Source organism: Eutrema salsugineum, unplaced genomic scaffold, assembly GCF_000478725.1.
Source record: "Eutrema salsugineum unplaced genomic scaffold, Eutsalg1_0 scaffold_9, whole genome shotgun sequence".
Classification (NCBI taxonomy): Eukaryota; Viridiplantae; Streptophyta; class Magnoliopsida; order Brassicales; family Brassicaceae; genus Eutrema; species Eutrema salsugineum.
This window is the reverse complement of record NW_006256342.1, coordinates 11,946,628-12,018,716: the sequence shown is the minus strand read 5'-3', so window position 1 is coordinate 12,018,716 and position 72,089 is coordinate 11,946,628. Positions and strand designations below refer to the sequence as shown.

The 72,089-nt window shown below is 40.1% G+C and overlaps 1 protein-coding gene, 3 non-coding genes and 1 pseudogene across 4 annotated transcripts; 4 read left to right on the top strand and 1 right to left on the bottom strand.

Annotated features, from left to right (window-relative positions):
* Nucleotides 1-22,598: 22,598 nt before the first annotated feature.
* LOC112086184 (uncharacterized mitochondrial protein AtMg00860-like) lies at nucleotides 22,599-23,219 on the bottom strand. The gene has a single exon (XM_024154947.1). It carries the CDS (start codon nucleotides 23,217-23,219, stop codon nucleotides 22,599-22,601), a length of 621 nt encoding a protein of 206 aa, XP_024010715.1.
* Nucleotides 23,220-25,826: 2,607 nt separating this feature from the next.
* On the top strand, nucleotides 25,827-25,920 carry LOC112087173 (annotated as a pseudogene).
* An 8,251-nt stretch (nucleotides 25,921-34,171) lies between these two features.
* On the top strand, nucleotides 34,172-34,279 carry LOC112087158. Its single transcript, XR_002899925.1, has one exon. It is a non-coding gene; the product is annotated as a small nucleolar RNA R71 (small nucleolar RNA).
* Nucleotides 34,280-43,500: 9,221 nt separating this feature from the next.
* On the top strand, nucleotides 43,501-43,608 carry LOC112087157. Its single transcript, XR_002899924.1, has one exon. It is a non-coding gene; the product is annotated as a small nucleolar RNA R71 (small nucleolar RNA).
* A 2,382-nt stretch (nucleotides 43,609-45,990) lies between these two features.
* LOC112087155 lies at nucleotides 45,991-46,098 on the top strand. The gene has a single exon (XR_002899921.1). It is a non-coding gene; the product is annotated as a small nucleolar RNA R71 (small nucleolar RNA).
* The last annotated feature ends 25,991 nt before the right edge of the window (nucleotides 46,099-72,089 follow it).

Here is a 72,089-nt window from a genome sequence, read left to right as displayed (position 1 = left end):
CACCATGTTGATCAAGCCAGATTTGATCTCAAAATAGTTTTCAGGTGTAGGAGCTTGAATCCCATGTCTCTGACCCTGAGTATTGGCCTCATCACCAGCTCCCACAACTGTTATTGGACATGGTGCTGGACCCTCTTGCTGAGCCTGGTGGTTTCCATTACCACCATGAGCCTGTTGCCCTTTATCCATACCCAACCTCTCAATGTGCACAGCTCTTTCTCTTTGTCTTCTTGTTTGACTTCTTGTGTTCATACACCTGAAAGCAAAGACATAACTTGAAAGGTAATCAGTAAACAAAAGAAAATGACTTGATCTCAACAAGATCCAAAGTCTTAATGCTAGAATGAATCTCCAATTGGCAACGGCGCCAAATTGATAGTAGGTTTTTAGCCTACTAAGGTCAATTAACCTCTTGTGTTAGAGCACTTGAGGGTCAATCCAAATAGAGATTATCTAGGCACTAAGACTATATGGAACTATCTTAATCCAAAAAACTATATGGAACTATGTTTTAGGGTTTTTCCCAAAAAACTATATATAGCAAGGGTTTTGGGCCGAGTCAGCCCAGGACAAACTGGGTACTGACCCGGCTTCAAATGGGCAGTGTGCTGAGAGTGCGACTTAGTCAAGTGGTTCCCATCTCGCAGGCCTGAGTCGCACAGCCATGAAACTAGTCTTGTGCGCCTAAACTTCTGCAGCTTCAGCCGCATGCTTATCTCGGTCTGTTCTGCGAATATATGTGCTGCTCAGGTCTTCTCCTCTTTAACTCGCACAACCAAGACGCATTCTGGAGAAGGTATGTGTGCGAGTTGGTCTCCTTCAGTTCCAAGTCGCAGGCCCAACTCGGTCTGATCTGCGACACATGTGCTATTCGGTTTCATCTCGGCCTAACCCACATGTCCAAGTCGCACAGCTTGTGGACTTAACATATTCTCAGCTCAGAAATCTTTACCCATGCTCAGAGTTGTCTTACCCGCATATCTCCACTCGCAGCTCATTTCCAGAATTTAATCTCTAAGTGTTGCGAGTTAACCAAGTCGCAGAACCATCTCGCACAATCCAAGTCTCCTCGGACCATTTTGCATTTCGGGGAGCGTAACTTCCAGGATATGTATCCAAATGGCTTGATTCCAACTTCAGTGGATAGAGCACTCAAATATCTCAAATTGTGGTGAAAAAAACCGTTAGCGCTTGGAAAGTGGAAGGTTCCCTGGACGGCTTATCTCTGAAGTGCATTGAAACGATCAAAAAGAAGCTCTCGGACTAGTGTTTATTCCGGAGACAGTATCTTACAGCACATATCTCCAACCTGGATGATCTTAGATTTTCTGGAAATAGAACTCAAAGACCTTGAATCTTGATGAAGGCTTTGGTAACTGAATCGGACTGGAAAGGCATCGTCCCATGCAATCTTTGTGACTCATCGGAACGGTCTTGAAACTGTAGCGAGAGAGGTGTGTCTTCCAGTGAGCTTAACGCTCAGATCACAACTCCAAATCCAATGATTCGACCTGTTCTGGATCCGTGACCCGATCATCTCCAACTTTTCTAAAGTCCCTGTAAACTGAATCGGACGTTAAGACTCCCCGGACAGGCAATCTTTCAGACGTATCGGATTGCTCCGGAATGGATGCGAGACAGGTCTGTCTTCCGGTGGCCATATCTTTCAGCGCACTGCTCCAAATTCATCTTTATCTTTGCTGAAGCCCCCAGAAGCTTAATCAGCAAGAAAGACCTTCCGGTAATGTGATTTCGGAGATGTATCTGCGCCTGAGATTTTTGGCCGAGACACTTGAACAGCCAGTATGTGTTTTGGCCGAGAGATCTACCCGCATGATGGATTTTAGCCGAGAATCTTTGTCCATCAGTACAACATTTTGCCGAGAAACTCAAAATTGCTCTTCTACACCATTTTTGATCATTTCAACTCCATTTCTTCATCTGAATCACATTCTTCACTCCAAATAAGCTCCATAAACACTTGTTTAACACTCCAAACCATGCAAAACTCTTTAGGACCTAATGCAATCTCTAAAGTCCTAAAACAATTCCTAAAGACCTAAAATGTATGTAAATGAGACATGATTTAGACTTAAATATTTACACTAAATGATGCAATTTATGAATATATCACATCGCCATACTCTTGGCAAGCTCAGCATTGAGGGAGTCAACCTTCTCTCGAAGGAACTCGACCTCGTAGCCGGAAGGGATGACATTCGGGTAAACCATGAACAAGGGCCCGAACTCTGCGTCCGCCACCGCCACCTGCTGATGTGTCTATGGCGTGAGGGAACAAGTTTTACCCTTAATAAAAACAAATGAAAGTTGCAAGTGCATAGCTAATCAATTGTAGTACTTAGGGATAAAATCCACAGAGATTTGTGTGCCTTTCTAACTTTATGTCTAGACTAGATTGGTTTTAGGGGGGTTGGTTGTTTGTCACGGATTAAACTAAAACTAAAGAAAGCAAATAAATCTATCCTAAAAAGCAAGTACAAAATTGAATGAAAGCAAATGAAACAAGTAGAATATCGAACTAGGCAAATAAAATACAGATCTAAAAGAGCAAGTAAAAATCGAATGGTTTGTAAACTATGGCTAAAAACGCTGAGCTTTCAGGAACTCTACAGGGATCATAATCGGTTTCAGCACTAGGGATTATAGATTTGGATTGACAGATATCGAAATATAGGGTTCTAGAGCTAGAGTTCGGCGGTATGACTACGTCACCGTCGTGATCATAACCAACTGTTTCTCGCAACCCTGACCAGTAGGTTTCCACTCTGGCCCTGGAAGGGAGAGAACGCAAGAGCTGTACAGGACTCGTCAGTAGTCACGATTTCACCGTAGGTAGGTTTCCACTCCTACGGAAAAATCGCCTGTTTCATTCTAGGTCGGATACTTAATGAAACTTTCGCAACACTAACTATCTAGATCAGATACGAGGTGATCAATCAAGCATACATGCTAAGGATGAGAATAAACAGAGAACATAGTTAAATCCCAGATCTATAAACCTAGATGTCTTAATCGATTATGAGAGCCCCTTTTGGGAACCCTAACCCCAACTCGGGATCTACTCAGACATGGCTGAGGTCGATATCATCATTGGTTTTAATAAAAGCAATCAAAAACAGTAAAGAAAAGAGATGAAAGAAAGCTTCTTTATTGATGAACTCAGAGTTGAACAATCTTCTCTAAAAATCGCATAAAACGGCTGAAGAAAAAGGGTTTTTGTAAAAGTATGAAGGGTGATGTCTAAAAACGGCCTAAATGACAAGTATTTATAGTCTTCAATACTCTATGGTCTCTAGGGTTCGGGAATTGAGGCTGGGAAATGACTTGGGCTTCAGAAATGGGCTTTTTAGATCGGAGATGCCTAGCCGCAGTCACGTGTGTTGGCCGCGGTGGATGGGTCGTTGGCCGCGGTCGCGTGACTTGCTTGCCGTCTTCGGGCTCTGGGGCAAATGGAATATCTTGAGATCCAACCACTAGAATGTCTCTAAACTAAGTGCATTTGAAAGCTGGTTGAGTCTTCTATAAGTTGTCCAATTTTGAGAGTGATCAGACGGTGAGAAGGTATTCGTCTCTCCATGAGAGTTCTGACGGTTTGCATTTATCCAAAAGAGTCTTTTTGTTCTAATTTTTGCCTCTTTGTCCTAAATTACCTGAAAAGGCTTTTAAAATCCAAAAACATAGAAATCTTTTGAAAACCTTTGAGAATGGAGTAAAACACTTGCAAAAGATATTAAAGTGATCCATAAAAATGGTCAAAATCCGGTGTTATCACCTTCAAAATTTAACGAATAAGAAACGGGGCCCCTACATTGGAAAAACTAACCCGCATCAAAAATAAGTGAAATCTCTAAAATACCTGGGCAAGACCCTTTGTCAAGCGCTCTTACGCCGCACGAGCCGTTACTACACGATCCTGAGAGAGTAACTCTCCTGGCCAACTCGTGAAGGGACCAGCACCGGGGTTGCCGCTTCCTGAAGGACCGCTGCGGCGCTCTCGTTGTTCCTGGGCCTCTTCAGGGGATGGGTGTTGGAACCATAAACCGGAGGCGCCGGCGTTGGAGCCCCAACCGGCCTGGATTGCGCCAGAACTACGAGAACCACCCCCAGGGTCGCAACTTCTGAAAGGCCACGCCGTAGTGCTCTCATCGTTCATGGGCCTCTTCGGGGGACGGGTGTTGGAACCAAAAACTGGAGGTGCGGCATCGGAGCCCCAACCGGCCTGGATTGCTCTCGCGGCCATTGGGATCCCGGGCTAAGTTTCTCCGCCCTGGCCAACACAAGTGCGATAATGCGATGTTCTCAGCCTCACTGTGATGGACTCAAAGCCAGGAGCCCGAGAGCGAGATCTCTCGGCCTCCCTGAATGTCGGCCTGCAGCGAGATGAAGCTGTAGACGGAGACCGCGGCGACGGATACTTGGCCCCGAAGTATGGAGAAGATTCAGAATCGGATGTCGCAGGACTAGCCTCTCCGGCTGAAAACAAAAAACAATCATCGAGGTTAAAACTAATCTTAAAATAGCCTATTCCAGAAAAGAAATCCTAATTCACTACCGCGAGGAGGGGAACGGTCCGTAGCCTCAGGTCCGAGCACTCAGAGCACCCTCAGGTCGCCCATGTGGGCCCTACTTGACGGAGAGTCCGAGCATAGTGGCGAAGAGGAGCGTCCACAGCAACCCCTTCCGGAGTATCTGAAAATAAATAAAAAAAAGAGTGAGAATAAAAAGAAAGCAATCAAGAAATCGATTAAGGCCTTGGACTTAGAAATCTTACCGACAGATGTTGTCCACGCTGTCGAGATCGCGTCAAACTCGAAGTCTCCAACGGAAAGAGGATCGACCTTCAAGAAGAAGTAGCGTTCACTCTAACAGTCGTCTCTCGGTGGAGTCCCTTTGAAGACCTTACGCCCGGCGCGTGGCGAAACATAGAAGGTCTCAGAATATCCGGTGCTGCGCTTCACCGAGCACATCTGGTGGAGCTCGTCGGTGCAGAATTCTAGACTCTCCTCACGCGCCCTTACGGCCAGAGCGAATGCATGGCATACAAAGTTGGGACACATCTGCGGAAACGCCATCCCCAGCTGCACCAGGATCCCGAGCAAAAAGGATGGGATCAGAAAGAAAGCCCACATTTCTCAAAGTAAGTAGTGTATGCACAGCAGTAGCCCGGGCGGACAACCTCCGGGGCTTCCCCTTCGTGGGGAAGAACGGTCTCCACCTCTGCTGGGACGCCGTGGTTGCAGCGGAGGTTGGTCAAGTCGGGCGTGCGTCACTATCGAACGCGGATGCGGCCCCACCCGCCTGATATCAGTCACTTTGTCGCTGCTCCTTGACGACATCTTTTAAAGAAAAGGAAGGCTGAAGGAAAAAGGAGAGTAGAAAATCTGCTTTTCCGATAAAAATCCTCTCAAGAAACAGTTTCTGGCCATGAAGAGGAAGGAAAGAGGAAAGTTTCTCTCTTAAATAAGAGAGATGACGTCGTAGGAGAAGAAATCTCTAATTGAAGCTTCTCACATGATCTAATCAGACGAATAAGTAAAGGTGAAGGAGTGTCGGATTCGAGCAGCAGCGAGGTGGTCGATAGGATCGACTGTGGATATTTTGGTGGTGAATCTCGCCGGCGGCGACAGATGAGCGGCGTGCAACGTAATCTTGTTTCAGGCTCACACCGGGGGTGAAACCTCTTAAGCCGCGGTGGGAAGAAGGCTGGCCGCGGGTGAAAGCTCTTGTGCTTGACTGGACTTGTGTTAATCGGCCTTCACTGCATTGATGATATCTGGAGATCTAACCGTTGGATTGCTTTGATTCTAAGTTTTCTGAAAAACTGGTTGTCTCCTCTATAATGTATAAAATTTTGGGGATGATCGGATGGTGAGTATGTCTTTATTGGTTCCCAAACTTCTGGCGGTCTGAATTTATCCAAAAATGTAATTTTGCTCTAAAATGCATTCCAAAGCTCCAACTTTCCTGAAAAGCCTTTTAAAACTCCAAAACATAGAAAACCCTTATAAAACCTTTAAAACTGAGTGAAAATACCTGCATAAGATATTGAAAGTTATCCATAAAAGTGGTCAAAACCAGGTGTTATCATTGTAGTACTTAGGGTGTCGATCCACAGGGAGAGTTGTCTTTTCTTCAAAAACTTCAAACTGGATTAGTAATCGAAGTCAAAGACCAGTGGTTTTTTTGTGGGGTTTCGGTGTCACGATTTCTACTAAACTAAACAAGATAAAAAAATAGATCAAAACAAAGATGAAAAATGTGTTGGGCATTAGGGTTTCTCTCTAAGTTCATGATCTATGTAATCTAGGTAAGGATTTTCTATGACTCTGAAAGTAGGATAGACACTTATAAGATTAGTCAACTCTCTTTACCCTAATCATCTAATCACTTAATCTCGGCAATTAACTCTCTCTCTCTAATGCCGGATTAAGATCATGCATTTCAGATCAAAATCCATCTCGGCTTACGTATCCTCCGTAGGTAGCTTTCATCTCCTACGACGATGACGTCCATAAGATCCAGTTCAGATAACTCAGATACAACACTCTCGTAGCTCGGATTTAACCTTGGATCGGACACTAGTTAGCTACTCTAGCGTACGACTTTGAGTACAGGATGAATGCGAGAATCATTTAAAATTGAAATCCTTAACCTAAAAAACCTAGATGTCATCGGTCATGGGGTACCTTTCGATGGCCCTCTTACCCAACAAGGTAACTTCACAGATATGGCTGAGCTTGACAACATCATCATTTGTTTTGAAATAGAACATCAGTAAAGTTAAAGAGATTGCATAAACTGAATAGATAGATGGAAAGAAATAAAAAAGGGTTCAAGAGAAGAATCTCAATCTCCTTAATCTAAACCTAAGAAACAAAAATTGGGTGCCTCCCTAACAAGGGGAAAGGAGCACACACAATTAGGTCTTCTAAAACACATATCTATAGGTCTCCAAGTTTTTCTGGTAGTCCTTAGGGTTTTCTTTCAAGATATAATGAGTTGGGCTTGAAAATAGGCCATTGGGCCGAAAATGGGCTTGTCGCAGAATGAAATCTTTCCAGGGCTGTAAATGATGGTTCACCACGGTTGGAGGACTCAGAGGCGCGTCCAGGAGAGTGTACACCGCGGTCACGAGCTCCAGGACCACGGTGGTTGTCTTATGATGTCCAAACTTCATTCCTCCTCTTGATTCTTTAGCGAGACTACAAATGTCTTCAGTAAATGGGGAATACCTTATGATCCAACCGTTGGAATGCGTCCAATCCAATTTCATTAGAAAACTGGTTGTCTCCTATATCGTGTCTCCAAATTTAAGCTTCATCGGATGTAAAACTTCTGACGGTCTGGAATTGGCCAAAAGTGGATTTTGCTCCAATTTGTTTTGTTTTTGCCTAGGTAACCTGAAAATAGTCTTGAAACTACAAATATAGGAAAACCATGATAAAAGCAGTTGAAACTAGTTAAAAATTTTGAAATAGCATAAGAAAACACTAGTGAAAATGAGTACAAATACGGTGTTATCAACTTCCCAAGACTTAAATTTTGTTTGTCCTGAAACAAAACAAGATTAAAGCTTGGAAAAGTATATTTAACAGAAATCACAGGGAACTCAAAATCATCAGCAACCATACTTCTAGACCATAATTAAGCGCAATGCATCCATAAGGTGTAGCCAAGAAAATTCTCACCAAATACTAACATAACTAGTCCGTTAATCCGTCATGCAAAAATCTACACACTTAGACTTAATTTTCAGTCAACTAGCTCTTAACATTCATTTAAGGTTCCCGTGGTTCTCATCAAAAGGATATTAAACAAAAAATTCAAGGCTAGGTATTCAAAGGGCTATTTATTGGTGAGGTTTGATGCATTTAGGGTTACTTTTTTCTGGAGAGACATGATATTACACAAAACAGCAAGAGAGAATGGAGATGTTGACATCCAAAATTTCCAGTCACATTCTTCTTGCCTTAAGATTTTTCATCTTCTTTTTTCAGGTTCTCCTCATAACTCCTCCAGACATAGATTTTTGTCCAGGTTGTTGATGTGTCGTGTGGTGAGGGTGTCAAGTTTTACCCTAAATGAAATCAATAGCCGCAAGTGCACAGCTGATCGATTGTAGTACTTAGGGATCTAATCCACAGGGAAGGATGATCTTTCCTGCAAAAGCCTTTGAAATAAATATAAAGTAAGGAAGTCTAGAACCAGGCGAGTTTTGTGAGGGTTTTGGTGGTGTGTTTAAAACGTAAAAATGAATCTTAAAGAGAAAATACGGTAATTAAAATGACTTAATAACTAAACTTAACGAAAACGAGTAAAAACGAGAAAACGGCTAGACCTAATTGATTTAATAAAAATCGATTGAAAGAGTAAAGAAACTACACTAAAGCTTGAATGAAAATCGGTGTAAATCTATAGAAAGAGAGCGCTGGGGTTCAGGGAAGTTTTCTCAGGGGTATGAACGATTCAAAACATTGCTAGAGAGTAAATTTGATAAAATCTTAGCTTAAACTTTTCGAACTGGAGTCACGGACGTATGAATATGCCACTGTCGTGATCATAGGCAACTATCTGTCTCAACCCTGACCAGTAGGTTTCCACTCTGGCCCTGGAAAAGAAGAGGTTCATTATGTTTAAGACTCGTCAGCATTCACAAATCGCCCATTGGTAGGTTTCCACTCCTATGTTTGTTTTGCTCTCCCAAACTAGATCTCACACCGGATGAACACTTTCGTGTCACCAAGTATCTGGATCAGATTGTAGTTCATGACGCTACTCTCATGTAGTAAAAACGAATTCAGAAGAAAAAGTTCTAAGATTCGGCTCAATAGCTCATGGAATCCTCATCGAACATAAGTATCCTCATCGAAAATCCTTTAGACCCAACAATAAAACTACTCAGACATGATAAACGAAATCAAAAATATAGTATTAAAAAGTAGTACAGAAACCGAAATTGAAAAAGAAAGAACAAGGGTTCAAGAGATAGATCTCTCTCTCCCTAAAACCTAAAAACAAAGCTTAAAGTAAAATTTCTGTAAAGTATTTCGTCTCGCTTCTTCTCTCTTTAAAAACGACCTAAATGATATGTATTTATAGTCTCCAATACTCTCTAGTGTCTAGGGTTCCGGAATTGAGGCTGGGAAAATGATACGGGCTTCAGAAATGGGCCTTCAAACTCGGAGTTAGCTGGCCGCGATCGGGAAGTGTGTGCGGGGAATGGGTGGCTGGCCGCGGTCAGGATGGCTGTGACCGCGGGGAATGGCCTGTTGGCGGCGGGTGAAAACGCTTGCCGGCTGGTTTACGGGACATCTTGCTCTTTGCATATCTTTTGATTGAACCGTTGGATTGCCAAGCTGTAAAATGTGCTGGAAAGCTGATACTTCCATCTTTAAGATCTCCAAATTTGAGCTGGATCAGATGGTGAGAAGGCCTTCAATCGGGGGTGAACTTCTGACGGTTTGACTCTGAGATAAAATCTGGTCTTCTATCCATTTTGTTAAGCTTTTCCCTAAGTTACCTGAAAAGAGTCTTGGAACTACAAATACTAGAAAAGCGTAATAAAAGTACTTAAAAGAAATTAAAAACATAGAAAAAGTATTTCAAAACGACCCATAAAAGTGGTCAAAATATTGTGTTATCAACTCCCCCAGACTTAAACCTTTGTTTGTCCTCAAACAAAGCAAAAGTCTAAACTGGTTAAGTGAAAACAAAAATAGGAAATGCAAAAATCTCAGAGACATGAACTCCTAAACTAGGACCAAAGATCGTGCATCAATCCACAACTTAGTCTAGAAAATTCTCACCAATACACAAAAGATACTAGCCCACTTTTTCCGTCAAGCAAAACTTAAACAATCTAAATCTTGATTCCAGTCAACTAGCTCTCTACATTCATTAAGTTTAATAGTGAGTTCTCATTAAAGACATCATCCAGGGTAGACGGCGTTTGGCATTGAAAGGCTGTTTAAGTAGTGGAGTTAAAGTGTTCCGGGTTACCTGATGAATCTGGAGGATGCAAGATAATATGCAAAACCGCAAGAGAGATAAGGACTTGTTGAGGACCACAATTTTCAGTCACTTCTTCTTGCCAAATGTTGTTGCATAATCCTTCCTCCTTTGTTGTAAACAGCTATTCCCCCAGACTTAGATTATTTCCGGGAAATAGAAAATGGTCTCCAAAACTCCATAAAATCGAACTCCAGTTGCCTTGGGACTTAAAATTCGACCTCTCTAGACTCTCTAAGGCTCTTATTTCCTTTCTTTTCTTATTTTTGGATTTTTTTTTCTTTTTTTTTTGGAAAGGAAATGCCTTTAAAAGAGAGAGAGAGACTAGAGGACGAGATTGTACCAAAAATTGAGATTTTTCTAAGGCAGACTGAGCTTCCTCTTGTGTTGAATCCTTTCGGGAACTTTTCCGGTAAATCGCAGGTCTCTGTCTTTAGTGACCGAAAACTGCATTGTTCCTCTTTCTCTCTAACGTTTTTGCACTTATCTGCATATAAGACAATAGAAAACAAGAGTGCATGTGGTTTGAAAAAGGATTGGTTAAGGTGGGAACTAGCTAAAGATGAACTAGCCATTCAGGATCAACAGAGAGTGGTAAAAAGGGTAAAGGAGTCCTGAATGTATGATTCGTTTCCCTGGTCTAATGCTTCAATGAGAAAATTAAGTCCAAATTAAGTCCAAATAAAGCAGAGCTAGTGTATTCCTTCATCTAAATCGAAATCATTCAAATTCCTCTGGGGTACTTCGTTTCAAATGTGCTTAGCTACCGCCTAGTTTAGTCCTAAATCATGAATGAGCTTGTCACTAGGAACAGTTTAAAAGCACACAGTCAACTATCATGGATTCATGTTCACCATTCCCTTTAAAACGTATTTTGTTTTGAAAACCAATTTTGAAAAACTTTAAGGAAAATGCAAAAGTGTAGATAATGCAAGACTCATGAAAGAAAAGTGGTTAGAAAGGGATGAAATCCTCCCCCAGACTTTAATCACACTGTCCTCAGTGTGAAACAAGTCGAGATTGGATGAGAAAAATGCATAGATAATCAAATTGGTAAGGCCAAAGAGAACTTACCTGGATCTGGGATGCTGGTGGTGATGGACCGGATTCATTCGTAGAGGTTTGGGAAGGTGATAGGTGGTGATGAAGGTGGTGGGAAGTGATGAATGAGGTGGAGTGGAGATTGGTGAGGTGGAATGAGGTCGAGTGGGTGGTTTTGGATTGGCTTTCATCTCAACGATCATTTGACGCGGTCAGAGGTCACGCGACCGCGGCAAACCGGTGCTCGGCCGCGGTCAGAAAGACGCGGCCGCGGTCGAACATGTGTTTCCCACGGTCAGAACACCTGCGACCGCGGGGGCTTATATCGCGGCCTGTTTCCTGCTTCTCCTTGGTTCCTGCTGGGCCGAACAGTCAGGGACCATCCTTCTTTTTGGTCTTTTCGGTTTTTTTTTTTAATTTTATTTTATTTTTTGCTTTTTTTTGTTTTATAAGAAACACCTGAAACTAAGAAAAAGAAAAAGATCAATGGAAAAAAAAGAAAAATCCTAAAGAAAACAATACCTAAATGGGTTGCCTCCCATTAAGCGCTTTTGTTTTAAGTCGTTTAGCTCGACTTTTGGTGTTGGACGTGGCTTAGTCCAATGAAAGGCAATGTCTTGGGACAAGCCCACTTTGCTTCTCCCTGTCTATCCTTTGTATATCCTTATTACTCCATTCCCAATTGGAAATTTTATCCTTAGGTTTGAGATGGTAGTCTCCTCCAGGATCAAAAATCAGTCTTCGAGCTCTTTTGAGGTTTGAGTCTTCAACACCACTTGTGATAGGAGAACGTCTTAGATGCTTGTATGATGAGGTGAATAAGGTCTCTCTCACTTCATGACATTGAACCATGTTGCAAGATACAAGGACAAATGATTCTTTATGATCTGAAGTGGTGGAGATGGTTGAGCATTCAAGGTAAGGACAGTTTGTTTGGAGATGTGTCGCGATGGCTTGAATAGTCGAAAGATTAATCAGAAGAGCATTGGCCGCAGGTGGAAATGTCGCGACCGCGGGGAAAGGTGGTTTGGTCGCGGGTGCAAGTGTCGCGACCGCGGAGAAACATGGGTTGGCCGCTGGTTGCGCACATGCGACCGCGGTGCCGAATGTCCTAGGAAAGATGTTCAGATCCTCTTGCTTCTTGTCTCCAATTCTTTTTTCTTGTGGAGAGTCTTCGGAAAAGAGTCTTGAGAGCCATTTAAGCTTCATTCTTGCTTCAATTAAGTCTCCATCACCTCTCATATGAGCATTAGTTGAAGGTGTACATAAGGGAGTACCTTTGTTCGTCAAGCTTGTAAGTCCGGCGTTTCTTTGGGTGCTTTTCTTTCTAGAACGTATCCAACATCTTTTGTAGTTCCTCCAGGGTCAAATATTGGATCATATATGCCGCATATTGTCAGACAATGAGAGTTCCTTGTAGGAATCGCCGGATGTGAGGTTTTCTTGTCGATCTTTGTGAAACTCATACATTGATTCGGGTAGTCGATGAGTATTTCATCAGATGCCACGAACGAAGTACCAAATATCAAGGGTTTTGTTCCATCCTTTCTCATCTCCATAACATGGAAATTAGTAGAAACAAGACAAACTTCCCCTTGAAAAGGCAATTCAGGTTTGAAACCGAGTGGATCTGCACCAGAAAAACCTCCATAGTGAATGTAAATCTTAAAAAGATGAAAAATCGAAATACCTATATTCTCTGCAATGGTCTTTGGTATGAGATTCACATCAGGTCCAGTATCACAAAGAGAATCACGAAATTTCACTCCCTTGATTGATAATGGGGCATCAAACTTCTCGAGATCCTTTGTCTTAGAAAGCGCCTCCAACGGTGGATTTGATGTCACCATTAGTGTCTCATATTTCACGTGGTCTGTCTCACAGTCAAGATGGTGAGGAAATGAAGGAGAAAAAGGCTTTGGTTCAGCAAGAGGAAGTGACTTATGATCTTGTTTGTCATCTCCAAAACACTTGAACGAATCGGTAGAGACGAGATTGTCACTAGGGATAGAAATAGATTCTCCTTTTTCTTGATGACTGGATTCCATGACGTGATGACCCAAAGGAATTTCATTTGATGGCCTCTTTCTAACAAACTTGATGGAGGATTCTCCATCTACTTCACAAGCTACCCAATACCTGTCGTCCATAGATTCATTGAGCTCCTGAAGCATACCATCAATCTCGATTTGGGAGACAGACGACATATCTTCATCAAAGAGAGGATCATGGATATCTCTGTGGGCATTGTAAGTTGAATAAGGTTCGTTTTTCCAGTAGAATCCTTGTTCCTCTAAAACTTCGCGAATTGATTTGTTGTGGCTGCGAAGTCCTCTTGTGTGGTGGTTCGGAATTGAATTCCGATCCATTGAGGAGAGATCACGAATGTATTGTGCTTCTCGGTGTCGAGTGACTTGAGGAATGTTGTAAAAACCTCCCTCATAGTAGTAATTTTGTTTCATATGGTTCATTGCTTCATAACCTGAAACAAGAAGAACCAAAAACGAAAATAAGTAGAAAAGGTGTTCTAGAGTCGATTTACCAACCTTTCTTAGGGTTTTGCGGAAAAGAAAACGCGTGCCTTCCCCGGCAACGGCGCCAAAAACTTGGTGTGTTGTGTGGTGAGGGTGTCAAATTTTACCCTAAATGAAATCAATAGCCGCAAGTGCACAGCTGATTGATTGTAGTACTTAGGGATCGAATCCACAGGGAAAGAGGATCTTTCCTGCAAAAGCCTTTGAAATAAATATAAAGTAAGGAAGTCTAGAACCAGGCGAGTTTTGTGAGGGTTTTGGTGGTGTGTTTAAAACGTAAAAAAGAATCTTAAAGAGAAAATACGGTAATTAAAATGACTTAATAACTAAACTTAACGAAAACGAGTAAAAATGAGAAAACGGCTAGACCTAATTGCTTTAATAAAAATCGATTGAAAGAGTAAAGAAACTAGACTAAAGCTTGAATGAAAATCGGTGTAAATCTATAGAAAAGAAAGCACTGGGGTTCAGGGAAGGTTTCTGAGGGGTATGAACGATTCAAAACATTGCTCGAGAGTAAATTTGATAAGATCTTAGCCTAAAATTTTCGAACTGGAGTCGCGGACGTATGAATATGCCACTGTCGTGATCATAGACAACTATCTCTCTCCACCCTGACCAGTAGGTTTCCAATCTGGCCTTGGAAAAGAAGATGTGCATTATGTTTAAGACTCGTGAGCATTCACAAATCGCCCATAGGTAGGTTTCCACTCCTAAATTTGTTTTGCTCTCCCAAACTAGATCTGACATCGGATGAACACTTTCGTGTCACCAAACATCTGGATCAGATTGTAGTTCATGACGCTACTCTCATGCAGTAAAAAACGAATTCAGAAGAAAAAGTTCTAAGATTCGGCTCAATAGCTCATGGAATCCTCATCGAACATAAGTATCCTCATCGAAAATCCCTTAGACCGAACAATAAAACTACTCAGACATGATAAACGAAATAAAAAACATAGTATTAAAAAGTAGTACATAAACCGAAATTGAAAAAGAAAGAACAAGGGTTCAAGAGATAGATCTCTCTCTCCCTAAAACCTAAAAACAAAGCTTAAAGTAAAATTTCTGTAGAGTATTTCGTCTCTCTTCTTCTCTCTTTAAAAACGACCTAAATGATATGTATTTATAGTCTCCAATACTCTCTAGTGTCTAGGGTTCCGGAATTGAGGCTGAGAAAATGATACGGGCTTCAGAAATGGGCCTTCAAACTCGAAGTTAGCTGGCTGCGGTCGGGAAGTGCGTGACCGCGGGGAATGGGTGGCTGGCCGCGGTCGGGATGGCTGTGACCGCGGGGAATGGTCTGTTGGCCGCAGGTGGAAACGTTTGCCGGCTGGTTTACAGGACATCTTGCTCTTTGCGTATCTTTTGATTGAACCGTTGGATTTCCAAGCTGTAAAGTGTCCTGGAAAGCTGATACTTTCATCTTTAAGATCTCCAAATTTGAGCTGGATCAGATGGTGAGAAGACCTTCAATCGGGGGTGAACTTCTGACGGTTTGACTCTGAGCTAAAATCTGGTCTTCTATCCATTTTGTTAAGCTTTTCCCTAAGTTACCTGAAAAGAGTCTTGGAACTACAAATACTAGAAAAACGTAATAAAAGTACTTAAAAGCAATTAAAAACATAGAAAAAGTATTTCAAAACGATCCGTAAAAGTGGTCAAAATACGGTGTTATCAATTGTGAAACCATAATTCCTTAGATGAATACTTGTAGCATTTGCTCCAAATAGTTTTGGCTTCTAAGACTCTTAAGGCTTTTGGTTTCCTTTCCTTTCATTTTTTTTTCTCTTTTTCTTTTTTTGAAAGGAGAAACCGCTTTTTGACATAGAGTCTTAGGGAGCATGAATTTTACCTTTATGAGTGAGCTTTTTGAGGCACCATTAAGTTTGATAGGATCCCTGATACTCCTCTTTCCCAATTCCCTTAAGTATTTCTCTTGAGTGACTGAAAACTATGTTGTTCCTCCCCCTCCGACGTTTTTGCATATATCTGTCGATATAAGCTAGAGAGAAAATGCATGAGGTTCAAAATAATGGTTTGGGTAAAGGGTATGGTACCAGATAAAGATGAGCTGGCCATCTAGGACAACAAAGAGTGGTAAGAATAAGATAAAGATGTCCTAGATGTATATCATGATGCCTTCCTAAAACTATTGATGAAAAAATTAGATGTCAAAATTAAGTCAAAATAGAGTGAGCTAGTATATCCTATCAGAAAGAATATCCATGAAAAGAAGTCCTCTGGTGGGAGTTTGTAGTGCAAGTTCTCTAGCTACCGCCTAGTCTAGTGCTAAACTTCAAAAGAGCTTTCATAGAGAGATGGTGTAGAAGCAAACAGGTTGGTTATCATCACAGATTTTTGTCATCATTCCTTCAACACGTATTTGTACTTTGAAAAATTGAAAGATTTTGAAGAAAAATGTAGAATGCAAAGACTCATGAAAGAAAAATTGGTTAGAAAGGGATGATATCCTCCCCCATACTTAAATCACACTGTCCCCAATGTGAAATAAATTAGGCTTGGATGAGAAATAGAGTATGTATGAATTAAAAAAATAAAAATAAAAAGAAAACTTACCTGGTGTTTTGGGTGGAAGATGGATTGTAGAATGGTTATGGAGGTGATATGATGGAAAACAATTCTTGACAAGAAGAGATGCCATTGTTGGTCTTTGTGAATCTCCTTGAAGAGATACCAGTACAGACCACTTGCACCAAAACTTGCATAACTCCTTGCTCAGTGGTCCGGTACTTGATTTTTCAACTTCATTAGACTGGTGACTCAAGCATCTTAAACTTTGATGAAGGGTCTGACTCCATTCGGGGAGAGCAAGGCTTCCGTCTCACCGGTTCTTTGAGGCGCATCTGATTGGTACGGCTATGAGATAAGTTCATCTTCAAACGGTCATAACTTTCCTCTCACTGCTCTATATCTCCTAATTCTAGAAAGATTACTTTCTCCTCTACAAACTTTGTGCAGAAAAAGAAGTCTGTATCGAAGTGTAAGGCCTCTGTCTCAAGCAATCTTTCAAACATGTCGCCAGGTGCGGATGCTTGTCCGCAGGTCAGAAAGTGGGTCGGGCGCGGGTGAAGAAGTTGCGGCCGCGGGTCAGGTGAGGCTGGCTGTGGTATGGATAATACGACTGCGGGTGAAAGGATGGTTTTGCCGCGGGTCAAGAAGTCGCGGCCGCGGGTCAGGCTCTCCGAGAAAAGACCTTTTTTTTGGTGTTTTATGAAAACCTTAAATTAAGAGAAAAGAAAACATTTATGGAAATAAAGAAAAAAATAAAAGAAAACATACCTACAAGGGAATTGTCTCCTATCGGATCAAACACTAGTCTTGGAACTTCTTTGGGATATGAGTCTTCAATGTTTTCTCCTTGTGACAAGTCTTGAGTAAAGAGTCTTGAGGGTTATCTATGCTTCACTTTGGCTCCATTTGAATCTTGATCACGTCCCATATCAGCAAAGATCAAGTGTGCACCAAAAGAAATCTTGTTCCACATTGAACTTCTCTGGCTGATGTTTTTTTGAAGTGTGAAGGGTGGACCTTCTTCTAGGACGTTTTCAAGATCCTTTGTAGATCCTCCAGGATCAAAAACTGGTCTTTCTCCACTGCATATGGTCAGGTAATGAAGGTTCTTTGAATCCTTTCTCATCTCTATAACATGACAATCATTAGGAACAAGACAATCTTTCACTTGAAGAGGCAAATTGGGTGTGAAACCTAATAGAGCTGCAGAAGAAAGATCTCCAACATGAATATAAATCATAGATGAATGAAGTTTTGAAATACCTGTTCCCTCAGTGAGTTCTGGTAATTGAATCACATCAGATTTGATATTATAAACAGAATCATGAACTTCTATTTCGTGCTCTTCTTCAGGAGCTTCAATCACGGACTTCACCATTAGTGTATCATCCTTCATGAGATTTTTCTCACACTCAAATTTGTGAGGAGTTGAGGCAAAGAAAGGCTTTGGCTTGTCAAGAAAAGGAGGATTGTGATCCTCTTTATCTACTTCGAAGCACTCAAAGAGTTTGGTGGTGATGAAGTCATTGCTGGGAACAGAAACAGGTTCTTCTCTTCCTTGGTGACTGGATTTGATGATGGGAGAATTAGGATCCAAGAGATTTTTGTTGGACATGGTCTTCTTAACAAATTTGAAGGAGGTTTCTCCATCTAATTCATAAGCTACCCAACACCCATCATCTCTACGCTCGGATTCATTCAGCTCTTAAAGAATACTGTCTATCTCTTCAGCAGCTTGCTGATTCATCATAGAAACAAGTCGATTAAGTCTGGTACTTAATTGATTTTGTTGTAGACTTAATCGATGGATCTTATCATTCTGCACTTCATCTCGGCAGTGATGGTACGGATGAGAGTTCCAATCCATATAGTCTGATTCGCTGTAGGTGTGTGAATGAGAAAATTGAGCAGCACACGGGTTATAACACCCTCGCCCACAACCTAGCATAAACAATTATCACCAAAGTAAATATGACATTGGTCCATGGTTCCTTTTTGCAAAATCTCGACAATCTAGATCTCGATTCTGGTCAACTAGTTTTCTATATATTTATTAAGTGTTGATGTGAGGGATGCTAAGAGAAGCAAGGGTTACTTCTAGATTCACGTTTTAAATTTATAACCCTAAATATCTAAATATCTGCAAGTGCACAGATGTACAATGTAGTACTTAGGGGTCGAACCACAGAGATTTTGAGCTTTCAGTACGAATCAATCAAGACTTAAGACTAGTAGAACAAACAAAATGGGGGTTTTTGGTTTTAGTGTCACTTAATCTAAAAGCAATTGAAATAAAAGGTTGTAAAACAATGAGGATCAAGCGCTGGGTCAAAAAGGGTTTTCGCAGGGGTTCATGAACTGAACAAAAGACAAACAAATCGATAAAGAAAATCAACTAGTGAGGATCCCAAACTCGAATTAACACATGTAAGATTAGCCAACTCTCGTCACCATAATTATCTAATCACTCAAACACAGCAATTAACTCCCGCTCTCATGCTGCGAATAAGATCATGAATTAAAAACAGAATTCATCCACACTCGCAATTCTCTATAGGTAGCTTTCGTCTCCTATAGCTATTTCGCTCGATCAATTCTAGGTCTGGTAATTCGATACAACACTCTCGTGGCTCCAATTACTGAGATCAATTTCTAAGCGGTTAGCAACAGAAACAGCATAGGGAACAAGAATGAACGAAGGACTCCTAGAAGATTATGAACCCTAAATCGAATAAAGCATATGATCAAGACATGAAATTCCCTTTGAAAAAACCCTTAAAAACCCAACTGGGATTACTCAGACATAGCTGAGTTCAACATCACAAAAATATTTAGAATTGCAGAGAATTGAATAGACAAAGGTTAGAAACGAAGAACAGATTAAAGTAGGAGGACCGATGGTGCCCCTCTCGATGGCTCCTCTTCTCGGTGAGACTCTCTTCTAGGATTCTTGGTGAAAAACGCGGTACACCCTTCTAAATGACTTAAAAGAGGTTTATATAGTGTCTTTAGTCTTCGAGAACGCCTAGGGCTTGTAGGAATAACGACGGGAGTTACTTGGGCTTTAAGATGGGCTTCTGAGGCTCGGAATTGAGCTCCTTGCGTTCTAAAATTTCGCACCCCTGGCGGATGACGTTTTGGCAACAGGTGAGCTTCTGACTGTGACGATTTGCCTTCAGTGCATCAACCATATCTGGAGATTGGATTGCTTTGATTCCATTTGTATTGGAAAGCTGGTTGTCTCCTCTATATTTTGTCAACATTTGGGGATGATGGGATGGTGGGAAGGCCTTCGTTTGTTACCAAACTTCCGACGGTTTGAATTTATCCAAAGTTATGGTTTTTGCTCCCAAATGCATTCCTTTTGTCAAAATATTCTGAAAACTCTATTGAGATTCTAAAACATGGAAATCACTTAAAAACCTTTAAAACTGAGTGAAAAGTCTTGCATAAGATATTAAAAGTGATCCTTAAAAGTGGTCAAAATCAGGTGTTATCAACTCCCCCAGACTTAAACATTTGTTTGTCCTCAAACAAAACCAAAGATCTGAACCTGGAAAAGAAGTTTGAAAATCTCATGAACTAACAAAATCTCAAAGACCATGCTTCTAAACTAGAGTTAGTCATTATGCTCAAATCAGGTATAGTCTAGAAAATTCTCACCAAAGCACAGTCATAACTAGTCCGTTGATCCGTCATGCGAAAGTCTAGACACTTAAACTTATCTCCCAGTCAACTAGCTCTTAACATTCATTTATAAGTTCCAGTGGTTCTCATCAAAAGGAGTTTAGCAAGGCAATCAAGACTAGGTATTCAAAATGGCTGTTTAGAAGGTGAGGTTCTTAGTGTTTAGGGTTAGTTTTTTCTGGAGAGACAAGACATTATGCAAAACAGCAAGAGAGGGTGGAGCTGTTGATATCCACAGTTTCCAGTCACATTCTTCTTTCCTTAAGATTCTTGATCTCTTTTCTCAGGTTCTCCTCATGACTCCCTCAGACATATTTTTTTGTCCAGGTGGTGAAACCAATGCTCCCAAATGAATACTTGTAGTCCTTGCTTCAGATAATTTCGGCCAACCTAGACTCTTTTAGGCTTTTTGTTTTTCTTTTCCTTTCATTTTTTTGATTTTTTTTTTTTTAAACAGGGGAAAATGCCGCTTTGGATGTGAAGTCTTAATAGGCACGAAAGAGTGGTAACTATAAGGTGAAGATGTCCTAGATGTATATCATGATGCCTGCTAAAACCAATGATGAGAAAGTTAGATGTCCAGATTATGTTCAAGTGAGATGAGCTAGTATGTCCTGACAGAAAAGATCTCCATGAATAGAAATCCTCTGGTGGAAGTTCGTAGTGCAAGTACTCTAGCTATCGCCTAGTATAATACTAACCACAAAAAAACTAACATGTAAAGTCTAGAAACACATGGTTTTCTTCCGGCGTTCCTGTTTTGAAAACCGTCTTGAAAACTTTTTATGAAACACAGACTCAAGACAAACCAAATTTCATTGGTAAAGGATAAACATCCTCCCCCAGACTTAAATCACACTGCCCCCAGTGTGAGAATCTTTGAGAGGATGGGATAATGATGGATTGAAATTTTGAATGTTAAGGTTTACTTACCTGGCGATGTTCCGCAGCTCTTGATGTGTTTTCTGGTTCGTGATTTTTGTTCATCTTTATTTCGTTTGTCGCTTAAAAACCTGAAATTTTTGAGGAAACAAAAACGAAGCAGCAAAATTAGAAAAGGCAAATCAAAGGGAATAAGTAAAATAACAAGTGGGTTGCCTTCCACTAAGCGCTTGCTTAAAGTCATTAGCTTGACTTTGATGATGCTTTAGCCTGGTGGATCTGCCAAGAGCATTTCTTCTCTTCCTTCTTTTTCTGCAAGGTACGGTTTGACACGCTGTCCATTAACGACAAATGTATCTCCCTTCTTGCCCCAAAGAATGAGTGCTCCATATGTTTGACTTCCTTTACTGTGAAAGGTCCAGACCATCTTGATCGTAGCTTTCCTGGAAAAAGCTTAAGGCGAGAATTGAAAAGAAGAACCCTGTCATTTGGAGCAAAGGACCAATGTATGATCCTTTTATCGTGATATGCCTTCGTCTTCTCCTTGTATATCTTGGAGTTTTCGTAGGCATTATGGCGGATTTCTTCTAATTCGTGCATTTGAAGCATTCTTCTTTATCCAGCTGCCTTAAAGTTCATGTTTATCTCCTTAATAGCCCATTGTGCCTTGTACTCCAACTCTACAGGGAGGTGACATGCTTTTCCATAAACAAGATTGAACGGCATGGTCCCTAAAGGAGTTCTGTATGCTGTCTGATAGGCCCAAAGCGCATTGTCGAGTTTTTCAGACCAATCCTTGCGATTTACGCCGGTTGTCTTTTGTAAAATCGATTTGATCTCTCTGTTAGAGATTTCCACTTGTCCACTTCTCTGAGGGTGATATGGAGATGCAACTTTATGCGTGACTCCATTTTTTTTTAGCAGATTTTCGAAGACTCTGTTGATGAAATGGGATCCTCCATCGCTTATCACAATTCAAGGAATTCCAAAGCGAGGGAAAATGATTGATTTAAACAGCTTTATAACCACTTTTGCATTATTAGTAGGGCTGGCCATTGCTTCTACCCATTTAGAGACATAGTCTACTGCTACTAAGATGTATTGGTTTCCAAAAGAAGTTGGGAAAGATCCCGTAAAATCAATTCCCCATGCATCAAAGATTTCGACTTCAAGAATAAAGTTTTGAGGCATCTCATTCCTCTTACTGATGTTTCCCATTCGTTGGCATGAATCACCGCGTGAGATGTAGGCGTGAGTGTCTTTGAACATAGTAGGCCACCAAAATCCCGCTTGAATAACCTTTGAGACCATTTTGTAGGTCGCCAAATGTCCTGCATATACTGAACTATGGCATCCGAACATTATTCCTTCCATTTCTTCTTCGGCGACACACCTTCTGAATAAACCATCCACACATCTCCTATAGAAAAAATGTTCATCCCAAAAAAGTGCCGAATTTCTTTTAAAAATTTATTCTTTTTATAGCCAAAGAATTGTGGAGGTTCAATGTCGCCAGCCAAGTAATTTGCTATATGCCTAAACAATGGGGTACAAAAGCATATGACCGCCGTATAGGAGGTTGTGATGGATTTTCTTGCATGGTGATAGGTATAGTATCCATAGCGTAGACATTTTCTTCTGGCAAACTATCATTCAAAGGAAGTTTCTCTTCCACTCGAATTCTAGAAAGATGATCTGCTACTCCATTATCTGCTCCTTTCCGATCTCAAATTTCAATATCAAATTCTTGCAGCAAGAGTATCCATCTGATCAGCCTTGGTTTGGCATCTTTATTAGACATGAGATATTTGATTGCAGCATGGTCAGTGTGAACAATGACCTTAGACCCGACGAGATAAGATCGAAACTTCTCAAATGCAAATGCGACAGCTAAAATCTCTTTCTCCGTAGCCGCGTAATTACATTGAGCTTCATCCAAGGTTCTACTCGCATAGTAGATTGCATGTAGTTTCTTTTCTTTATGCTGACCAAGCACAGCTCCACAGCAAAATCACTTGCATCACACATGATTTCAAATGGTTGTTCCCAATCGGGCGGCTGCACAACAGGAGCAGAAACAAGAGTGTTTTTGATCTTATGAAACGCTGCCAAACACTCATCATCCAATTCGAAGTTTGTTCTCTTGCAGAGCAGACGTGTGAAAGGTCTAGAAATTTCAAAAAAGCCTTTTATGAATCGCCTATAAAATCCGGCATGTCCCAAGAAACTTCGGATTCCTTTCACATTAGTTGGAGGTTGTAGGCTAGTCATGACTTCAATTTTCGTTTTATCAAATTCAATACCTTTCCCAGATATTTTATGTCCAAGCATGATTCCTTCGCGGACCATGAAGTGACATTTTTCCCAGTTCAGGACAAGATGCTTGTCTTCACAGCGCTGCAAAACTTTCCCTAAGTTTGCCAAGCATTTGTCAAAGGAGGATCCATAGACAGAGAAATCATCCATGAAGACTTCCATAAAATCTTCGATGAAATAAGTGAAAATAGACATCATGCACCGCTGAAAGGTTGCAGGTGCATTACACAATGCAAAAGGAATTCGCCGATAGGAAAAAGTTCCGTATGGATAGGTGAATGTCGTCTTTTCTTGATCTTCTGGTCTAATAGGAATTTGGAAAAATCCAGAATAACCATCTAGAAAGCAGTAGTATTTGTGATCTGCCAATCTTTCTAGCATTTGATCAATGAAGGGTAAAGGAAAATGATATTTCCGAGTTGCTGCATTCAGTTTCCGGTAATCGATGCACATTCGATATCCCGTCAGCGTTCTTGTAGCGATCATTTCATCCTTGTCATTTTTTATGACAGTTACTCCTCCCTTCTTTGGGAAAACATGCACAGGACTAACCCAAGTGCTTTCTGAGATAGGGAATATGATTCCTGCTTTCTAAAGTTTCATGATCTCCTTCTTTACTACTTCCATAAGGTTTGGATTCAATCTCCTTTGGCTTTCAATCGAATTCTTGGCATTGTCCTCAAGATTTATCTTATGCATACAGAGGTCTGGGGAGATTCCTTGTATGTCATTAAGAGAATACCCTATGGCTTTCCTATACTTTCTTAACTCATTAAACAGCTTAGTAGTTTCAGCTCTACTTAGGACAGAATTTATGATAACAGGGTAAGTTGAGTTCGGCCCAAGGAAAGCATACTTGAGTCCATCAGGAAGAGGCTTAAGTTCGACTTTTGGAGCTTTGAGCTCGCTCCACGGGTCGTTTATAGCTGCCAAGGTATCTTTTGGAGGAGTAGGGATGTGAGTTTCCTCATTCATGTCGAGATAGTTCACAAGTTTCGCATAATCCTCAGCTTTATCAAGCATTTGCGCACACCCTTTCGAAACTTCTTTGAGCAGGTTACGATCATCATTTGTGGTGGTGAGGATGATTTTAAAGGGTCGTCAAGAAGGATTGATTCATAAACTTCCTCAGTAATTTTATCAAGCTCATCGACCCAACAAAGTCCACCGTCTAAAGTAGGTTTCTCAAGACTTTTGTTCATATCGAACTGCATAATCAGACTCCCTAGATGGAGGTCTATCTTTCCTTCCGGAACGTTGATTATTGCTCCTGCAGTTGATAGGAAAGGTGTACCGAGTATCAGAGGATCTTTTGGTTCTCTTTCTAATTCAAGCACTACGAAATCAGTCGGAATACAGTTTTCTCCAATCATGACTGATACATCAACCAAGACTCCTTCTGGTCGTCTGACCCTGATCGATCGGCAAGAATCAGCGAGATTTTTGTGGGCTGAAAGGTATGATATCCTAAGCGTTTTGAAACTGAGAGAGGCATCATGTTGATGCTTGATCCCAAATCACATAGACAACGTTCAAAAGTCATATTCCTGATTGTGCAAGATAGTACAAAACTTCTCGGATCTTCTTTCTTCTGAGGGACATAGTTTTGTAAGACGGAACTATATTCATGAGTTATCATCATAACGCCTTCTTCTAATGCTAAAGAATTTGTTAGAATGCCCTTCATGTATTTTCTAAGAGCAGGTATCATTGCACAAGCTTCAATGAAATGTAATCTCACATTTAACTGCTCGATTATCTCTTTTAATGTGAGATTACATTTAATGTGAGGCGGCATAGGTTCTTTTTCAGCCATTTCTTGAGGAGTGTCTTCCTTTTCCTTTTCTCCCTTTTTCCCGACTGCTGCATCTCCTTCTTTGTTAGCCGAAACTTCTCTTTTTCTCCTTCTTCGAAATCTTTTGGATACTCTGGCTCCTTGTAAGCTAAACCACTCCTGAGGGTAATTTCTTTAAGTGGTCAGAGGTCTCCAATTCATTTATTCTTTAAGAAAAAGGTTCATCGAGGTCATTAACGGAGGAATCCGTCTCCTTTGATTCATCACTAATCTGGAGAAGAAAAAGGGTAAAGAGCTTGTTAATAGAATCCTCATGTCTTTTTGATTGACTCTCCATCTCATTTTTGAGTCTATTAACCTCTTTCTCAAGCTCTTCAATCTTGGAAAAGGGATAATAAGGAGGAATTGTGGGATTGGATTGATCTGATTGGGTTTGCTCGAAAGAGGGTTGGAAAGGAGGTTGAAAACTAGGCTGGCTGCGGGTGAAGTGCTCTGACCCGCGGTGAAACTCTTTTTGGCCGCGGCCAAAAGCTTCCCACCCGCGGTGGGTATCAGTTTTTCCGTGATTGAGAGGCTCCCACCCCTGGTGGAGTTGATTCTGCTCAGCCTCTTCAATCTGGTAGACGTCAGCGGTTTGCATCATCTCCTGAGTTTGGAAGTTCCAATCCACCTCGAACTCGTTCATCTTCTCGACGTAGGGCTTGTTATGTTTGTTTCCCTCATTAGAGTTATCAGTCGGACCAATCATAGTAAGAATCTTCTGGATGTCTTCCCTAATCTGATTTAGGCACTCTTTATTAACAGATGATTCTTCTTCCTTGATCTTAGAACATCTAGATTGAGTTAGAAGTCTTCTATTTCTGATACTTACAGCTAGATTAGTGATATAGGCGTGAGCTTCATCTACAGATCTAATGAAAAAGTCTCCATTGCTAGAGGTATCAAAAGAAAACTTCAGTTCTTCATTAAGTCCATGGCAGAAGATGGTCATCAGGCGCTCTTCGGAGAAACCATGGTGTGGACAATCTCTTTGGTAGTCTCTGAATCTTTCCCAGGCGTCATAGAGGTCTTCTGTGTCCTCCTGCTGAAATTTTTGGATCTTGCCCCTTAAGAAATTAGAACGATCTCTGGTGTAAAAGTGACTTAGGAAAGCCTCTCTACACTATTTCCACGTCTTTAAGGACGCAGGTAGCAAAGTTTTAAGCCATTTACTAGCCCTACCAGTTAGAGAGAATGGAAAAAGGACACACATATGGTAATCAGTATTTTTCATTATAGTTGAACACAGCTCTTCAAAATTTTCAATATGATCTATTGGGTGTTCAGTAGAAAAACCGTTATACTTTTTGAGACAGCTAATGTATTGTACCTTAGCTTCAGAGTCGCCATCCTTAGGCAAAGGTGGTTGAATTGCTCGCCTATCTGCAAAACGTTTGTGTGCTACATCACAGTCTCCAATCAGCTGTTCTCCCTTCCTGGCATATTCTGGTTCTCCACTGGATTCATTGCCATCATTAATTGGATCATTAAGCTCATCATCAGATGGATCACCATCTAGAAAATGGTCCTCTTCAGCGAAAGGATCAAGGATATGCTTCCCACCCCTCATCCAAAAAGTACCTGAAAAATCAAAGAAAAATAAAATTTAGAAAAAGTTCTACAGAATTAAGCAGAGATTCGAAACGAAAGGAATCAAAATCCTCAACAACAGCGCCAAAAACTTGATGCTAATAGAATCAAGGGTTACTTCTAGTTTCACGTTTTAAATTTATAACCCTAAATATCTGCAAGTGCACAGATGTACGCTGTAGTACTTAGGGGTCGAACCACAGAGATTTTGAGCTTTCAGTACGAATCAATCAAGACTTAAGACTAGTAGAACAAACAAAATGGGGGGTTTTTGGTTTTGATGTCACTGAATCTAAAAGTAATTGAAATAAAAAAAGGTTGTAAAACAATGAGGATCAAGAGCTGGGTCTAAAGGGTTTTCGGAGGGGTTCATGAACTGATCAAAAGACAAACAAATCGATAAAGAAAATCAACTAGTGAGGATCCCAAACTCGAATTAACACATGTAAGATTAGCCAACTCTCGTCACCCTAATCATCTAATCACTCAACACAACAATTAACTCTCGCTCTCATGCTGTGAATATGATTATGCATTAAAAACAGAATTTATCCACGCTCGCGATTCTCTATAGGTAGCTTTCGTCTCCTATTGCGATTTCGCTCGATCACTTCTAGGTCTGGTAATTCGATACAACACTCACGTGGCTCCAATTACTAAGATCAATTTCTAAGCGGTTAGCAACAGAAACAGCATATGGAACAAGAATGAACGAATGACTCCTAGAAGATTATGAACCCTAAATCGAATAAAGCATATGATCAAGACATGAAATTCCCTTTGCAAAATCCCTTAAAAACCTAACTGGGAAATTACTCAGACATACCTGAGTTCAACATCACAAAAGTATTTAGATTTGCAGAGAATTGAAATAGACAATGGTTAGAAACGAAGAACAGATTAAAGCAGGAGGGCCGATGGTGCCCCTCTCGGTGGCTCCTCTTCGCGGTGAGGCTCTCTTCTAGGGTTCTTAGTGAAAAACGCGACACACCCTTCTGAATGACTTAAAAGAGGTTTATATAGTGTATTGAGTCATCGGGAACGCCTAATACTTGCAGGAATAATGACGAGAGTGACTTGGGCTTTAAGATGGCCTTCTGAGGCTCAGAATTGAGCTCCCCACGGTCTAAAATTTCGCACCCCCGGCGGATGATGTTTTGGCCATGGGTAAGCTTCTGACTGTGACGATTTGCCTTCAGTGCATCAATCATATCTGAAGATCTAACCGTTGGATTACTTTGATTCCACTTGTATTGGAAAGCAGGTTGTCTCCTCTATCGTTTGTTACAGTTTGGGCATGATCAGACGGTAAGAAGGCCTCCGTTTGTTACCAAACTTCTGATGGTCTGAATTTATCCAAAGTTATGCTTTTCACTCCTAAGTGCATTCCTTTTGTCAAAATATCCTGAAAACTCTTTTGAGATTCTAAAACATGGAAATCACTTAAAAACCTTTAAAACTGAGTCAAAACACCTGCATAAGATATTAAAAGTGATCCATAAAAGTGGTCAAAATCAGGTGCTATCAGCGAGCTAGGGTTGATGACGCAAAAGAAGTTTTAAATTTGTAAACCCTAGTGTCTGCAAGTGCACAGCCGTGCGTTGTAGTACTTAGGGTGTCGATCCATAGGGAGATTTATCTTTTCTGCAAAAACTTCAAACTGGATTTGTAATAGAAGACAAAGACCAATGGGTTTTTTGGTGGGGTTTTGGTGCCACGATTTCTTCTAAACTAATCAAGAAATAAGAATAGATCAAAAAAAAGATGAAAAACGTGCTGGGCATTAGGGTTTCTCTCTAGGGTTCATGATCTATGACACAAGGAATCTAGGTAAAGATTTCTATGACTCTGAAACTAGGATAGACACTTATAAGATTAGCCAACTCTCGTCACCCTAACCATCTAATCACTTAATTTTGGCAATTAACTATCGCTCTCCTGCCGGATTAAGATCATGCATATCAGATCGGAATCCATATTGGCTTACGTATCCTTCGTAGGTAGCTTCCGTCTCCTACGACGATGACGTTCATAAGATCCAATTAAGATAACCCAGATACCACACTCTCGTGGCTTGGATTTAACCTTGGATCGGAAACTGGTTAGCTACTCCAGCGTACCGTTTTGAGTACAGGATGAATGGGAGAATCATTTAAAATCAAAATCCTTTAACCTAAAAAACCTAGATGTCATCGGTCATGTGGTCCCTTTTGATGTCCCTCTTACACAACAAGGTAACTACTCAGACATGGCTGAGCTTGACAACAATCATCATTGGTTTTGAAATAGAAAAGCAGTAAAGTAAAAGAGATTGCATAAACTGAATAGATAGATGAAAAGAAATAACAAGGGTTCAAGAGAATAATTTATATCTCTCTAATCAAAACCTAAGATACAAAAGTTGGATGCCTCCCTAACAAGGGGAAAGGAGCACACACGAGTTAGGTCTTCTAAATACATATTTATAGGTCTCCAAGTCTTTAAGGTCGTCTTTAGGGCTTTCTTTGAAGAGAGAATGAGTTGGGTTTGAAAATGGGCCATTGGACCGAAAATGGGCTTGTCGCAGAATGAAGTCTCTCCAGGGCTGTAAATGATGGTTCACCACGTTTGGAGGACTCTGAGGCGCGGCAAGGAGAGTGTACACCGCGGTCACGAGCTCCTGGACCGCGGTGGTTGGCTAATGATGTCCAAACTTCATTCCTCCTCGTGCTTCTTTCGCGAGACTGCAGAACATATCTTCAGTTAATTGGGAATCACTTATGATCCAACTGTTGGATTGTGTCCAATATAATTGAATTAGAAAACTGGTTGTCTCCTAAATCTTGTGTCCAAATATGAGCTTGGTCAGACGGTGAAAAGGTCTTCATCGGATGTGAAACTTCTGACGGTCCGAAATTGGCCAAAAGTGGATTTTTCTCCAATTTGTATTTTTTTTGCCTAAGTAACCTAAAAAGAGTCTTGAAACTAAAAATATTGGAAAAACATGATAAAAGCACTTGAAACTAGTTAAAACCTTTGAAATAGCATAAGAAAACACTAGTGAAAATGAGTACAAATACGGTGTTATCATTAGACGAGGCTGTAGTATCTTGATCAAAGATTTGGAGAAATACTTCAATGATAGCAAGTGGTATTCCGACAGAGACAATTTGGAGATGAAAGAAGAGATGGCAAAGATCACAAACAAGACTAAAAAGCTTGATGCTACTTTAGATAGAGTTGTATATGCTCTAGATGAAGTAGAAGAGAAAGTTGAGAAACTTTTTAAGGATCATAAGGAGAATGATCTGAACATTGGAACCAATGATTTGGATTCCCAAGACGTACCAGACAACCACTGGAAGCAAGAGAACAACAGTGGAGAAGAAGACAATGAAGAAGCAAGCATGGTGAGCCGGACAACCAGGGTCACTTCCACCGCGGCTCCGAGCACTTCACCCGCATAGGAGCCTGATTTTTCAGACTGGGAGTCCTTTCAACCTCTTTCTGAAACCTGTTCAATTGAAGATCGACCCCTTGTGACCAGATCTAGGTTATTTGATCAAGTTGTCTTCTCAATCACTGCACAGACATCAAAAGAAAATGAGGAATCCAACACTTGTGCACCTTGCAACATGGTTTACACTTGTGACAATGAGCTTCAAGAGAAAATGGAAGAAATCCATATTTTTAGCTCAGAGTAAGACCGTCAGACATTTATACTCAAATGAAGACCTTCTCACCGTCTGATCCAGCGCAAATTTGGAGACATTCAAGAGGACACAACAAGATTTCCATAGCACTTTACATCAGGACAATCGAACGGTGCAATCAAAATTTATGTGAAGAGCAAGTTGACCAAATGCTCTAAAATCTTCTAATACGATCTACTCATCTATCGATCAACCACAACTCGTTTAATTTCCAAACTCAAAATACCTCTTTGCAGTTCGTCATTTAATCTACCTACTTTCAAACAATCTATTAAAGCACTTATCAACCATTGTCGACCTACAACTTTAACAAACATCTCCAAGCTCTCTCCTACGTTATATTACTAAGTTACCCCTCTGTGCTATCATGATACAACAATTGGCACCCAGCGTAGGGCTCAGAGATTCTTTTCAACGTAAAAAGCAGCTCAATAATGTCAGGAATTCTGACCACAACGATTGGCTTGCAGCCTCTAACAGCAGCCGAGGCAACACCCGCCGAGTTGTCATCCTTGAAACCCCACGAAGTATATCGACACCCAGCTCCACCGACGCTATCACGACCCCAACAACACCAAACAACATTCATGCCACACAAAACCAAACAAACATTCAAGCACTCTTAGAGACGATGCTCACATGTATCGACGACCTAAGTCGTGGAACGAATGCTAGACTCGATGAACTAGCTGCGACTCAAGTCCTCTGTCAGGACCAAATCAACAATCTACACTCCTCGGAGACCCAATCACCAGAAGGACAGATCGCCCAAGACGCACAACGGCTACAACACACTTTGTTTGGGGGCTCACCATCGTTGGCTAACTCTAACAGGCTGCCATCAAATTATGATGAAACAAACGAGCGAGCTGTTGATCACGTGATATGTATGATGTGTGCTGGGGTGTAGGGAACAAGTTATGAAAGCCGCAAGTGCAGTAATCAACTGTTGTACTTATGAATCGAATCCATATGAAAGGATGATCTTTTCTGCAAAACCTTTTGAAAGAGATTAAAGTAAAGAAGTCTAAAACCTAATCAAATTTATAGGGTTTTGGGTGTCACTAAAAACGTAAATCCTAAACTAAACGGGAAAAGAAAAAATTGCTTAAGAAAATCGATTGAAATCTAAACATGACCTAATGTAAAATGCTTAAGAAAATCGGCTGAGAAAATAAAGAAAACCTAATTAGAAAAACCTAATTTAAAAAATTGATATAAAACTTATAAAACGAGGTGCTGGGTTGTTAGGGAAATATCTCCAGAGTATGAACGATTCAAAACATTGATAAAAAGTAATATAAAAGATTCTAGCTAAAACTCTTAGAACTCGAGCACGGACGTATGACTATTTCACTTCTGTGATGATAACCAACTGTCATCCACGACCCTGACTAGTAGCTTCCGACTCTGGTCCCAGCAATCTGCACTAGACTCATCTACATTCATAACTCACCCATAGGTAGCTTTCGTCTCCTATGGCAGAATTTCTCTTCTCAAACTAGATCTTGCAGATAATGAAAACTCTCGCAACACTAATGACCTAAATCAGATTATAGTTCATGACACTACTCTCATGCTTTAAAAATAAGTTTAGAAGAAAAAGTTCTAGGCTAACGCTTAATGGCTCATGCAATCCTCATAGAACATATAGGTTCCCCTCGAAAATTCCCTTAAATTCAACAAGTTAGCTACTCAGACATGATTAAAAAAAGCAAAAACATTGTATTGAAAAGCTGTAACGAAATCAGTATTGAAGAAGAAATAAAAAAGGGTTCACGAGATATATTTTCATCTCCCTAAACCTAAAAAAAACTAAGAGAAGTAATCCATAACATAAAAACTGTAACTCTCTACTAACACACGGTTTAGAATTTTGAAAACAAATAGTTATAGGTCTTCAAGTCATTCCTTGACGTCACTTAGAGATTCATCAAATATAGGAATCAAATGGGCTTGAAATTGGGCTTCTAGGGTCTGAACACTGATTCTCTGCGGTCAGGATCTCTCTGACCGTGGTAAACCATGTACTGGCTGCGGTCCGGAAGGCTGGCCTGCTGCTTGACTAGATGTTTTGCTGTTCGCTTAACTTTTGATTGAACTGTTGGATTGTCCTCATGTCAACTATGCTGAAAATCTAGCTGTTTCATCTTTAAGGTCTCCAAATTTTAGCTGGATCAGATGGTGTGAATGTCTTCATTTGTGAGTGAACTTCTGACAGTTTGACTCTGAGGTGAAAATCTCATCTTCTATCCAAATTGCAAAGTTTTTGTCTAAGTTTTCTGAAAAGAGTATTGTGATAACACCATATTTGTACTCATTTTCACTATTGATTTCAATTTTTTTTTCAAGTTTTAATTAGTTTTTGTATTCTTTATTACAGTTTTTCTATACTTGTAGTTTCAAAACTCTTTTCAGAAAACTTAGAGAAAACATGGCAAAATGGAGGAAATCCACATTTTTAGATTAAAGTCAAACAGTCAAAAGTTCAGTCTCAAATGAAGACATTCTCACCGTCTGATCCAGCTCAAATTTGGAGACACTCGAGAGGACCTAGCTTAATTTCCAAAGCACTTTTCATGAAAATCAAGTTGTCCTGTCAACCAGCCCGAATTTCAGCAGACCCGCGGCAAACTACCTTCTAGTTGCACCCCACACTTCTCACCCGCAGTAGACTATCATTCCACCAGTCTCGGAGGAATCTCACTTAAGGTGCATCATAACTAGGCCCCTAGGCCCAAAATCAAGCCCAATTTGTCATTTTTTCTTCAGAGAAGTCATGAAGAAGACAACCTAGAAGACCTTAGGATCCATAAATACATTTCTTAGCAGCCCTCATTCGGGTGGGAACTCCTGAAATGAATTTTTAAGCCACCAAACTTTGTTTCTTAGGGTTTAGGCGAGAGAGATTCTTCCCCTGAACCTTTGACCTATCTCCTTTTTCTCGATCTATATTTTCTATTTCAGTTTATGCATCTTTCATTTATGTTTATCTTTTCCTGCATCATGTTAGAGTAGTTTAGTAGTTGGGTTTTTAAGGATTCATTACAGGGACCTATATGTTCTATTAGGATTACTAGTTTTTTCTCAACCATATTTTAGATCTCATCTCTTCTAAGTTGAATTTAATGCATTAGGTGATGCGGTTTGTAAACGGGGTATTGGTTTGTTCTACTAAGCTTCAGGTTTTAAATTTATAACCCCTGAATGTCTGCAAGTGCACAGATGTGCGCTGTAGTACTTTGGGTATCGATCCACAGAGACTTAGTTGTTTCAGTACGAATTCACGGCAATGCTTAAATCAGGTTAGAAGTAGACAGGTTTTGGGTTTTGATTTTGGGTTTTGGTTGTCACTAAATCTAAACTAGAAAGCAAAGCAAGTACCAAAAATGAAAGCAAGTGCAAGCAAGTAAAAATCGATTATGAATGAAAGCAAGTAATAAGCGAATAAAAGTAGAATGAAATCGAAAGTTGTAAGCCAAGATTGAATAGCCAAGATTTGTTTGGAAGGTGATGTCCAGGCAAGTTTGGAAAACGGTTTCCCGCGGTCAGAAGGCTCGCGACCGTGGTGAAACAGGTCTTGGCCGCGGTCAGCATCATCACGACCGCGGTGAAAGCTTGGTTTGCCGCCGTCCGGATGAATGGACCCGCGGTGATCAGAAACGAATGGAAAATTTTTAATTTGGTAGACTTCTGCAGTGTTCATCATCTGTTGATCATAAGAATACATTGGGTTGTCCCAGCCATCAAAGTTACACGTATTGTGTGCTCTGTTTGTTTGTTGCAATCTAAGATGACTCATTATGTGATGGAGACACTTTATAACTTCTGAAATCTCTTCTTTCTTCTTAGGAAGTGCAGAATTACCAAAGGTTGCTTGATTTTGGATGCTGCTTGCGAAATTTTTGATGAAAACGTGAGCATCTTCTACAGGTCTAGTTGAGAAGTCTCCGTTACTTGCTGTGTCGAAAGAGTGTCGTAACTCTAGAGTAATACCGCGATAGAAGATACCCAGCAGGTATTCGTCGGTATATCCATGGTGTGGACAATCTCTTTGGTATTCCCTAAATCTTTCCCAAGTATCTAAAAGATCTTCATCTTCTTTTTGTTTAAAAGTTCTTATCTTGTTTCTTAAGAGATTTGAACGATTTCTAGTGTAAAAACGATTTAAGAAAGCAGTTCTACACGCTGCCCACGTTTTTAGTGAAGCAGGTGGCAAAGATTTTAGCCATTTGCTGGCATTGTCTCTCAAAGAGAATGGGAAAAGACTACACTTGTGGTAATCCCCATTTGCTGTAATGGTTGCACATAATTCTTCGATTGTCTCGATATGGTCAATCAGGTGTTCGGAATTGTAACCATGGAATTGATTTTGTTGAACTAAATGGATATAGGGTACCTTAATTTTGGTTTTGCCATCCTCTGGTAAGGCTGGTTGAATAGCTCTTCGATCTCCCAAGAATTTCTCGAGTGAATCGAAACTTCCAATCAGTTCATCATCATCTTCATGTTTTGTCGATCCGATTAGCTCATTGTCATCATAAATCTGTTCTTCAAAATCATCATCAGTCAGGTCATCGTTACTTGGATCACCATCCACACGATATGGTGGATCACCAAGAGTTCCGGGAACATGTTCCCGGCCTCTCATTGCAGAGAAACCTGAAAAATTCAAAAGAAAAAGTAAAAGTAAACAAGTGTTCTTATGAATTTAAGCTGGGATTCGCAACGAAACAAATCAAAATCCCCGGCAACGGCACCAAAAACTTGATGTGGTTTGTAAACGGGGTATTGGTTCGTTCTACTAAGCTTCAGGTTTTAAATTTATAACCCTAAACGTCAGCAAGTGCACAGATGTGCGCTGTAGTACTTAGGGTATCGATCCACATAGACTTAGTTGTTTCAGTACGAATTCACGGCAATGCTTAAATCAGATTAGAACTAGACATGTTTTGGGTTTTGGTTTTGGGTTTTGGTTGTCACTAAATCTAAACAAGAAAGCAAAGCAAGTAACAAAAACAAAAGCAATTGCAAGCATGTAAAAATCGATTATGAATGAAAGCAAGTAATAAGCGAATAAAAGTAGAATGAAATCGAAGGTTGTAAGCAATTAAAGACAAACATTGGGGCTCAAGGGAAATTCGCAGGGGTTCATGGACTACGCTATGTCGATTTTAAACAAATGATAAAGGTAATCAACTACGTATGTTCTAGAACTCAAGGCACGGAAGTATGAATAGCCTACTTTCGCAGCACTAAACAACTATCTCTCGCTACCCTGATCAGTATGTTTCCACTCTAATCCTGGAAGGGAGAAGATGCAATAGCAGAACAAGACTCATCAACATTCACAACTTAACTACAGGTAGGTTTCCACTCCTATAGAATTATTGCTCGTTTCACCCTAGTTCAGAAAATCAATGAAAACTTTCGCAACATATCATATCAGATCGGCTTCTAAGTGGTCAGCAAAGAATCACGCAGTAAGATTAAAGGCAAACGAAGAACATCTAGAAGGTTATAAATCTTAAATCAATGGATTCATAAGCAGAGACACACAAAAATCCCTTTGAAAAATCCCTTTAAACCCAACTGGGTAACTACTCAAACATATTCTAAACAATCATCACATAGTATTGAAAGTTGCAGGAAATTAAAGAAAAGAAGGAAGAAAAACAAAGAACAGAGTCGACGGCGGAGGCACGATGATGCAATCCTGCAGCGGCTCCTTCTCTAGGATTCCACACGAACTCTCTCTCTCTCTCCTTTGTCAATTAGTTTCGGTCTCTATTGGTCTCCTCTCTTTAGAATGACCTAAAGAGGGTATTTATAGCTTTTGGAGTGGTTCTGGACACTTAGGGCTTCAAAAATAACGATAGGAAATGATCTGGGCTTTAATTAAGTCGTCTGGAAAGTGAACGACCAAGTTCCGCGGTCGCGGTGGCTCTACCCGCGGGAAAATAGGTGTTGGCCGCGGTCCCGGCTAATGCTCTCTTCCGGAACTGCATTTTCTGTCATTCTTGCATCGGGATTATCTGAAGATCTAACCGTTGGATTGTCTCCAAACCAAGTGCATTAGAAATATGGTTGGATCCTCTATGTTGTCTCAAATTTTGGGGGTGATCAGACGGTGAGAAGGTCTTCATCGCTTATCATACTTCTGACGGTCTGCATTTATCCAAAATTGCTCATTTGTTCCAAGTTGCATATCCTTTTCCCAAGTTTCCTGTAAAGTCTTTTGAAACTCTAAAAAATTGAAAAAACTTTAAAAACCATTGAAAACAGAGTTAAAACACCTGCAGAAGACATAATTATGATCCATAAATGTGGTCAAAATACGGTGTTATCATTAGGTTAGAGTCATGATCTGATCTCTGAATCTAGGATTGATCAGAGCCACAAGAGTGATGTATCAGATTGCCATACATAGCTTTAGAAGAACATAGTCGCTATAGGAGACAAAAGCTACCTACATAAAAGATGTGAGCAAAAATGAATTCAGTTTAGTTAATGCATGATCTTACTCGTGGTAAGAGACGAAAGCTACTTGTCGATTTGAAGTGATTAGTTAGTTAACGTGACAATAGTTGGTTAGCCATATTATTGCCTATTTTAGTGCCATGCAGATACTAGGAATAGATAAAGACATTCTACCTGAAGACTAATTGGAAGAAACTTAGCTAGATATCGATTAGGGCAACCAGGAGGATTATAGTTTAATCAAGCATCCCTTAGATCATCCTTAGCAATTCATCCATTTTTTTATTTTAGTCCTATATCAATTTGGTTTAAGATTTTTCTTAGTTTTATTTTATGTTTTATTTTCCAGTAAAAAACCAAAACTTATAAAAACCTCCCTGGGTTTACTTATCTCAGTGACCGTCCTTCTAAACCATAACTTATCGTGAAACATCTATTTGGACTTAGTTTAGAAAATTCTCACCAAAATACAAGCAAACTAGTCCGTTAATCCGTCATGCGAAAATCTACACACTTAGATCTAACTTCCAGTCAACTAGCTCTCTACATTCATTAAGTGTAATGGTGAATTCTCATCTAAGACATTATTCAGGGTAGACGGCGTTTAGTATTAAAGGCTATTTAAGTGGTGGAGTTAAAGTGTTTTGGGTTACCTGAAGATCTGGAGGATGCAAGATATTATGCAAAACCGCAAGAGAGAGAAGGACCTGTTGATGACCGCAGATTTTCAGTCACTTCTCCTTTGCCAAATGTTGCATAATCTTCCTCCTTTGTTGTAAACAGTTGTTCCCCCAGACTTAGATCTTTTCCGCGAGTCATAAAGATAGTCTCCAAAACTCCATAAAATCAGATCAAGTTTGCCTCAAATATAATATTCGATCCTCGTAGACTCTCTAAGGTTTTAAATTTTCTTTCCCTTCATATTTTTATTTTCTTTTTCGGATTTATTTATTTTAATTTTTTTTTTTTTTAAGGGAAAACAACCTTTTATAGAGAAAGAGTCTAAAGGACGTAACTGTACCAAGATTTTGAAGTTTTTCCAAGGCAAACTAAGTTTTCTCCTTTTGTTGAATCATTCCAATGAAATCGCAGGTCTCCAACTTCAGTGACTGAAAACCACGTTGATCCTCTTTCTCTCCGACGTTTTTGCACATACCCGCATATAAGACAATGAAAAACCAGAATGCGTGTGGTTTGAAAGAGGTTAGGTTCGGTGGGGAACTAGGTAAAGATAAACTAGCCATTCAGGATCAACAAAGAGTGGTAAAATGGTGAAGGAGTCCTGAATGTATGATTCGTTTCCCTGATCTAATGCTTCAATGAGAAAATTAAGTCAAAATTAATCCAGATAAAATGAGCTAGTATGTCTTGTCAGAAAGAATCTCCATGAATAGAAGTCCTCTGGTGGGAGTTTGTAATGCAAGTATTCTAGCTACCGCCTAGTCTAGGCCTAAATCACAAAAAGAGCAAAAAACGAGGAAATAGTGTAGAAGCACACTGGTCTAAATCATCATAGTATTGTTTATTGTGTTCCTGGTTTGAAAAATTTTTGAAAAACATTTTGAAAACGATTTTTTGAAAAAATTTTATGTGTCCAAAACAAACTCATAAAAAATCAAACTTCATTAGTAACGGATGAACATCCTCCCCCAAACTTATTTCACATTGTCCTCAGTGTGAGAAATATTGGTAAGAATGGTAAATAAATTAGAAAAGTTGAAATGTTTAAGAGTACTTATCGTTCTGGAGAGTGCTGCTCGTCTTTTGTATTTGTTCTTCCTTATTAAAAACCTAAATTTAAATGAAACAGAAGCAAAGCAATAATAGAAAATAAAAGTCAAAGGGAAATAAATAAAATACCAAGTGGGTTGCCTCCCACTAAGCGCTTGTTTCAAGTCGTTAGCTTGACATTATTGTTCGATTAGATTTAACCGGGGTCGTGACTCTCCTTGATCTCATCATTGGCCAATGATGGATCAATCAAAAACATCACTTCTCTTTCGTCTTCTCTTTCTTCAGCCAGATATGGCTTTAAACGCTGTCCATTCACTGTGAATGAATTTCCGGTTTTGTCCCACAGGACGATGGCTCTGTATGGCTTGACTTCCTTTATCGTGAAGGGTCCTGACCATCTTGAACGTAATTTTCCTGGAAAAAGCTTAAGACGAGAATTGAAAAGAAGAACTTTGTCGTTAGGAGCAAAAGTTCTATGAATAATCTTCTTATCATGATATGCTTTAGTCTTCTCCTTGTATATCTTCGAGTTTTCGTAAGCACTGTGTCGGATTTCTTCTAACTCATGAAGTTGAAGTAGTCTCCTTTCTCCAGCTGTTTTCAAGTTCAAGTTCATCTCCTTGCTAGCCCATTGCGCCTTATACTCGAGCTCTACTGGAAGGTGACATGCTTTTCCATAAACTAGGTTGAATGGTGTTGTTCCTAATGGTGTCTTGAATGCTGTTCGGTATGCCCATAATGCGTCGTCAAGCTTGGTTGACCAATCCTTGCGATGAACTGCACTTGTTTTCTGCAAAATCGACTTGATTTCTCTGTTTGAGATTTCTACTTGACCGCTGGTTTGGGGATGGTATGGAGAAGCAACTTTATGCGTAACTCCATTCTTTCTAAGAAGATTCTCGAAAACTCTGTTGATGACATGTGATCCTCCGTCGCTTATCATAATTCTAGGAACTCCAAAACGCTGAAATATCACAGATGTAAACAGCTTCATGACGACTTTTGCATCATTGGTGGGACTAGCGACTGCTTTAACCCACTTAGAGATGTAGTCTACAAATACTAAGATGTATTGGTTTCCGAAAGAAGTAGGAAATGGTCCCATAAAATCTATTTCCCAGACATCGAAGATTTCGACTTCGAGAATAAAAATTTTGAGGCATCTCATTCCTTTTGCTTATGTTGCCCATCCTTTGGCATTTATCGCATCGCGATATATAAGCTTGAGTATCTTTGAACAGAGTAGGCCACCAAAAACCTGCTTGCAAGATCTTTGAAGCGGTTTTGAAGGTTGCGAAATGTCCGGCGTAAGACGAGCTATGGCATCCGAATAAAATTCCTTCCATCTCTTCTTCGGCAACGCATCTTCGGAATAAACCATCAGCACATCTCTTATAGAGATAGAGTTCATCCAAAAAATAATGTCTTACGTCTTTCAGAAACTTTTTCTTCCTTTAACCAAAGAATTGTGGTGGTTCTACACCAGCTGCTAGGAAATTCGCTATGGGCCTAAACCATGGGGTATTGAAAGCATCTGATCTTTGCATGAGTGGACGTGGTGGTGCAGCATTGGCATTGGTAGGGGTTGTATCTATTGCATAGATGTTTTCTTCTGGCAAACTATCATTTAAAGGCAATCTTTCTTCAACTCGAATTCGTGAAAGTTGGTCTGCAACTCCATTATCTGCTCCTTTCCGATCTCAAATTTCGATGTCGAATTCTTGCAGCAGGAGGATCCATCTTATCAACCGAGGTTTAGCGTCTTTCTTAGACATTAAATACTTGATTGCAGCATGATCAGTATGAACTATGACCTTAGATCCTATGAGATAAGAACGGGATTTCTCAAATGCAAATACGACAGCTAGTAGTTCTTTCTCTGTTGTTGCATAATTGCATTGAGATTCGTCTAGAGTTTTGCTTGCATAGTAGATTACATGCAGTTTCTTATCTTTTCGTTGGCCAAGCACTGCTCCGACTGCATAGTCACTTGCATCGCACATGATTTCGAATGGGAGTTCCCAATCAGGTGCTTGCACGACTAGAGCGGAAACAAGGGCTTCTTTGATCTTATGAAACGCGGCTAAGCACTCATCATCAAACTCGAAGTTCGATTCCTTGCAAAGCAAACGCGTAAGAGGTCGAGCTATTTGAGAAAAATCTTTTATGAAGCGCCTATAGAATCCTGCGTGTCCTAAGAAACTACGGATACCTTTTACGTTTGTGGGAGGTTGTAGGCTGGTCATGACTTCAATTTTAGCTTTGTCAACTTCAATTCCTTTTCCCAAAATCCTGTGCCCAAGCACGATTCCGTCTCGTACCATGAAGTGACATTTTTCCCAATTTAATACTAAGTGCTTATCTTCACATCTTTGCAGAACTTTACCAAGGTTGCCTAGGCATTTTTCAATAGAAGATCCATAGACAGAAAAATCGTCCATGAATACTTCCATGAAATCTTCAATAAAGTCTGTGAAGATCGACATCATGCACCGCTGGAAGGTAGCAGGTGCATTACACAATCCAAAAGGTATACGTCGGTAAGCAAACGTGTCATATGGACAGGTAAATGTCGTTTTTTCTTGATCCTCCGGGCGAATAGGAATTTGGAAAAATCCGGAGTATCCAAGCAATATTAGGGGTGATTAGCTAATCTTTCTAGCATTTGATCTATGAAGGGAAGTGGAAAATGATCTTTCCTAGTTGCTGCGTTTAGTTTCTGGTAATCGATGCACATACGATGTCCAGTTACTGTTCTTGTAGCGATCATTTCTTTATCATTTTTAATGACAGTAACTCCTCCTTTCTTCGGAAACACATGAACTGGGCTAACCCAAGTGCTATCTGAGATAGAAAAGATTATTCCAGCTTCTAAAAGCTTCATAATCTCTTTCTTGACAACATCCATGAGATTAGGGTTCAGTCTCCTTTGACTTTCGATTGAGTTTTTAGCATTATCCTCTAGATTAATCTTGTGCATACAAAGATCTGGAGATATTCCAGGTATGTCATCAAGTGAATATCCTAAGGCTTTTCTATGCTTCCTCAGCTCAGTCAACAGCATTGTGGTTTCCTTTTCCGTCAAACCAGAGTTTATTTTGACAGGATAAGTAGAATTTGGTCCAAGGAAAGCGTACTTAAGTCTGACGGGAAGAGGTTTAAGCTCGACTTTAGGGGCTTTAAGCTCGCTCCAAGGAACATTAATTGCTGCAGCAGTGTCTTTAGGAGGTGTAGGAATGTTTATTTGGTCCTTAAGATCTAGATACTTTAGAGGTTTTCTATAAGTTTCAGATTTATCAAGCATACGTGCGCACTCACTTGAAATTTCTTCAAGGAAATTGCGTTCATCTTTTGCGGGTGAAAGCGTGACACTTAAAGGGTCGTCTAGAAGCAGATCTTCATAGACTTCCTCAATAATTCTGTCTAACTCATCAACCCAACAAATTTTTCCATCCAAAGTTGGTTTATTGAAACTTTTGTTCATGTCAAATTGCATAACTAAACCGGCTAGATGAAGGTCGATTTTTCCTTCAGGAACATTGATTATGGCTCCGGCTGTAGATAGGAATGGTCGTCCAAGAATAAGTGGATCCTTAGGTTCTCTTTCTAGTTTTAGAACTACGAAATCGGTTGGTATGGAACATTTTTCGATTTCAACGGGAACATCTATTAAGATACCTACAGGTTGTCTAACAGAACGATCAGCTAATACTAAGGAAAATTTAGTGGGCTGGAAAGTGTGGTGTCCTAAACGTTTTGCTACTGAAAGAGGCATCATGTTTATGCTAGATCCTAAATCATAGAGAGCATGCTCAAAAGCTACATCATTGATGGTGCAGAAAGTACAAAGCTTCCAGGATCGTTTTTGTTTTCAGGGATTCGGCTTTGCAGGATAGAACTACATTCATGGGTTATCATCATAACGCCTTCTTCAAGAGTTAAAGAATTTGTTAAAATACCCTTCATATATTTTCTTAAAGCGGGAATCATAGCACAAGCTTCTACGAAAGGTAATCTCACATTTAATTGAGAGATTAGCTCTTTCAACTTAGCTTTTTCTTTCTCTTTCTTAGGGACTCTTAAGGCTCTAGGATATGGAGTTTTAGGTTTGTAGACACGAGTTGGTGGAGGTGGAATTGGGTCTTCTCCAAGGATTTCCTGGGATGAATCTTTCCTTACTTCTTCTCCATCCTTCTCTCCTACCACTTATTTTTTAATGTCTTCAATCGTGACTTTTTCTCTTTCTTTTTCCTTTTCCTTACCCTTTTCTTCATCTTCAGGATCTTTCGGAAATTCAGGCTCTTTGTAAGCTAATCCACTCCTAAGTGTGATAGCTTTCACATGGTCGGAGGGATCTGCTTCACTCGAGCTTTCGAAAGAATTTTCACTTGGCTCCTCCTCAGATTTATCTAAGTTTTTAGAATTAGTTTTGATCATCAGGCTAAGGAGGGTGGAAAATTTTTCATTGAAATCCTCTTGCATCGTTTTTAGCTCAGATCTAAGATCACTAATCTCTTGAGATCTAGATTTTCCAATCTCTAGAATTCTTTTGTTTAGGTTTTCAGCTTCAGAAGAGGGAAAACTAGGATATGAAACATGATTATATTGAATAGCCAAGATTTTTTCGGAAGGTGATATCCAGGCAAGTTCGGAAACCCCGCGGTCAGAAGACTCGCGACCGCAGTGAAACAGGTCTTGGCCGCGGTCAGCATCATCACGACCGCGGTGAAAGCTTGGTTTGCCGCGGTCTGGATGAATTGACCCACGGTGATCAGAAACGAATGGAAAATCTTGAATTTGGCAGACTTCTACAGTGTTCATCATCTCTTGATCATAAGAATACATTGGGTTGTCCCAGCCATCAAAGTTACACGTATTGTGTGCTCTATTTGGTTGTTGCAATCCAAGATGACTCATTATGTGATGGAAACACTTTATAACTTCCGAAATCTCTTCTTTCTTGTCAGGAAGTGCAGAATTACCAAAGGTTGCTTGATTTTGGATGCTGCTTGCGAAATTTTTGTTGAAAACGTGAGCATCTTCTACAGGTCTAGTTGAGAAGTCTCCATTACTTGCTGTGTCGAAAGAGTATCGCAACTCTGGAGTAATACCACGATAGAAGATACCCAGCAGGTATTCGTCGGTATATCCATGGTGTGGACAATCTCTTTGGTATTCCCTAAATCTTTCCCAAGTATCTAAAAGATCTTCATCTTCTTTTTGTTTAAAAGTTCTTATCTTGTTTCTTAAGAGATTTGAACGATTTCTAGTGTAAAAACGATTTAAGAAAGCAGTTCTACACGCTGCCCACGTTTTTAGTGAAGCAGGTGGCAAAGATTTTAGCCATTTGCTGGCATTGTCTCTCAAAGAGAATGGGAAAAGACTACACTTGTGGTAATCCCCATTTGCTGTAATGGTTGCACATAATTCTTCGAACGTCTCGATATGGTCAATCAGGTGTTCGGAATTGTAACCATGGAATTGATTTTGTTGAACTAAATGGATATAAGGTACCTTAATTTTGGTTTTGCCATACTCTTGGAATCAAATGGGCTTGAAATTGGGCTTCTAGGGTCTGAACACTGATTCTCTGCGGTCAGGATCTCTGTACACTGACCGTGGTAAACCATGTACTGGCTGCGGTCCGGTAGGCTGGCCTGCTGCTTGACTAGATGTTTTGCTGTTCGCTTAACTTTTGATTGAACTGTTGGATTGTCCTCATGTCAACTATGCTGAAAATCTAGCTGTTTCATCTTTAAGGTCTCCCAATTTTAGCTGGATCAGATGGTGTGAATGTCTTCATTTGTGGGTGAACTTCTGACAGTTTGACTCTGAGGTGAAAATCTCGTCTTCTATCCAAATTGCAAAGTTTTTGTCTAAGTTTTCTGAAAAGAGTATTGTGATAACACCATATTTGTACTCATTTTCACTATTAATTTCAATATTTATTTTTCAAGTTTTAATTAGTTTTAGTATTCTTTATTACAGTTTTTCTATACTTGTAGTTTCAAAACTCTTTTCAGAAAACTTAGAGAAAACATGGCAAAATCGAGGAAATCCACATTTTTAGATTAAAGTCAAATAGTCAAAAGTTTAGTCTCAAATGAAGACATTCTCACCGTCTGATCCAGCTCAAATTTGGAGACACTCGAGAGGTCCTAGCTTAATTTCCATAGCACTTTTCATCAAGATCAAGTTGTCCTTTCAACCAGCCCGAACTTCAGCTGACCCGCGGCAAACTACCTTCTAGTTGAACCCCACACTTCTCACCCGCAGTAGACTATCATTCCACCAGTCTCGGAGGAATCTCACTTAAGGTGCATCATAACTAGGCCCCTAGGCCCAACATCAAGCCCAATTTGTCATTTTTTCTTCAGAGAAGTCCTAAAGAAGACAACCTAGAAGACCTTAGGATCCATAAATACATTTCTTAGCAGCCCTAATTCGGGTGGGAACTCCTGAAATGAATTTTTAAGCCACCAAACTTTGTTTCTTAGGGTTAAGGCGAGAGAGATTCTTCCCCTGAACCTTTGACCTATCTCCTTTTTCTCGATCTATCTTTTCTATTTCAGTTTATGCATCTTTCATTTATGTTTATCTTTTCCTGCATCATGTTAGAGTAGTTTAATAGTTGGGTTTTTAAGGATTCATTACAGGAACCTATATGTTCTATTAGGATTACTAGTTTTTTCTCAACCATATTTTAGATTTCATCTCTTCTAAGTTGAATTTAATGCATTAGGTGATGCGGTTTGTAAACGGGGTATTGGTTTGTTCTACTAAGCTTCAGGTTTTAAATTTATAACCCTTAAATGTCTGCAAGTGCACAGATGTGCGCTGTAGAACTTAGGGTATCGATCCACAGAGACTTAGTTGTTTCAGTACGAATTCACGGCAATGCTTAAATCAGGTTAGAACTAGACAGGTTTTGGGTTTTGGTTTTGGGTTTTGATTGTCACTAAATCTAAACTAGAAAGCAAAGCAAGTAACAAAAACGAAAGCAAGTGCAAGCAAGTAAAAATCGATTATGAATGAAAGCAAGTAATAAGCGAATAAAAGTAGAATGAAATCGAAAGTTGTAAGCCAAGATTGAATAGCCAAGATTTGTTTGGAAGGTGATGTCCATGCAAGTTCGGAAAACGGTTTCCCGCAGTCAGAAGGCTCGCGACTGCTGTGAAACAGGTCTTGGCCGCGGTCAGCATCATCACGACCATGGTGAAAGCTTGGTTTGCCGCGGTCCGGATGAATGGACCCGCGGTGATCAGAAACGAATGGAAAATCTTGAATTTGGTAGACTTCTGCAGTGTTCATCATCTCTTGATCATAAGAATACATTGGGTTGTCCCAGCCATCAAAGTTACACGTATTGTGTGCTCTGTTTGTTTGTTGCAATCTAAGATGACTCATTATGTGATGGAGACACTTTATAACTTCTGAAATCTCTTCTTTCTTCTTAGGAAGTGCAGAATTACCAAAGGTTGCTTGATTTTGGATGCTGCTTGCGAAATTTTTGATGAAAACGTGAGCATCTTCTACAGGTCTAGTTGAGAAGTCTCCGTTACTTGCTGTGTCGAAAGAGTGTCGTAACTCTAGAGTAATACCGCGATAGAAGATACCCAGCAGGTATTCGTCGGTATATCCATGGTGTGGACAATCTCTTTGGTATTCCCTAAATCTTTCCCAAGTATCTAAAAGATCTTCATCTTCTTTTTGTTTAAAAGTTCTTATCTTGTTTCTTAAGAGATTTGAACGATTTCTAGTGTAAAAACGATTTAAGAAAGCAGTTCTACACGCTTCCCACGTTTTTAGTGAAGCAGGTGGCAAAGATTTTAGCCATTTGCTGGCATTGTCTCTCAAAGAGAATGGGAAAAGACTACACTTGTGGTAATCCCCATTTGCTGCAATGGTTGCACATAATTCTTCGAACGTCTCGATATGGTTAATCGGGTGTTCGAAATTGTAACCATGGAATTGATTTTGTTGAACTAAATGGATATAGGGTACCTTAATTTCGGTTTTGCCATCCTCTGGTAAGGCTGGTTGAATAGCTCTTCGATCTCGTAAGAATTTCTCGAGTGACTCGAAACTTCCAATCAGTTCATCATCATCTTCATGTTTTGTCGATCCGATTAGCTCATTATCACCATAAATCGGTTCTTCAAACTCATCATCAGTAAGGTCATCGTTACTTGGATCACTATCCACACTATATTGTGGATCACCAAGAGTTCTGGGAACATGTTCCCGGCTCTCATTGCAGAGAAAACTGAAAATTTCAAAACAAAAAGTAAAAGTAAACAAGTGTTCTAATGGATTTAAGCTGGGATTCGCAACGAAACAAATCAAAATCCTCGGCAACAGCGCCAAAAACTTGATGCAGTTTGTAAACGGGGTATTGGTTCGTTCTACTAAGCTTCAGGTTTTAAATTTATAACCCCTAAACGTCAGCAAGTGCACAGATGTGTGCTGTAGTACTTAGGGTATCGATCCACAGAGACTTAGTTGTTTCAGTACAAATTCACGGCAATGCTTAAATCATATTAGAACTAGACAGGTTTTGGGTTTTGGTTTTGGGTTTTGGTTGTCACTAAATCTAAACTAGAAAGCAAAGCATGTAACAAAAACGAAAGCAAGTGCAAGCAAGTAAAAATCGATTATGAATGAAAGCAAGTAATAAGCGAATAAAACTAGAATGAAATCGAAGGTTGTAAGCAATTAAAGACAAACATTGGGGCTCAAGGGGAATTCGCAGGGGTTCATGGACTAAGCTATGTCAATTTTAAACAAATGATAAAGGTAATCAACCACGTATGTTCTAGAACTCAAGGCACAGAAGTATGAATAGCCTACTTTCGCAGCACTAAACAACTATCTCTTGCAACCCTGATCAGTAGGTTTCCACTCTGATCCTAGAAGGGAGAAGATGCAATAGCAGAACAAGACTCATCAACATTCACAACTCAACCACAGGTAGGTTTCCACTCCTATAGAATTATTGCTCGTTTCACCCTAGTTCAGACAATCAATGAAAACTTTCGCAACATATCATATCAGATCGGCTTCTAAGTGGCCAGCAAAGAATCATGCAGTAAGATTAAAGGCAAACGAAGAACATCTAGAAGATTATAAATCCTAAATCTATCGATTCATAAGCAGAGACACACAAAATGCCCTTTGAAAATCCCTTTAAACCCAACTGGGTAACTACTCAAACATATTGTAAACAATCATCACAGAGTATTGAAAGTTGCAGGAAATTAAAGAAAAGAAGGAAGAAAAACGAAGAACAGAGTCGACGGCGGAGGCGCGATGATATACTCCTGCAGCGGCTCCTTCTCTAGGGTTCCACACGAACTCGCTCTCTCCTTTGTCTATTAGTTTCGGTATCCTCTCTTTAGAATGACCTAAAGAGGGTATTTATAGCTTCTTGAGTGGTTCTGGACACTTAGGGCTTCAAAAATAACAAAAGGAATTAATCTGAGCTTTAATTAAGTCGTCTGGAAAGTGAACGACCAAGTTCCGCAGTCGCGGTGGCTCTACCCGCGGGAAAATAGGTGTTGTTCGCGGTCCCGGCTAATGCTCTCTTCCAGAACTGCATTTTCTGTCATTCTTGCATCGGAAGTATCTGAAGATCTAACCGTTGGATTGTCTCCACACCGAGATAAATTAGAAAGCTGGTTGGATCCTCTATGTTGTCTCAAATTTTGGGGGTGATCAGACGGTGAGAAGGTCTTCATCGCTTATCATACTTCTGACGGTCTGCATTTATCCAAAATTGCTCATTTATTCCAAGTTGCATATCTTTTGCCCAAGTTTCCTGTAATGTCTTCTGAAACTCTAAAAAATTAAAAACACTCTAAAAACCATTGAAAACAGAGTTAAAACACCTGCATAAGACATAATTATGATCCATAAATGTGGTCAAAATACGGTGTTATCATTAGGTTAGAGTCATGATTTAATCTCTGAACCTAGGATTGATCAGAGCCATGAGAGTGATGTATCAGATTGCCATACATAGCTTTAAAAGAACATAGTCGCTATAGGAGACAAAAGCTACCTACAGAAAAGATGTGAGCAAAAACGAATTCAGTATAGTTAATGCATGATCTTACTCGTGGTAAGAGACGAAAGCTACTTGTCGACTTGAAGTGATTAGTTAGTTAACGTGACAATAGTTGGTTAGCCATATTATTGCCTATTTTAGTGCCATGCAGATACTAGGAATAGATAAAGACATTCTACTTGAAGACTAATTGGAAGAAACTTAGCTAGATATCGATTAGGGCAACCAGGAGGACTATAGTTTAATCAAGCATCCCTTAGATCATCCTTTGCAATTCATCCATTTTGTATTTTGGTCCTATATCAATTAGGTTTAAGATTTTTCTTTGTTTTATTTTATGTTTTTTTTTCCAGTAAAAACCAAAACTTATAAAAACCTCTCTGGGTTTACTTATCCATGTTTGAAGTTTTAGAAAATTAGACAGCCTCCTTATGGATCGACACCTGATGGGCTTGCGGGCCTATGGTTTGTGTTTAACAAGCACGTTGGTCCTCCAACAGTTTTAAATTTATATAAATCTAGTGTATGCAAGTGCACAGATGTACATTGTAAGACTTAGAGTGTCGATCCACAGGGAGGATGTCTAATCTGCGAGAAACAAGAAACTAGGAAAGTAAGCAAAGTCATAAACCAATGGGGTTTTGGGGTTTTTGGGTTAAGAATCCTAAACTAAACCTAATCTAATATTCACAAGAAATAAGATGCAATGCAGAATGAATTGTTAAAATAATATTTCAAGCATATCGACTCAAACTATAGAATCTTAAACTCATAGGTGGCGATTTAGACTTCTCCGGTTTACTCTAATCGATGTATGATGGCATTTTCAATTAGCTTCCAAGCGATTTATCTTCATCTGTTTCTGGGATCTGCATGAAAATCTTCTCTATAGGTAACTCTCGACTCCAGTAGCGACTATGTTCTTCTGAAGCTAGGTATGGATGATCTGATACAGCACTATCGTGGCTCAAATCGATCCTAGGCTCAGAGAATAGGTCATGAATATACTCTCATGCAATATGAACAACTTAGAAGAGATGAGATCCACAATATGGTTTAAAACTATAGAGATCCTAATCGATATGTAAACCTATCGAAATCTTCAAACAACTTGACTCTCTAGGACTAATCTACATGATGCAATGAATGATAAAAAAAAACATAGAAGAATACAAAAGAATGAAACAAAAAAGTTAATAAGAAAAAAAGGAGAAAGAACTATGTATCTGGGAAAAATCCCCATCTCCATCGCCTAACCCTAGAAAAACAAAGTTTGGTGGCTCAAAATCTCATTACAGGAGCACACACCCGTTTAGGACTGCTAAGAAATGTATTTATAGGTCCTAAGGTCTTCCAAGTCTCATTTAGGGCTTCTATAATGCGGAATGGTGAAGTGATCTTTGATGTTGGGCCTTGTGGCTGGTCCTAAGGTCCACCGGGGGTGAAAGTCTTCCAGGGCAGGTAAAACATGGTTTTCCCGCAGATAAGAGTCTTCCGCGACCGGTAAACTAGGTCAACTTGTTCTCCATGTATCTTTTGATTAAACCGTTGGATCGTTATGATGTAAAGTGATATGGAAAGCTGGTTGTCTCCTCTTGATTTTCTCCAAAAATGAGCTGGATCGGACGGTGAGAAATTCTTCATTTGAGGCCGAAATTCTGACGGTCTGACTCTTGAGCTGAAAAAGTGGATTTCTTCCATTTTGCTATCATTTTCCCTAAGTTTCCGGAAAAGAACATTGGAACTAAAAATACATGGAAATCATAATAAAAGTTCCTAAAACTGATTAAAAACTTTGAAAAAGCATTTGAAATCAATAGTATAATTGGGTCAAAATCAGGTGTTATCAACACCCTAAGTACTACATTGCACAATTGTGCACTTGCAAGATACTAGGGTTTTATAAATTTAAAACTTAATCTCCGATCCCCTAACCCTAGCAGCATCTCCTACGACGGTGACGTCCATAAGTTCCAGTTCAGGCAACCAAGATACAACACTCTCGTGGGTCTGATTTAACCTAGGATCGGATTCTGGGTGATCAGTCCAAAATTACCGCATTGAGATTTGAATGAATGGGAGAATCATTTTAAAAATCGAAATCCTTTTTCCTAAAAACCTAGATGTTATTCAAACATGGAGTTCCTTTGGATTACCCTTTCACCCAACTAGGTGACTACTCAGACATGGCTGAGATAGACATCATCATCGGTTTAGAACTAGAAAAAAAGAAAAGTAAAGAAACAAAAGTTGCAGAAAAACTTCTCTTATTGAAGACAGAATGGCGATGAAAAGCTTCTACAGATGCATAAAAATAAAACCTAAAACTACAAATGAGTTCTCTCTCAAAGAGAAGAAATAGGCTCTCTTACAAAAGACCTAAAAATGAGTATTTATAGTATTTCTCCAAATCTTGGGCGTCTAGGGCTTGTAAATTGGGTGCAGGAAGTGTCTTAGGCCTTAGTTGGGCTCCTGAGGTTCGGACATAGGTCCACCGGGGGTGAAACCTCTGCAGTGGGGAGAAGGCTGGCCGCGGGTGAAAGCACTTCTGCTTGACTGGACTTGTGTTGATTGGCCTTCAGTGCATTGATGATATCTGGATATCTAACCGTTGGATGGCTTTGACTCCAAGTGTTTTGGAAAGGTGGTTTTCTCCTTTATAATGTCTCCAAATTTGGGGATTATCGGACGGTGAGAAGGTCTTCATTGGTTGCCATACTTCTGACGGTCTAAATTTATCCAAATCTGAACCTGATTTTGTTTATCCTAGTTTAAGTCTGGGGAGTACATTTCTGCAAAAACTTCAAACTGGATACAACACTCTCGTGGCTTGGATTTAACCTTGGATCGGACACTGGTTCGCGAGTCCAGCGTACCGCTTTGACTATGGGATGAATGAGAGAATCATCTAAAATTGAAATCCTTTAACCTAAAAACCTAGATGTCATCGGTCATAGGGTCCCTTTCGATGGCCCTTTTTACCCAATAAGGTAACTACTCAGATGTGGCTGAGCTTGACAACATCATCATTGGTTTTGAAATATAAAAACAATAAAGTAAAGGAGATTGCGTAAACTGAATAGATAGATGAAATGAAACAGCAAAGGTTCAAGAGAAGAATCTCTATCTCTCTAATCTATACATAAGAAACAAAAGTTGGGTGCCTCCCTGACAGGGGAAAGGAGCACACACGAAATTAGGTCTTCTAAAATACATATTTATAGGTCTCCAAGTGTTTCTGGTCGTTCTTAGGGCGTCTTAGGTTTGAAAATGAGTTAGGCTTGAAAATGGGCCAGTGGGCCGAAAATGGGTTTCTCGCAGAATTGGGCTCTCCAAGGCTGGTAAATGTGGGTTCACCGTGGGTGGAGGTTCTATGGTGTGGCCAGGACAGTGTAAAACGCGGTCATGAGCTCCTAGACTGCAGTGGTTGGTCTATGATGTCCAAGCTTCATTCCTTCTCTTGCTTCTTTTGCGAGACTTCAGAACATGTTTTTAGTAAATTAGAAATAAATTATGATCCAACCGTTGGATTGCATCCAATCCAATTGCATTAGAAAGCTGGTTGTCTCCTCTATCTTATGTCTAAACTTCTGACGGTTCGAAATTGGCCAAAAATGGATTTTTCTCTAATTTGCATTGTTTTTGCCTAAGTAACCTGAAAAGTCTTTTAAAACTCCAAAACATGGAAAACACTTATAAAACCTTTTAAAACAGATTGAAAATACCTGCATAAGATAGTGAAAGTGATTCATAAATATGGTCAAAATCAGGTGTTATCATTACTTCTGTGAGGGGTGCGGCTAAAGTGCTAAAGTCTTGCACGAATCTCCTATAGATACCTTCTAAGCCATGAAAGCTTCGCACATCACTAACGGTTTTGGGACTTGGCCAGTCTCCAACAGCTTTGATTTTCTCTTTATCCACAGTAATTCCATCTGCACTCACAACAAAACCTAGGAACATGATGTGTGTCTGCGTGAGGATTGTCAAGTTTTACCCTAAATGAAATCAATAGCCGCAAGTGCACAGCTGATCGATTGTAGTACTTAGGGATCAAATCCACAGGGAAGGAGGATCTTTCCTGCAAAAGCCTTCGAAATAAATATAAAGTAAGGAAGTCTAGAACCAGGCGAGTTTTGTGAGGGTTTTGGTGGTGTGTTTAAAACGTAAAAACGAATCTTAAAGAGAAAATACGGTAATTAAAATGACCTAATAACTAAACTTAACGAAAACGAGTAAAAACGGAAAAACGGCTAAACCTAATTGCTTAAATGAAAATCGATTGAAAGAGTAAAGATACTAGACTAAAGCTTGAATAAAAATCGGTGTAAATCTACAGGAAAAAAACGCTGGGGTTCAGGGAAGTTTTCTCAGCTGTATGAACAATTCAAAACATTGCTAGAGACTAAATTTGATAAGATCTTAGCTTAAACTTTTCGAATGGAGTCACGGACGTATGAATACGCCACTGTCGTGATCATAGACAAATATCTTTCTCAACCCTAACCAGTAGGTTTCCACTCTGGCCCTAGAAGAGAAAAGATGCATAATGTTTAAGACTCGTCAGCATTCACAAATCGCCCATAGGTTGGTTTCCACTCCTATGTTTGTTTTGCTCTCCCAAACTAGATCTGACACCGGATGAACACTTTCGTGTCACCAGGCATCTGGATCAGATTGTAGTTCATGACGCTACTCTCATGCAGTAAAAACGAATTCAGAAGAAAAAGTTCTAAGATTCGGCTCAATAGCTCATGGAATCCTCATCGAACATATGTATCCTCATCAAAAATCCCTTAGTCCCAACAATAAAACTACTCAGACATGATGAACGAAATCAAAAACATAGTATTGAAAAGTAGAACAAAAACCGAAATTGAAAAAGAGAGAACAAGGGTTCAAGAGATAGATCTCTCTCTCCCTAAAACCTAAAAAACAAAGCTTAAAGTAAAATTTCTGTAAATTATTTTTCTCTCTTCTTCTCTTCTTAAAAACGACCTAAATGATAAGTATTTATAGTCTCCAATACTCTGGTGTCTAGGGTTCCGGAATTGAGGCTGGGAAAATGATACGGGCTTCAGAAATGGGCCTTCCAATTCGGAGTTAGCTAGCCGCGGTCGGGAAGTGCGTGACCGCAGGGAATGGATGGCTGGCCGCGGTCGGGATGCTTGTGACCGCGGGGAATGGCCTGTTGGCCGCAGGTGGAAACGCTTGCCGGTTGATTTACGGGACATCTTGCTCTTCGCGTATCTTTTGATTGAACCGTTGGATTGCCAAGCTGTAAAGTTTGCTGGAAAGCTGATACTTCCATCTTTGAGATTTCCAAATTTGAGCTGGATCAGACAGTGAGAAGGCCTTCAATCGGGGTTGAACTTCTGACGGTTTGACTCTGAGCTGAAAATCTGGTCTTCTATCAATTTTGTTAAGCTTTTCCCTATGTTTCCTGAAAAGAGTCTTGGAACTACAAATACTAGAAAAACGTAATAAAAGTACTTGAAAGCAATTAAAAACATAGAAAAGGTATTTCAAAACGATCCATAAAAGTAGTCAAAATACGGTGTTATCAGAACACAAGGTTATCTATACAAAAAGAGCATTTCTGAAAGTTTGCATAAAGTTTTTCCTTTCTAAGCACAGTTAAGACAGAGTTCAACTGATCTATATACTCCTCTAGGTTATAAACCAAGATGTCATCAAAATAAATGACTACAACTATGCCTATAAAGGCCCTAATAACATGATTCATTAGTCGCATGAATGTGTTAGGTGCATTAGTTAATCCAAATGGCATGATAAGCCACTCATATAAACCATGTTTAGTCTTAAATGCAGTTTTCCATTCATCACCCTCCTTCATCTGAATCTGATGAGATCCACTTTTAAGATCAATTTTAGAAAATATGCCAGAGCCATATAATTCATCAAGAATCTCATCTATCTAGGGATAGGGTGTCGATACTTCACCGTGATGTTATTGATTGCTCTACAATCAACACACATGTGGCAGCTTCCATCCTTTTTTGGCACAAGCAATACTGGCACAGCACAAGGGCTCATACTTTCTCGAATGTATCCTTTCTCCATGAGCTCATTGACTTGTCGTTGCAACTCCATTGTCTCCACCGGATTAGTTCCTGGCACCAAAACGAGTTAGGGCGATTAGGATGTGAAGCTCCTGGCACCAATTCAATCTGATGTTCAATGCCTCTGATAGGTGGGAGCTCTTTCAGATTTTCTTTTAGGAACACATCCCCATACTCCTGCAATAGAGTTTTTATTTCACTCGGCAGCGCCGGTGCAAGATCAGTGAAGTTTGCAAGAGCTTCTTTAAACACAAACAAAAGTATAGGCTCTTTAGATAGATAAACTTTCTTGATCTCACCAGCCTTTAGGAAGAAATTGGAATGGTTTGGGAGGTGTCTTTTCCTTTTGCTTTAGATGTAGCTGATTTTGATAAACCTCTTGAGGGGTTAAAAGCACCAAGGTGTTTTTCCTGCCTTTAAAAACAAAAAAATGTTTGTTAGTAAGACCATCATGAATTACTCTTTGATCTGATTTCCATTGTCGCCTTAACAGTATGTGGCCTGCTTCCATTGGTAAGACGTCGCAAAGTATCTCATCTTCATATTTTCCGATGGTTATTAGAACCATAACTTGATTGTTCACCTTCAGTTCGCCAGAATCATTAAGCCATTGGAGCTTATAAGGCTTAGGATGTTTCATGACCGTTAGTCCAAGCTTCTTAACCATGACTTCACTTGCTACATTAGTGCAGCTTCTTCCATCAATGACCATACTACAGACCTTCCCTTACACTAGACACCGAGTGTGAAATAGATTTTCTCTTTGCTCTTGCTCCTTGGTTTTAGTCTGAACACTCAGGGTTCGTCGGGTCACTAGTAGTTTTCCATGACTCAAGTATTCCTCATATTCGCCTATCTCTTCATACTCGACTCCTTCCTCCTCAGACTTGATATCTCCACTTTTTAAGAGAACCATTGTAACACCCCTGATTCGATCTATGAATAGAAAGAACCCAGAGTGCCACAGAATGATAACGGAGACAATCCGGTAAAAACGTCCCATACCATCTTGGCTAGACCGTATCCGATACCATGCCTCTCGACCAAGGCCTAAGGCTTTGCAACCCATACCTTAGTCTTGAGTTGTTTCGATCCGGACAAGGTCTAATATCAGGAAAAGCGAGGAGTTTCACCAAATCACTTTTATTAATACTAAGTAAGGTACACTTACAAACGGGTACCGAAAACCATATAGTTGAGCTCGAGTCAAAATAATTTACATAATACAATCTATTATGCTTACACTAACAACATCAAACTACTCCGGCGGCCTAACGTCCCACGTTCCCTCTAAGGCTTTCCCAACTACTGGTCTCCTGCAAAACAAATTTTGTATAATGAGCATTTCTACTAAATGCCCAATGAGTCCGAGACTCTCTATGGTTAGTCATATTCCGACCCAACCCCAAAATATCCGAAGTATAAACATGTGTCCAAGCAAACAAACTCACGGCCAACACACAATGCAACCCCAAGGATCTGTATTTCAAACATCAAGCAACCGATCCTAACTCTTACTATACACACGCCGAAGCAATCTACTTTACTAGCATATTCTCTATATGCTAAACTTCTCTACCCTGTTCGCTCACACGTTCCTAAGGGATCCGTAGACGCCATACCTTTCTGGCATGCGCCCCGGACACATCTTTGCCCGGCAAATCCCCGTCATCCAATCGTCACACAGACGTAAACCGGATTTGCCTCCCACTTTGCGGTCCTCTCTCGACCAGTCGGGCCGCATCGTCATGCAGCACTCGGCCATGGGCACGACCCATGTTCGTACAGAGCATCTTAGGCAGTGTCGACTCAATTTAGCAACAGATCCTTCCCGGATCTCTCGCATGGCCTAGAACATGCATCACTTAACACACACACTAGACCGTAGTACCCAAAAGTCACTCCCGGCCTCTATCTCAGAACAATGAATATGACATGTAAATGGAACCCCCATTTACATCCATCAATCATTTCGTCCCATATCAATTTCAACCGGTTTCTCACTTAAACCGTGAAAATTGATACCCTAGTTCTCTCCAGACAGCAATAAAATAGCGCTACGTGCCTATTTTACCTGGTCCTAGAATGCAACACACAAATTGATCATGGTGCCCAAAGGCCACACACGATCCCACATAATATTTAACCTGGTCCGTAGTGTCCGATGATTACTTCTGGTACCACAAATAAAGCACTCAACAATTTTCCTTCTCGCTTAGACCTACCGTCATATGCTAGAAATTCATCTAGTTAATGCTATTCCTCATGCAATAACATTTTATAAAAACATCAGAAGTGGTGGTTTGCAAACCGGCAACACCACTATCTCCTTTATTCCAGAAGGAGGACCACACGTAAGGCACCAGCCACTACGGGATCACTCACAACCTCACCCAACGGGTAAAACACATTTTCTCAAATGATGTTATTAAATCAACATGCATAGTTACCCTTAACTAATGCATAAGACTTAATCGAGCATCAGTCATCAAGATTTAATATGTACTAAACCTTACTACGCATTTAATATTACTAAGTTCGTACTTAGTAATATTTCTAACATTTAGACGATAACCCCTATCGCCTTACTACCCTATTTAATCTGTGAGAATGAACGTTCCTTGTTCATCCTCGATCAAACCAGCACACCTGGTTATACTACCGAATAACACCACACTAAAACTATCGGAACTCACCTGGCACCAGCTAGACAAGCGCATAGTCCTACTCCGAGACTCCTCCTAGACCATCCGCTTAGCTTCATCACGTCCTAAATCCTCACCGATAAACCTTACCGGAAATACCTCACACCGCTCTCTACTTTCTCTCACTTTTTAGCGTGTCTCTAAGTTTTGAAAGAATGAGAAACTAACTAAAGGTGGGTGGGGGGGGTATTTATAGTTTTCCTAAGGTGTGGGGGTAGGTGCTACCTAACCACCTCTCCTTTCTGGTTAAAATGTGTGGCGCCTGGGTTACTGATGTGTACCTTATCATGTGTCAACACTCCAGCCTCAGTTTTCTCTTTGCATGATGTGGATTGTTCTCTCCCATTAATCTTACCCAACTCTCGACGGAAACCCTTCCTCTCGTTCAGAATGTACTTCTCAGCTTTTGCTCATGTTTACTCGGCCAAAACATGATCAGCGACTATATCGCTTCTCGGCCAATATCCATACACGTGCATTTTCTCCTCGGCTAAATTTTATTCCGCTTAGCTGCCTTTCTCGGCTAAGACTACTCCTTCGGGCTATTTCAAAATCTGCTCGAGCCTTTTTTGATTCTGTCTTGACCAAAGTCTCTATTTTGGTCTCCTCTTTCTGATCGCACATTCCCATGGTTGATTTTCAAATTTCTATTTTGGTCGCCGGCCTCTGCTCCTCTCACTACCGGGTTATTACATTTTCCCCCTCTTATTAGAATCGTCCCGAATTCTAACTCTTAGAGATAGCTTCTCCAGCTACCTTCTGATTCCTAATCTTGAATGTGTCGCGTAATACCTTCTTGCACTATGACTCCATTCTTGATCTTTAACATTGGCTCTTTAAGTATTCCTTACTTAAATAGGCTCTTGGTCCAGCTCTTGGCGAAGTTAACTTCCTTGACTTTGATCTGGCATAATGCATCCTCTCGTCTTTCCTTGTCATCACACCTTACTTTTAGATGCATCTTGATTCCCTCCTCCGGGTGTATCCTATTTGTCTTTCCGGCCTAGGCAAAGTCAACCTTGGTCTTGTGACCGAAGAACCCTTTGGTTCGTCACTTTTCCAATAATGAACTCCTTTCCTTCCTCTTGCACTTTAAGCTCAAGCTCTAACAAATGCCTTGCTTTTGGCCGCTCATGTCCACCCAACTTGCTCCGGAAGCTCTCCGCCTATATCTTTATATGGACTCCATTTCATTACTTTAGACGCGGTCCATGATAACCTTCTGCCATTATTCTATTCTTCAATTTCTTACTTCCTTAGCGAGAACATGAATCATCATTCCCCGAATGTGATTCCTTGAACTTCATTCCACGTCCTTATTCTCTTTATAAGCCCTTTAGGCTTTGACTCACTCTTTGTCTTTGCTGGCGGTTGATCTTCCCGATCTCCAGTCTTTCTCAGCTCCGTCTCCATCGATTCTTTTTTAATCCACGTTCAACCCTACTAGATCTTATGATGTTCACCATTTCCTTCTGGTGTTCACATATCCGTCGTCATGATCAACTACTGTTCTCCACTTTAGTTGATCCTTTGATAACATGCCGGTCACCACATCCTTCTGGTCATTTCATGACTCTCTTCTCAAACTACCGCTCTTCGTACTTCTTGTTGATCTCTCTGATCTACCACTGTTCAAATCTGGCGGATTCTCCCCAATCTGCCACTGTTCTCATCTCTGCTCGACATCCGCTGTCTTCTGGCCAAATTCTCTATATGGCGTTCCACCACATCCTTTTGATGTGTACACATCACACCCACTTACCGGCTACGAACGGTTTCTTGGGTTTGGTTAAGGTATCTGGTTTTAGGACAACCTTCCTAAAACACTCCACCTTTCACAATCCTAAGGTTTATGGGAATTCTTTCCGAGAAACCTATGGATTCCTACACTTTCACAATCCTAAGGCTTATGGAACTCTATCCAAATCCTAAGGATTCCCACTCATTCACACACCCTACGACACTTCCGACATGCTAAGGAAATGATAATTCCGCATATCATTTTCCCTTCTAAGCATTTGACTAAGCTTATCTTACGCATAAGATTCACAATTTATTTCTAGTTAATATTATACTTTTAATATTAATCCACGTTTATCTACTAGATAGGCACGGAATAAGTTCGCGCGACTTTCCGTCCTACCAAGTGTGGTCTTAGCTTTCCCAGCTTCACACACGACTTAACAGTTGTGCACGGTCTTAGTCCTGCTGACTTCACGTACGTCTTTCTCACACACAAATGCGTATGATCTTAGTCCTACCGACTTCACAAATGACTTTCACACAAACAGCTACATGTCCACATATGTAACCAAATTTCAATCACTTCCGGTCTAATATTATACTCCTTATAATATTAAACCCCCTTAATACTGGTTTAGATATTATAACCCTATTATAAGACCTAACTACCAAGTTCACCGTATCAATCATGCAACAACTCAATCACACAAGAGAGAGTTAGCACCCATACGTACCTGGCATGGGATCTCACAAAGATCATGAAAACAAAGGCAATTCCTAAAACTCTAAGGTTCACCTTACTTCCATCTTGTCTCTCGATCCATCACATTTGACTCTGTATACTGATCAACTTAATGACCAACGTTCGTTCAATTTTCATGGATAGTAGGCTCCCCGGCTTACCTCCTTTCGACCTGCAATACTCCGCTACATCGAACAAAAGGTAAATCCTAACTCCACCTACCCAACTATGCGTAGGACGTATCGGTTTCCTAAGTTCTGAGTGCGACTCCATTTTGACTCGATAAAACATTTGAAAACTCGTTCCCATGAGCATGATCATGAACCATGCTCTGATACCAACATTTGTAACACCACCAATTCGATATATGAATAGAAGGAACCCAGAGTGCCACAGAATGATAACGGAGACAATCCGGCCAAAACGTCCCATACCATCTTGGCTAGACTGTATCCGATACCATGCCTCTCGACCAAGGCCTAAGGCTTTGCAACCCGTACCTTAGTCTTGAGTTGTTTCGACCCGGACAAGGTCTAATATCAGGAAAAGTGAGGAGTTTCACCAAATCACTTTTATTAATACTAAGTAAGGTACACTTACAAACGGTTACCGAAAACCATATAGAGATCGAGTCAAAATAATTTACATAATACAATTTATTATGCTTACACTCACAACATCAAACTACTCCGGCGGCCTAACATCCCACATTTCCTCTAAGGCTTTTCCAACTACTGGTCTCCTGTAAAACAAATTTTGTATAATGAGCATTTCTACTAAATGCCCAGTGAGTCTGAGACTCTCTATGGTTAGTCATATCTCGACCCAACCCCAATATAGCCGAAGCACAAACATGCGTTTAAGTAAACAAACTCACGGCCAACACACAATGCAACCCCAAGGATCTGTATTTCAAACATCAAGCAATCGATCCTAACTCTTACTATACACACGCGGAAGCAATCTACTTTACTAACATATTCTCTATATTCTAAACATCTCTACCGTATTCGCTCACACGTTCCTAAGGGATCCCTAGACGCCATACCCTTCTGGCATGCGCCCCCAAACACATCCTTGCCCGGCAAATCCCCGTCGTCCAATCGTCACACAGACGTAGACCGGATTAGCCTCCGACTTCGCGATCCTCTCTCGATCAGTCAGGCTGCATCGCCATGCAGCACTCGGCCATGGGCGCGACCCATGTTCGCATCGAGCATCTTAGGCAGTGTCGACACAATCTAGCCACAGATCATTCCCGGATCTCTCGCATGGCCTAGAACATGCATCACATAACACACACACTAGATCGTAGTACCCAAAAGTCACTCCGGCCTCTCTCTCACGACAATGAATATGATATGTAAATGGAAACCCCATTTACATCCATCAATCATTTCGTCCAATATCAATTTCAACCGGTTTCTCACTTAAACCGTGAAAATTGATACCCTAGTCCTCTCCAGACAGCAATAAAATAGCGCTACGTGCCTATTTTACCCGGTCCTAGAATGCAACACACAAATTGATAATGGTGTCCAAAGGCCACACACGATCCCACATAATATTTAACCTGGTCCGTAGTGTCCGAAGATCACTTCTAGTACCACAAATAAAGCACTCAACAATTTTCCTTCTCGCATAGACCTACCGTCATATGCTAGAAATTCATTTACTTAATGTGATTCCTCATGCAATAAGATTTCATAAAAACATGAGAAGTGGTGGTTTGCAAATCGACAACACCACTATCTCCTTTATTCCAGAAGGAGGACCACAAGTAAGGCACCAGCCACTACGGGATCGCTCACAACCTCACCCAACGGGTAAAACACATTTTCTCATATAATGTTATTAAATCAACATGCATAGTTATCCATAACTAATGAATAAGATTTAATCTAGCATCAGTCATCAAGATTTAATAGGTACTAAACCTTACTACGCATTTAATATTACTAAGTCTCGTACATAGTAATATTTCTAACATTTAGATGATAACCCCTATCGCCTTACTACCCTATTTAATCTGTGAGAATGAACGTTCCTTGTTCATCATCGATCAAACCAGCACAACCGATTATACTACCGAATAACACCACACTTAAACTATCGGAACTCACCTGGCACCAGCTAGACAAGTGCATAGTCGTACTCCGAGACTCCTCCTAGACCATCCACTTAGCTCCATCACGTCCTAAATCCTCACCGATAAACCTTACCGGAAATACCTCGCACCTCTCTCTACTTTCTCTCACTTTTTAGCGTGTCTCTAAGTTTTGAAAGAATGAGAAACTAACTACAGGTGGGTGGGGGGGGGGTATTTATAGTTTTTCTAAGGTGTGGGGGTAGGTGCTACCTAACAACCTCTCCTTTCTGGTTAAAATGTGTGGCGCCTAGGTTAATGATGTGTACCTTATCATGTGTCAACACTCCAGCCTCAGTTTTCTCTTTGCCTGATGTGGACTGTCCTCTGCCATTAATCTTACCTAACTCTCGACAGAAACCCTTCCTCTCGTTCAGAACGTACTTCTCAGCTTTTGCTCATGTTTTCTCGGCCAAAACATGATCTGCGACCATATCGCTTCTCGGCCAATATCCATACACGCTTATTTTCTCCTCGGCTAAATATTTTTCCGCTTAGCTGCCTTTCTCGGATAAAACTACTCCTTCGGGCTATTTCAAAATCTGATCGAGCCTTTTTGATTCTGTCTTGAGCAAAGTCTCTATTTTGGTCTCCTCTTTCTGATCGCACCTTCCCTTGGTTGATTTTCAAATTTCTATTTTTCTCGGGTCGCCGGCCTGTGCTCCTCTCACTACCGGGTTATTACAACCATGAACTTATTTTTAGAGCACTCATTGGCATAATGTCCTCTGCCTTGACATTTAAAACATCGCACATCACGAGCTCTGGATGTAGTAGCTTCTGTTTTCCCTTTGTAATCTGGTATAGTTGTGAACGGCTTTGATTCGGCTTTGGTGGCTACGACCGGTCTAATCTGTTTTTGAAATGAGATTGGCTTTTCCTCCTTTTGGTAATTCTTGCTTGTAGAAGTACCAACTGCATAACTGGTTCTATTAGAATTCCTTCTCTTGAGTTGTTGTTCCACAAAATGGCTTTGTGTAACATTTCTTCTAATGATGCATCTCCAATCGGTCTTGTATCTCTCAGTTTATACCTCCTAAAAACCTTGACATGGTGGCTTCTCGGTCCTCAGATACATCTGCGCGAATCAGAAGAGTCTCCATCTCCTGATAATACTCTTCTACACTCTTGGTTCTTTTTGTGAGACACCTTAGCTTGTTGTGCAACTCTCGATGATAGTGACTAGGAACAAATTATAGGTTTAAAATGGGCTTCTAAAATACATATTTATAGGTCTCCAAGTGTTGTTGGTCGTCCTTAGGGCTTCTTTTGCAGAGAGAATGAGTTGGGCTTGAAAACGGGCCATTGGGCCAAAAATGGGCTTGTCACAGAATTGGGCTCTCCAATGCTGGTAAATATGGGTTCACCGTGGTTGGAGGTTGTATGGCGTGACCAGGAGAGTGTACACCACGGTCACGAGCTCCTGGACCGCGGTGGTTGATCTATGATGTACAAACTTGATTCCTTCTCTTGCTTCTTTCGCGAGACTGCAGAATATGTCTTCAGTAAATTAGAAATAAATTATGATCCAACCATTTGATTGCGTCTAATCCAATTGCATTAGAAATCGGTTTGTCTCCTCTGTCTTGTTTCTAAATTTGGGCTTGATCAGACGGTCAGAAGGTCTTCATCGGATGTTAAAATTCTGACGGTCTGAAATTGGTCAAAAGTGGATTTTTCTCCAATTTGCATTGTTTTTACCTAAGTAACCTGAAAAGTCTTTTAAAACTCCAAAACATGGAAAACACTTATAAAACCTTTCAAAAGTGATTGAAAACACCTGCATAAGATACTGGAAGTGATCGATAAATATGGTCAAAATCAGGTATTATCAACTCTCCCAGACTTAAACATTTGTTTGTCCTCAAACAAAACAAAAGATCTAACTACAGAAAAGAAGTTTGAAAATCGCAGGAACTAACCAAATCTCAGAGACCATGCTTCTAAACTTAAGTCAATCATTATGCTCAGATCATGTATAGTCTAGAAAATTCTCACCAAAATACAGGCATAACTAGTCTGTTGATCCGTCATGCGAAGATCTAAACACTTATTCCAATCTTCTAGTCAAATAGCTCTTAAGATTCATTAAAAGTTCAAGTGGTTCTCATCAAAAGGATATTAAACAAGGCATTCAAGGCTAGGTATTCAAAGGGCTGTTTATTGGTGAGGTTTGATGTGTTTAGGGTTACTTTTTTCTGGAGAGACAAGATATTATGAAAAACAGCAAGAGAGGATGGAGCTGTTGGTGTCCACAATTTCCAATCACATTCTTCTTGCCTTAAGATTTCTGATCTTCTTTCTTTAGGTTCTCCTTATAACTCTCCCAGACTTGGATTTTTGTCCAAGTTATGAATTCATAACTCCTTATATGAATACTTATTGCCTTTGCTCAAATGATTTCGGCTTCTAAGACTCTTTAGGCTTTTTGGTTTCTTTTCCTTTCATTTTTTTTCTCTTTTCTATTTTTTTTTTTAGAGAAAGGGGAAACCACCGTTAGATGTAGAGTCTTAGGGAGCACGAAAAATACCTTTTATGAATGAGCTTTTTGAGGCACCATAAGCTAGATAGGATTGCTGATACTTCTTTTTCCTAATTTCCTTCAGTCTTTCTCTTGAGTGACTGAAAACTATGTTGTTCCTCTCTCTCTGGCGTTTTTTCACATATCTGTCGGTATAAGCTAGAGAGAAAATGCATGAGGTTTGAAATGATGGTTTGGGTAAAGGATATGGTACCAGCTAAAGATGAGCTGGCCATTTAGGACAACAAAGAGTGGTAAAACAAGATAAAAATGTCCTAGATGTATCTCATGATGCCTTCCTAAAATCAATGATGAGAAAATTAGATGTCAATATTAAGTCCAAGTATAATGAGCTAGAATATCCTATCAGAAAGAATCTCCATGAATAGAAATTCTCTAGTGGGAGTTTGTAGTGCAAGTACTCTAGCTACCGGCTAGGCTAGTACTAACCACAAAAAGAATTATCATGTAAAGTCTACAAGCACATGGGTCTTACTCATCATAGTTTTGTTTTTGGTGTTCCTGTTTTGAAAACTTTTTGAAAATTTTTTATGAAACACAAACTCAAAACAAACCAAATTTTGTTAGTGAAGAATGGACATCTTCCCCCAGACATAAATCACACTGTCCCCAGTGTGAAAAAGTTTGTGAGAAGATGGTATATAAAAGAAAAAGAGTCTAAAATAAATTAAAAAAAATGATGTAGAACAATGGGTATGGTTCTTCGCATGAGCACTATGTTTAGTGTGAATGAGACGTGCTCGGGAAAGTTCCATGACTTGCAGAACAGAATTCTCGAGACCAAGAATGAATAAGGCTGCATTTTGAATCTATTTTTATGAACAAAGATGTTCATACAGTTATCACAAACACATTCAAATGACAAACAAACTATAATTGCATCAAACATTGCAAAATATGGGAATTCCTGGTCAAAGTCGATGTGGCGATGTTCAATATATGAGTTTTTTAAAGCAAGATGATTTTAATGCTCATTCATATGTAATCTTATCATATTATCTATCAACAGTAACCAAACAATCCAGATTTTCTAGGACGAATCAAACAGTTCTTTAAATTTTGATTTTCTCTAGTGTTCAAATCTCAATTTTCAAAAATTTCAAATCTATGTGGTCTATGTGTTAAATCATGCAATTAAACTACCTAGAAGTCTAGTCTTGAGCTCAAAGAAAATCTCCAATCATCCTAAGGTAAATTTCTACTTATTCTAAGAAAACCCTAAATTTGAGTTTATAAGAAAAAGTGAAAAATTTGGATCCATACCTTGATGAAAGTGTGATGTGATAATAGATTTAGAATCTCCTTTGAAAATGAGTGAGATAGAATCGAAATTTTGAAAGGAATTTGTCAAGTTTGAAATCAGGTCTTTTCTCAAAATCTCCAAGCTTGTTGGAGAAAATGATGAAAAAGACATTTTGATCTTTGAAATCCTCTTTTTCTTTTAAAAAGGTGTTTTTCCTAAGAAAAAAATATTTTAACAGTTTTTAAGGACTTACCAGGATGTTGACAAGAAGAGATGTCTTATTTTAAAACATATTTACAAAGGAATTGTCTCCCCCGGCATCAAAACTAGTCTTGGAATTTCTTTGGGATATGAGTCTTCAATGCTTTCTCCTTCTGACAAGTCTTGAGGAAAGAGTCTTGAGGGCCAACTATGATTCACTTTGGCTTCATTTGAGTCTTGGTCACATCCCATATGAGCAAAGATCAAGTGTACACCAAAAGAAATTTTGTTGCACTTTGAACTTCTCTGGTTGATGTTTCGATGAAGTTTGAAGGGTGGGCCTTCTTCTAGGACGTTTTGAATATCCTTTGTAGCTCCTCCAGGATCAAAAACTAGTATATCTCCGCTGATTATGGTCAGGAAATGAGATTTCTTTGCATCCTTCCTCATCTCCATAACATGGAAATCATTACGAACAAGACAATCTTCTACTTTAAGAGGCAAACTCGGTGTGAAACCTAATAGAGCTGGAGAAGAAAGATATCCAACGTGAATATAAACCATAGATGAATGAATTTTCCAAATACTTGTTCCCTCAGCGAGCTTTGGTATTTGAATCATATCAGATTTGATATCACAAAGAGAATCATGAACATCTTTTCCTTGCTCTTCTTCAGGAGCTTCAATCAGTGACTTTACCATTAGTGTATCATCCTTCATGACATTTTTCTCACACTCAAAGTTGTGAGGAGTTGAGGCAGAGAAAGGCTTTGGCTCATCAAGAAAAGGAGGATTGTGATCCTCTTTATCTACTTTGAGGCACTCGAATGGTTTGGTAGTGATGAGGTCATTTCTGGGAACAGAAACAGATTCTTCTCTTCCTCAGTGACTGGATTTGATGATTAGAGAACTAGGATCCAAGATATTTTCGTTGGACATGGTCTTCTTAACAAATTTGAAGGAGGTTTCTCCATCTAATTCAGAGGCTACCCAACACCCATCATCTCTAGGCTCAGATTCATTCAGCTCTTGAAGAATGCTGTCTATCTCTTCAGCAGCTTGCTGATTCATCTCAGCAACAAGTCGATTAAGCTTGGGACTTAACCGATTTTGTTGTGGACTCATTCGATGGGGGTAAGATGGTTGATGATTCACCAGGGGCGAATGCACTTCATCTCGGTAGTGATGGTTCGGATGAGAGTTCCAATCCATATCGTCTGATTCACTGTAGGCGTATGAATGAGAATATAGAGCAACACACGGATAATAACACCGTCTCCCAATGATCTCATCTTGCTCCCAAGGCAAATACATGTTCCAGAAACCTGAAACAAAAAAAAAAAAATCTAAAAGAAAAAGGTGTCTAAGAGTCGGGTTTTACTAACCTATGAAGTTTGGCAGAAGCAAGAACGAATCTCTCTGATAACTAAGAGTTTTCAAGGCTCTTTATGGAGGTTATCAATCCCCTGTCTTGTAGTACAAGGGGTTTATCAATCCAGATGTGGTGTTAGACACTAAACTATGTGATCAAGTTCTCAATTCAAGCAAACAAGAGTGGTTTTGATTATCTAAAGACAACTACAAACTTAAACAGGATTAAAGACTAATGACAATGACAAATGGTATGAATATGATATGATGGAGGCATGAGATTCTAGACATGATAGTTGGTTAGGGTGCTTTGGTGCTAAACTAGAAATGCTAATGACAATGATGAGACATGATTCAAATGATTAAGAACTCTAATCTAGGTTAATTCTCTCATGAAGGTATTAACCCCTATACTAATCCATTTTCAAACCAAATTCCCATTTGTGAAATATGAATCAATATGCATTAATAAACAGTTCTTAATGATCATTCAAGCAAATAACAATACATCATCATGCAGAAAATGCTTAAACCTCTAATACAGCTCTTTCAGGAATTTCATCAAACACTTTTGTTGCATGAAATTCCCAGAATCTAGATCTTAAGTGATATGCAAGGATCTAGCATAGAGAACAACTGTTTAGAGAGATGAATCAATGAATCTAGCCCTAAGCACTCCTAATCTAACACTTTAGCACCCTAACCTGCACATCTAGAACCTCCTTAAGGTGACTACTCACTAATCATACTAATCTCAATTAAACCTTTGCAAGTTGAGAAGATTAACATGATTAATGATGAGAAATGGAGATGGATATGATAGATTAAGAAGAAAGCAGCTTTAAAACTCAAAGATCTCTTCAACTCTCTTGATTAAAAACCCAAAAATCGATATTTCTCTTCTTGGTGGAGTCTTTTTCACAAAAGAGGCAAGAGACAGAGGGAATAAAGCTTAGTCCCATCAGAAAAAACCCTAAAAATGTATTTATATCTCTCTAAAAACGAACCGGGTCAGCCCGGAACAAACCGGGTCCTGACCCGGCTTTAATGGATAAAGTGGAAATCCTGCGGGTTGGTCCAGTGTCTCCCAGGTAGCATGCCCAAGTCGCAGTAGATGAAGAACTTGTCTTGTGAGACTTAAATCGCTTTGTCTTAGCCGCATGCCCAAGTAGGAGTGATTTGCGAGTCTTGCTGCGGCTTAATCTTCTTCTTCTTCAACTCGCAGGACCAAGGCGGTTTCTGGGGAGTGTACAAACCGTGCAGGTTGGTCTCCATTGCACTCAGGTCGCAGGCTCAAGTCGGAGTAGATTGCGAGTGATCGTGCGGCTTGGTTCCAGGCGCGGCCAACTCGTATGCCTAAGTCGCACGATTGTGGACTTAGCAATTTTCTTGCTCGGGAGCCTCAGACCTTATCCAGTGATAGCTTACCCGCACTTCTCAACTCGCAGCATCAGCCTTCAGGCATTCATCTTCAGGCCTGCGGGTTAACCAAGTCGCAAGACCATCTCGCAGCATTCAGAGCAGCTTGGACCAGTTCACATTCCGGAGAGTGTAACTTCTACGATACTTGTCGGAATTGAGTGATTCTGGTTTCAGAAGACAGATGACTCATTTATCTCCAACTTTGGTGAAAGAATCCTCGGTGCTGGGGAAGTGGAAGGCTTCCTGGAGGGCACATATTTGCAGCGCATTTACACGAACAGAGAGAGTCGTCTAGACATGTGTCCATTCCGGAGACCGTATCGTCCTGCTCATAGCTCCGAATTGAATGATCTCGGACGTTCTGGAAAGAAGACTCATATTTCTATGATTATCATGAAGGCCCCGGAAACTGAATCGGCCTGGAAGTACACCGTCCTTCGCATTCTTCAGAGCTTATCTGTTTGGTCCAAAACAGCAGCGAGACAGGGGTTTCTTCCGACGAGCTTAACTCTCTGCTCACGCGTCCGAATTCCATGATTCCACTTTCTATGGAACCGTAATCCAATCCTCTCCAACGTTCATGAAGCACCCGCCAACTGAATCGGACCGGAAGGTTCCCCGGACAGGCGATTTCGGAAACGTGTCTGCACCCGGAGATTTTGGCCGATACAATCCACTCGTGGTACGCGTTTTGGCCGATAAGGTCTACCCGCGGTACATGAAAATGGCTGGTAAAAACCTTCCTGGTACGCGAGAATAGCCGATAACCTCCAAAAATACAAGTTCACCATTTTTCAAGCCTTGATCACCATTCCACCTCCTGGATTCATCTTTTCAGCTCCAAATACACCTGATAAACACTCAAAACATGCAAAGACTCATTGGGACCTAATGCATCTCCTAAGTTCTAAAACAAACCCTAAGGACCTAAAATGCATGGAATAAAACATGATTTGGAATGAATTATGCAACCTAAATGATGCAAATTATGAACATATCAACTCCCCACACTTGTCCTTTGCTTGTCCTCAAGCAAACAAGAACGAATGAGAGAGAGGTTGAATGCATGGGAGTTCACATTTCCAATTTGAGAGAAGTGATCACAATGAGAATTCAAGTTCATGCTCAGTTATGCAATGCAAAGCCATACTCAGATATATATCAACTCAATAAGGAATCTCAACAAGTTCTACTCTCTCTCAACTCTTTCACATTCATTAAGCTTTTTACCAAGTGGATCAAATGATGCATTGTTTAAACACACATAGTTTGGCTAGGGTGAGGTTATGAGACTAAAATGATCTCATCAATGCCTGAGTGGGTTCAATGCAGCAAAAGGATCTCTCTATGAATGACCAAACTTTGGCAGAATGCTAAAGGTAAAAGGCAACCTATGCATACAAGGGCAAAGACTCATCCCACCCCACACTCTACTCAAAGTTTCCTCACTTGCTTACTTTTCACACTCATTCTTCTCTCACTAGGGGATTCTCTTTTCTTTTTCATACACAAGTCTTGGAGTTCAAACTTTCCATAGCTCTTTTTCACTTTCTTTTGTAACCTCTAACCTCTTTTTTCTTTCTTTTTAAAAAATTTGAGCTCTTTGGCTTCTTTTCTCTTCACTTAGAGGCTAGACTCTTTCTTTTCAAAACACTAGAGCTCACTTCTTTTGACTCAAAACTCCAAGACTGATTTCTTTTCTTTTTCTATCCCCTAGTTCTCATCATTCTCCTTTTATTTCCACTCATCTCTCCTTTTTCCACTCACCAACATGTATTCCCCCACACTTAGTTCTCGCCAAATCTCCCAGCTCCTTGATGATGGAACTTAGCACTCAATGAGACTTGCCCTTGTCGCCCTAAACCTAACACTTTCTGCTAAGTTTGGTCCAAGGTGGCCTCTCAATCACACACAAACAATTGGCTTGAAAGAAGGATGGGTTCAGGGTGAGGAAAACTGATCTATTATGCAGATTCAGCTATTTGAGCTAAGGAAGAGGATGGTATAAAAACAGGATTCTAGCTCAAATATGTATATTGGTATCCACAAGCTTATTCAAACAATGCACCAAATGATAATTTCAAGTCAAGTTCAGGATTTTCACTTATTAGAGTTGAGTTCAATTCAAACTTGCTTCTCAGATTCAAATCGTTTCAGACTTTTCAAGCACAGAAAAAGATTCACAAGCATATTCAGTTCAAGTTTTCAAAGTGATGTACCCTCTAGAAAACCTATCATTACTCCCTGGAAGATGCAACCTACATGCATATGCAATCTAGACTCAATCCTAAAAATGAGAATGCAGCTACATGATCATTTTTTTGTGAAAAAATTTCAGATTTTTCCATTTTTTTGGTTTTTATATGCACTTAGATGAGACTACATGAATATGCAACTAGAATGTGACTCAAGATTCAAAGTGTAAAATAAGAAAAGAGAAAACATGATTAGTAAAGGATGAAACTCCTCCCCCACACTTAAATAACACAGTCCCTTGTGTTATAAAGGCATGAGAAAGGAAATAAAACAAAGTAAACAAGTGAAATGCAAAAGAAAAAGAAAATCTACATGCTATTTACAAGGTTTTGAGTGTTACCTAAGAGCTGTGGAAGTCAGACCCCAATGAGTAAGAGGGGTTTGAAGTGTGACCGGATGGTGTCTCCCAAGAATGATGGCTTGCCTCATCAGACCCGTCGTCAAGATCCACCCAAGTGGTTCCATATGTGACCAGGGCTGTGCAGTTCATGGAACTCTCTCCAACTTCCTCTCTGTTCCTCGGTGAAACTGGTGCTGGAGACCCACCTTTGCAAGAGGTGTCAAGCTTCTTGATCCTCTTCTTCATCTCCTTGATGCACTTGGCCATCTTGTGGATGGTTTTGTCTTGGTACTTGCACCATTGTTGGAGAATACCAATCTTTTGTTGAGCTCTAAACCCTGAAGTGCCTGGCTCCTCCCAGTTTTAATCGTCAAAGTGATATCTGTTTCCACCAAAACGTTTTTGAGGTAGAGGCAGATCAGCATCTTGAGCACCAGCAGCACTTGTGGTAGCATCTTCAGCGGTTGCTCTCTTTCCCTTGGAGGCTTCTTCTCTGCAAGCTTGCTTGTATGTGAGGATTGGTGGATCAGTTTGGACATTGTACAGCTCTTCCTTCAGCAAGAAGAAGTGAATGTTCCTTTTAACTTGGACTGTGGTGATGGAGGGATTGGGCAGGAGAACTTGGGCTGGCTCACTGATTAGTGTCTTGAAGTTGTATACTACCTTGGTACCCACTCTTCCTTGGAGGAAGCCAATCTTACACAAATGTGCTTCATTAATCAGATCAAACTTTGCCTTGTTCTCCTTGAATCTGTACCCCTTGGCTTTCAGGATCTTTGTTACCACTCATCCATGGGCCAGCTTTGCATCTTGCTTTGTAGAACCCCAAATGCACTTTTTGTAGAACATCAAAGACCTTGCTAATTGAGAGGCAA

Coding starts and splice junctions, on each gene's coding strand:
- LOC112086184 (XM_024154947.1), bottom strand. CDS start 23,219: ATGTCTATTTTCACTTATTTCATCGAAGATTTTATGGAAGTCTTCATG.